We start from the raw sequence: 71,069 nt of genomic DNA on the forward strand, positions 1-71,069 counted from the left end.
CAGCAGTGGCATACAACAGCATTGTACTAAAGCACATAGTAGCAATTAGTAACTAAATATGAAAGACAGCCCCAGAAACTCAGATCTGGATTTCAAGTAGCACACGTTATCAGGCTGTAGTTCCAAGGGCTGGGTTTAAAATATCACCCTCACCTCAGCTCAGACCTGAGAAAGGGTACAGTAGTACCCAAAAGCTTGTCCTTATCCCTCCCAACTCTATAGCTGATCCAATAAGAGTTACCACCCACAAAAATTCTTGACTTCACCTCAGGCTTTTTACATTCTCTCTGAGTTAGGTGCTTTGCTCACAAAATACACCATCGGCTATAGAACAAAACCTGTGAGGTGTGTCATTATCAACTACATAACAGCGCACATCCCCGCAACTGAGCACAAGTATGGGGAAAGTCTGCCCATTCTGTTTTAATGGAAAAGATTGGTACCATAACTATAAAATATATAAATTGCATAAATAGGTTGCATTAAGAAAAATATTACAGAATTATACAACTGTCTCAAATGACTTACACAAAGATCCCAGCTGCATTTTACAATTCTAACCCTTTCTCCATAGCTGGTCCTATTCTTTAATCTCCACAATAGCATTTCCTACCTGCCAGTTTCATTACAAAGCTATCTGTTCTGATTATTGAATTCTACAGTGGACTGGCAGATTGAACTGTTTTTCAGCATTGCTCCATTACACATTGCTATACATTACATCGCCCCTGTGCTTTTCCCTTCCAGCATCTAGGTAATTATTTTGGGAACAGCCTAGGAGGAAGAACTACAATGTCTCTATCCCTTGGTCAAGAATCATCTTTGTCTAAAATTATGAGCTCCATGCTTCTTCTCTCAACAAGACGCAGTTCCAACACGCATTATCCTGAAGAGCATGTTTAGGTTGTTGTTCCTAATTGCATCCCGACATGCTGTGATCACCTGTGTCTTGGGTTTGCCAACTGGAAAGAGAGCAAGAGAGAGAGAAAATATCAGCCCAAAACTGAAGCTAGAAGTCTGTAAAGGGATCTTACCAGTCACATCTGATCACTGAAAATTTAGGTTCTCATAATACATTTTTTAAAACTTGGTAATTCTTTACTTTTTTAATTGCAAGGGGAAAAGGTTTTCTTTCTTGTATTACACAGATGCCTACAGGTCCATACCTAGCTGGCATATCACTGTGATGAGCCGGGTCCATCCAAAAATAAAGACAGCCACTTTCCCAGACAGCTAAACAAGAAATTATCCTCAAACAGTTTGCAAAATGCTAAGTCATAGAAGTACAAGTGAATCTAACTAGTATTATTCAAAAGGAAGAAAAGTAAAACAGGGTAAAAGAATATTTACAGCAATTTCAATAATTTTTAGATTTATTGTAGTTTGGGTAAATTTGCAGAGTCTGACTTAATATGATAGTGTCTCCTTTAAACTTAAAAGTGAAAAATTCAATTTAGCTTTAAAATGACACTAACAAGTGTGTCTAATTATAGTAGTAATGTTTACACTCAAAAAGCTTAAAACTAATTTTTCTCCTTAACACTACCAAAAGCTGCATTTGGGTCCTGATCCCAAGTTTCACTAAGCACTCATAACAAACTAACTTTCATGGGAATTTACAATTCCCAGTAACTCAGCACTGGGTCCTTAGCAAGTAATTAATGCAAAAGAAATACCAAGAGACCATACCTGGTGCTTCTTCCAACCTAATAAGTAGAAAAACAAATTGGGTTTGACAATGAACCTCTGTCCTCAGCCCAGCAACTTCCTTGCATGCTCTACATTTTCAGTGTACACTATAAAATTTGAGTTTGTTTGTGTCAATACTGGCAGAGCTTATGACTTTCCAAGGAGAGACAGCTAAATAATAAATTATAGGGCTTGGAAAGTATTCTAGTATAAGAATCATGGCAGTTTTTTCACACATATGTATATATGTTAGATTTAATATGTTTTCTGTACTTCAGATTTATGAAACTCAGCCTGGCAAATTTTCCTGGGCATTAAAAATACACCTTACCCTTACCAATTGCTGTGCATAAGCTGATCTCTGTGCCAATGCAGAGGTTTGCCTATTCAGAGCAGTTTGCAGGATTAGGGCCAAAATCTACACTACAATTGAACAGCAGTTTTGGGATCCTTTGAGATTAGGGAATACAGCAGCTCAGAGATACTTTTAAAGCAAAATACAAATGGAAAGTAACACTGCAGTCTAAACAGAAAACCTGTATTCCTCTGCACCAGAAAAACAAGTAAGGAAATTTCCACTATTTTGTTCTTGGATCAAACTCAACTAAATTAATATGGTCTTTCAATAAAGCTCCAACTATTATGTTTGGTCTTAGATGCATCATTCTTTACCCTTGCCTACTGGTAGGACCAAAACCAATGAATCCCTAGACTCACCACACCTGACCCACACTTACCACGCAGCCGCCCAGCCCTCTGGATTGCTTGATTTACAGCTTTGAGATTATTTAACAGCTCAGTGTGATTGGTGCAGCGAATTTTATATCCATTTATTAAGTCTCTGTTCAGATCGTAGAGTTCTACATACCGTTTCTTCATGTTTTTCCTGGGGGAGCAAACACGAGGGTTAGGTGAAACACCAGGGACAAGAAAACCAAGACATTTCTTGTTTTGCTAAGGTCAAAGTGGCAACAATATTTAGTTCTTGTAGTGACTGAGCTACTTGTCTTTCTCAAGCTCTTGAAGCTACAAGGCTACACAGAGTCACACAGGTACCCAGTACAACCACATCTCACCATGACAGTTATTCTTCATTACTTACACCCAGAAACTAAGTATTTCAAAACAGATGCCCTATTTTCATTCTCTTTTTCATGCCTCCCATTAGCTTCTTGCTCTGATACTTAATTAGTGACCGGCAGCTCTGAGAAAAGGAATTCCTTTCTTTAGAAGAGTAAGTCTGGATGATCAGTAGTTGCAGTGGATCTCTAGGCTTCTTGCAAGAGTGAGGATGTACATTAGTCACTGGCTTCAGGAGGAAAAAGCTGTTAAGGGGAGTAACATTCTCTAAAGTCACAGAAGAAACATCCTCTTCTTCCCACCTCAACCAGCTTCTGCTCCCTTTTGGCCATAATGGACTTGTTCTAACCTAACTGAGAACTTGACCATTCCCTCATAGCCAGCTAATTCACACTGCCAGTCTCAAACTGAATCATTGCTATAGTTTCCATCTCCCCCTTTGCCTACCCATTTGGTTCTTAACCTAAAAGAACAGGTTAAGAATCCAGGAGGATCCAGAAGGGGCAGATCAAAAGGACAGCCGAGACAATTCTAGTTAACCACAATGATCAGGTATGACTAATATGTACCCACTCCACACTTATACCATGCTACCATTTCTATATGGCAGAGCAAGACAACAGCAGCTCACATGTCTCCCATGAGACGTGCATCTTCTGCTCGGACCAGCATGCTCCGGATGAGGTTGGAATGATCGGCCATGTCGGCAGTGAGTTTCTGATGTACTGTATGATGCTCATCCACCTATTAAGAATGAACATTCATGAATTAAGCATCGCCCACCTCCACCACAGGCATTTAATGAAGACCTAAGACACTAGAGTTGAACTCTAAGGCATACACTGCCCTCACTTCCTATCCCTCCCCTGGGGTACCTTTGCTAGTGCAGCAATAACTTCTCCCCTGGCAAGACGTGGGATAGCTACTATTCTCCCACTGTTTATTAACCTTTCTTATTCACATAAGGGCCTGATCCTAACCCATTGATTTTGATGAGCTTTGAATCTCATATGTAATAGCTGAAACAATAAGGGAATTTTCAAAATAACAAACCACTTAAGCAAGAGATGATCCCATTTTGGAAACTGCCATTCTTACATATGGCAAGCCACAGCCTTAGTTTTAAATGACAGAAGACTGCAAAAGGTTTAGATGCCAAGCAATGCACACCACTCACTTCCTACCTGTGACTTGTCTCCAACCAAAAATCACTATTCAGAAACACTTGTGAGAAGCTGACCTTAATTAGCACTTTCCGCAGCTCCTCAAAGTATGCAGGAAAATCTGCTTCCACCTGCAAGTCTTCGATTGCCAAGAAGGAGGCCATTGACTGGATAATGTTGCCAGCTAGATCAATGTCATCAGTGCTGACAGAAATCTAACAGGCAAGAGTAAAATATGTTTCAGACTTCCTCACCACCAAAATCTCTCTTCCCATGACTGTTAAGTAGGATTCATGTTACAGAGTATTCAACCAATCCTCAAATACTATCAACAGGCAAGATTTTCACTGGGAGGTCTATTACTCCAGTAATATACATTGTTAGAATTAAACACTATGGACAAGATCCAGAGCCTAGTGTAATACAGGGGACGCCTTCCTGTTTGGAGGGAGCTCAGACCTCACTGTGCAGACATGTACTGCTAACCTGCACCCTGTACCTTCCTGTTAGGGCTATGTCCACATCAAATTTGTGCTGCCCCTCTGCACAGGGGTGAATTCAACCCCAAAAGAATACATTGCTTCAGAAAGCTGAAAGGACAATGTACTGTATCGTCCATTACACTGACTGGGCTTGGAATTTTACTTCCAGATAGTAAAACAGGCATCACATGCCCAGAAAAGAGAACTGAAGATACTCTGGACAATGCCCCACCTAAAATGTTAGCACTTCCACTCCCCACTGCCATTGCCCAGGAGCCATGTGCAATGCCACATGCCTTCCGCGCACTGGCTGCAGTTATGCCTTGTCCCCTGTCCATCTGGTAGTGGCACATGGAACAGTAAGGCTCTGAGGCTGTGGCAATAATTCTTAGCTGAAAAGAGAATAAGCACAAAAAAAGAGCCCAGGAAATGCAAACAGCTTGCTTCCTCCTATTCCTGTTCTAAAGAAGACTGAGGAGGGGATTTGATAACACTCCTCAAATAGATGAAAGGAGATTACAAAGAGGGTGGACATAGCCTTTTCTCTGTGGTGGCAGGAGAAAGGACTAGGAACAATGGACTCAGACTGCAGCAAAGGAAATTTAGTTTCAAAATTAGGAAGAATTTTCTGACTATGAGGGTGATCAAGCATTGGAACAGGCTGCCTTGATAAGTTGCAGACTCTTCATCCCTGGGAATTTGCCAGACCAGATAGACACACTTGGCTGGGAAGGTTTAGTCAGGAATGATCTGCCCCTGAGCAGGGAGCTGGACTAGATTTTGAGAAATCCCTTCCAGCCCTACTTTCCTAAATTACAATGATCCCCTCCCTCCTCCACTTTGTACCATGGCTGCATGTTTACTTTCACATTTGGATAGGAACTAAGCCCAGTAGAACAAGGGTAAAAAAGTTACCTCCCCACTGGGTTTCATTTTTATGCACAGTTGCCCAGCATCGCGCAGGAAAGTGAAACAGACTTGAAAGGGTGCACTTTGAAACTCAGCATCTTCTGGCAACAGAAAGCTCTGATTCAGCCACATAACAACCTTCAAAAAAAATTTACATCACCCTTTACTCCCAGAAATGTCTGGAATGTATTTGTGATACAACAAACACATACAAGGACTGCACAGCACTTAGCTTACTCTATTCTGAAATCATATGCAAGATTGATTTTACTCCATATAATTACATTGTTTTTTATTATAATACAGAGCACAACCACAGGTGGAGGGAGAAAATATTGGGGGGGGGGGGGGGGTGTAAAACTTAAACTTAAAAAATACTTCTACACACAGACAGACAGACAGACAGACACTGCCCAGCAGGTTAGTCTGTGAAGGGGAAGGGGTGTGGGGGAGGGAAGGGGCAGATTGAGGCCCCCGTGGTGAGGGAGGAAGTGGAACAGAGGCAGGGGCAAATGGGGTCCCAAGGCCAGGGCGGGTCATGGGACAGAGCCACAGGCAGCTCCAGGGGCTCCAGGGGGCTCCCAGTGCTGCGCATACCCTGGGAGAGACACAGGGGGCATGTGCCCCCCAGATTTGTGTGTGGGGTTTTGCCAAGGAGGGCTGCCGAGGAGGGCTGGGCTCTGCGCCCCAGTGCCATTGCCCAGGAGCCACGTGCAATGCCACATGCCTTCCACACACCAGCTGTGCCTATGCCTTGTTCCCTGCCCATCCGGTAGCGGCAGGCACATGGCATCACACATGGCTTCTCAGGGCCCCATTTGCCCCAGCCCCTACCCCACTCCCTCCCTCACACCCTTTCCCCTTCAGACTTATCTGTTGGGTGCTACACTCCTGGCTACGTGTCTCTCTGTGCACACCCCTCCCCCTCTGCTGCAGCTGCCTGGAGCCTGCAGCTGGGCTGCCTGGTGGTCCTCTACACTGCCACTGCTGCCCTGCATTTGTGGGGGCTAAGCCCCATTAGCCCTGGCCTTCCACTGCCTATGAGCACAACTAAAATCTGACTCCAATTTTAACAACCTACAGTGAGCTTTCCAGGACTCTGGACATTACTGGGTAAGCACAGAATTAATTAATGACTCTTTTGCCCCATGAAAAGTGAACAGGTTGCTGCTTTATAAGCTGTCAATTAAATGCACTATTTTTTTTAGATCAAGAATGAGGAAAATCAAGAAGCTAACAAAGGAAGGAGGATCTAGTGGTTAGGGCACTACCTGGGGCCTTGGGAGGGTTCAAGGTTCAAGTCCCAGCACTGATAGAGACTCCCCTGCCCCATCTGGTCTCGGACAATTTAATTAGCCACTCTGTGTCTCCACATCTGCAAAATGAGGATAACAGCACTTCTGTGTCTCTTAGGAGTGTTCAGAGGATAAAATATTCAGATTATGAGTTGTCCCCTACTATGATAACCAGAGACAGAGAAATGTCCAAGAGAGACAGAACTCAGAGGGGTAAGGCTAACTAAGTTTCTTGCGAAAGGTCACACACACACCTGATCATTCTGTCTTCAAGAAACCAAGCAATGTGTTACTTTTTGCCTGGATGTTTCTATGCAATGAAAGTTACTTGGGTGTGGTAGCTCTTCAGTAATTAACAGATGTGGACCAGCAGCTCTTGATACAGGCTGCAATAAATTGCTGTCCCAGGACTTCAGACTTCATAAATTAACTGCAGAACATTTACAGATCCTTATGAATCTGAATGATGCTGACGCAGTGAAGAGAGAAGACATATCTTGACACTCGGTTGTGTTTTTCCCTTGTCTGCTAATTTACAAAATTTACTCATCTGTTATGGGGTTCCTGTTATGAAAGCAAGCAAGGAAGGTTTTATGTGATAAACAGTGAATGAATGGGTAATTGTAAAAACTCTTTATGATCTTAAGCAGTAATTTCCTGCAGCTAGAGGGAAACTCTAGGAGAGATTCTACTGTGCCTGCACTGAAAAGAAAAACCAGCAGCATGAACTCAAGCTGTAAATGATTCCTGTTAAACACCAATTCTTATTGACACCAGTGCAGTAAATTACATTATTTCCCTTTGCTTTAGGGACTCCTAAGTTAATTGCAAATGCTCCACCTGATACAAAAGCCAAAACTGTGCTCAGAACCAGAAAATTAGATGCAGGGCATGAAACTCACCCTTTGCACTCTCTCGCTGATTGTAAAGTTAACAAAGCTTAGAGGTTGAGGGGCTGAGTCAGGGCTGCTCAAAGCATACATTGAAAAGCGTGGTAGCTGTCGTGTCAGCTCAAATACATGGAACTGTGTGCTAAAAGGAACCCAGAGGGAAAAAAAAAGAGAAATTTACTGGTGTGCCAGGGACTTACTCAACTACATCCTTCTATTAAAGTAAAAATAATTAATTTGGCATCACATAGCCTCTGTCACCACAGTCCCTGCAACAAACACAAAATTCATTAGGACCCTACACTGAAGATTTCAAACACATAGCTGGAGACATCTTATTAAGAACTACAATTAAGATATATTACGAATAACATTTCAGATGAGAGGAAAGGTTTATATCCTGGCAAGAACCAAATTCAGTTCTCTACATTTCTTTTGCAATGGCTTCTTACGCTTCTTACAAAAGGATACTACTACCTAGATCAGGGTAAACTGATCTTGACATACAAGTGAACAGAAGGAATGACTTTCTAACATATGTTAAGAGACATTTTATTTAGACAATGACTTGTTCAAATTCTGCCTTCAAATACTCGCACAGGACTTCCTTCCTCAAAGTAGCTGAGAACACTCAGGCTCTCAGAGGATACATCCCATGCTCCTTCTGAGCACACCTGCCCTTGACTTTAAATAAAGCAAACTTAAGGCTTCAAGGATGTAAGAACACCATTTCTGAAGATGCTGAGCTTTGGCTGTTTTTGTTTGTTTGTTTGTGTTTGTTTGTTTTACAAAGAACATTTCATTTCTCTTGGAGGTAAAGGAGCTAGGCCTGAGGAAATTAGCTACTGTACTCACAGACCAGCTACCAGACAAGTCTGTCAAGAGAGATCAAAGTGACATCACTGCTATGTTTCTCACCAAATGCTGCTTGCAATGGGAACTGATGTATGACTACACCATATAAGCTGCCATAAACCTCACCTGCTTCTGTAACCCACAAAGGCTTTGATGTGTAAGTCCACTGGGACATCTTTGGGAGGAGTAAGGGGAACCCGAATGTGACCTAAAAGGTTCTGGAGGTTGGGATGAACAACGTGGCTCTCGCCTTCAAATATCCCTTCAGCAAAGATCAGCACGGCTCGGATGATCGTGTCTTAGGAAAGGGGAGAAAGTAGTTTATTGGTTAATAACTCTTCTGTGGCAACAAACCACTACTACATTCAAAACCAAATGAACGAGGGATTTTGGATGGGGGAAAGAACATAGAAAACAATGCACTATAAACATTGAGCCACTACACCAAGGGCCAGATTTAATAGTCTCAGGCTGGAGACTTAATTCATTGTTCTCTAGTAAGGTTTGCTTTGTAAATCATTAAAACTAGTTTATTGCCCTTTCTGTTCATTCCTCTGGAAGGAGGAACAAATAGTTAGGTGCTACAGGAATGAAAACTTTGAGAGATGCCACATCTGTTGATTCAAAACTCTGCAAAGGGAAAAGTGCCCAGACAGAAGAAACTCAAAATGGAAGACTAGTGAAGGGACAGACAAATCAGGAGTTAAATATAACAAAACATTTATGTGAAGTTCCAAGAACCAGTTGTAAATCCTCTCTCACCATTTGATGTGGAGATACACAACTCAACATGAGCGGACTGACTGTCACCGCCCAGGTTAACGGAAAAAGCTGTCTGGAGCTGCGTATTGGCTGGAATCACTCCCCTCTGCGCGTCAGCTTCATTGACCTGAGTGCTCAGCTCAATCTGCTGCAATGTACACAAGCAGCTCTAGATCAGCCTTGCAAAAGTAACATTTTTTTCACTCAAGCAGCTTAGAAATATCTCCAAAAACCACCTTCCTCCTCCAAGGAGAGGGAATTATTACAGCACCTTTCATACATTTTAGAAGTGGTGTAAAGAATGGTTTATTTAAGCTTACTCTCAAACTCTTGAAACCCAGGCACACAGCCCTTATATAGTGTCTGTTTGCCACTGCACACTCTGTATATAGACTTCATTTAAAAAAACAAACAAACAAAAAAGAACACTTCAGCATGTGCTCAACACCTGAGCACATACTTAATTCCCACGGGACTGAAGCACATGTTTAAGTGCACTGCTGGATCCAGGTCTTAATCAGTACAGTTACCCTATGAATCTACTCTTCCTCTTTGAAAACTCTGCATGGCGCTCTCTCCCTACTTTCTCCATGTCAAGCTAGAGCAGGGGCAGGCAATTATTTCAGGCGGAGGGCCCCTTACCCAGTTTTGGCAGGCTGTCGAGGGCCACATGGGTAGCCCCACCCCTTGACAGATGCCCCACCCCCTGGCCAGCACAGGTGGGGTCCAAAGTGGGACACAGGCTGGCAGGGGTCTGTGGAGCCGGGCTGGGCTGCACCAGCAGGGAGAGGGGGGAGCTGGCCCGGCTCCATAGAGCTCCTACCACTCTGCTCTGGGCCCCGCTGGCACTGGCCCTGGGACACCAGTGCAGGCCCCATGCTCCCGCTGGCTCCCCACCCACTCACCCTCAGTGCCCCCCAGCCCCATGGTACAGGCAGGAGGTAGCGCAAAGCCCTGACCCCCAACTAGCTGGGAGGGAAGAAGCTGGTGCTGTGTGCGGGGAAAAGCGGCCCCTCACCCACCCCATGGCCAGTGCTCCCTGCTGCAGTCGCTCACAGCCCACACAGGGCTGTCCTGAGCTAGCGCAGGCAGCCCCACGTGGGCTGCAGGCAGCTACAGTGCGGGGCGTTGGCCACGGGGCAAGTGAGGGGCCACTTTTGCCTGCGCTCAGCACCAGCTTGTAACCTGGCCCTGCTGCCAGCCTGGGCTTCGCGGCGGCTCCGGGCTCGCCTGTCAGGGCTGCGTGGCGGCAGCACCTGCAGCCCCCCCGCGTGTCACACCAGGCAGTGTTGGCTGCTGCTGCCAGCCCAGAGCTCGCACACTGGGCAGCCCAGAGGCGACGGTAGCAAACACTGGCCAGTGCAGCAAGCAGGGGGGCCACAGAAGCTGTTGCCATGTGCAGCCCCGACGGGCAAGCCCGGAGCTGGCGCAAGACTCAGGCTCGCAGTGGGGCTGGGTTACAAGGTGGTGCTGAGTGTGGGGTGGGGGGGGAAAGCAGCCCCTCACCCACCCCATGGCTGGTGCCCTGCGCTGAAGCCTCTTGCAGCCCACCTGGGGCTGCCTGTGCCTGCTCCAGACAGCCCTGCACAGGCTGCGAATGGCTGCAGCAGGGAGCACCAGCCATGGGGCAGGGAAGAGCCACTTTCCTCCACACCAGGAAGGAGCAGGAAAGGAGCCCGGGAAAAAGTTGGGGAGGTGGGGGGGGAGGGAGTGGCCCATCCCCCTCCCCGGCACTCCCTGCTGCAGCTGCTAGCAGCCCACGCAGGGCTGTCCGGAGCAGGCACAGGCAGCCCCAGGCAGGCTGCAAGCAGTTGCAGTGCAGGGCGCTTGGCAAGTGAGGGGCCACTCCACACACCCCCCAGCTTTTCCTCGGGCCACTTTTCCCCAGGCTCCTTCCCTGCCCTTCTGCCCGCCCGCCCGCCCCCCCCCGAGGTTCCCGGGTTCCTGGCAGGCACCTGCTCCCAGGTCAGAAGCCCCTGCTGGGGCTTCCACCTGGGAGGGTGGGGCCAGGCAGGCCCTGCTGTTGTGGGAACCCGCCAGGCTTCCCCTGGGTCCTACTGCCCTTGGTTCCTGTCATTTTTGACAGGAACCAAGAGCAGAGAAATATTAATTTTCTACATTTTTTTAGGGGACCTGCAGGCCAGATAGAATGGCCTCGTGGGCCATATTTTCCCACCCCTGAGCTAGGGGGTGCCCTCTGCTCCCAATCTCATCCAATTATTTCTCAGTTTCTCACAAAATCACCTGTGGAGCTTTTTCTGGCTTGTGCAGCAACAACTATAAAGATTCTACAGTCAGAACCCAGTTATCCATCCAACTGCTGATGCACACGCCAGAACAAGATCTAGCTTCATTTTCCATGTCAGGAGAGCCACATCATTAAGCAGATGAAAAAAGTAGGGAAGGCTTTAGTAAAGTAAGAACTGGTTCCTACTAACACAACAACCAGGTCTGGTGCAGAAGTTGGGGCAACTGTTTTACATTATCAATGCATTCTACCTCTTCTGACAGTATCAAGACACCCATTTCATCTCTAGTTTTATACCAGCAAAATACTAATGACTTTTATAGAGTTATGCTGAATTCCCTGGCTCTGAAGCTGGGGCCAGGCCTTTCATCTTGTTTTGGGAAGTACCTTTGAGTTTTCCTCGTAGTTTCGTAATTCCAACAGTAGGTTTTGTTTCTTTTGACTAAGCTCTCGAATTAGATCCTGCTCTGCAGTGCTGTCCATCAAGTTCCCCTTCATCTCTTGGCTTCCTGGCAGGTAACCACGTACTGAACAAAAACAAAGCACAGTATCTTTAGTAGCAACCCTAACATTTTAGCTTTTGCAACATGATTCTGCATTAACAGATCAACAACCAAAGTAACATCATGCCAGATCCTCAGCTGATCTCCAGTGGCACACTGCTCAGCTGAAGTAGACAAAAAAGTCAAACATATTTGGGGGGACATGCCCAAATGGTACAGAAGCCATGTGTCCCTTTATATTTCCAGTCACAAATCTCGGTAAAAAGATAAATGGGATAACTTGGTATAATTCTCTCAAGCTGATTCTCACTGGTCAAAATGACACACACAGTAGTGTTGGTCTCTTTAAGATGTATTTAGTTTGGGTAAGCAAGTCTTAAATTACTTAAAAGTACTCAGCATTACTCCAGCTTGACAAAACTTTTCTAGGAATTATACAGCTGCCCAGTGCTGTCAGCATCTTGGTATGATGGCAACACGCTCACCATTCACCTTCCTAAGCTAGCTAACGCCCCTTCCTTTTTTATCCTATTTTTCACTCAAGGGGATTTAGGACCAGGGCTAAGACAGGACCATAATGAACATAGGGTTGACCCAGGAAAGGTAGGATCTGAGGGTATTGTTACATTAGGGAAACTGAGTCAGGAGAGCTTACATGGAAAGGCAGGACCCATGTGCTTCTTAAAAAGGCCTTTCATTTTACAACAGGCCTGTTTCCTGTAACTTCTATTAGCTTGTTTGTAAGTGAAGTCAGAATCCATTCAACAAGCAGCAACCCTCCCTCTAATTTCTGGCATGACTGTGTAAGCTCAACTGAGAAAAAAAATGTTGCAGGGAACAGAACCATTCAGTGATTCCGAGTCCGAGGGCACACAACCCCACAGACGTGGCCCACACCACACCGCACTCTTTCCTCTGCAAGGAACAATTCCATTTTGATGAGGAAAGGAAAAGAGAAAGAACTGGGAAAGGAGAAAGGGAAAAGCAGAACATTGATGCCACTCCTGCAAATGGACTCAAGTGGAAAGATCCCATGAGAGGCTGTAAAGGGTCGGACCACATGCAACCCAGATGCAGGTTATTATTTCTATCAAAGCCCCAACCCCAGTACAGAGGTTCATTGTCTACTGCCCTGAAAAGAATCCACATCAGCGATGTTAACTTGCATAGAGTCTTCAGGGTGAACAACCTTAATAAAATGGCTCTTGTTAACTGGCTCCTTACTGCTCCTTCCCAATGAAAATGGCTTAATGGCCAAAACATGTTAAACATAAACTGACAACCTGTAGTAAAAACAGGCAGGAGTACTATTACAGAGAACAGTACTGTGCTGGCTGAGTGTGCTTGGACTTTTGCTTCAAATAGTTGGTACCACACATTTGTTTTTGCTCAGCTAACTAGGGTCAGACTCTGGGTCTTTCCTTTGATCATTCATTTTGAAAACATAAAAGGTATGGAGAGAAGTAACAACTGAAACATTTCAAACCTCTACAAATATATGTGCCCTTTGAAACATTTCAAAAGCAGCTGAACCTTGTAAAATGAGGAATTATTTTGAAGCATTTCACTTCTTGTTATAGGTGCACAGGGACAACGGACCCATAGTTCCTCCAGATTCCACACTGCTCCACTCTTCCCCCTCACCTCTCCACAGAGGAAGTGGAGAGCCAGTAGACAGCCTTGCAAGCTGACTGATGTTTCAAAGTTACTTCAATCTGTACCCAAAGGGCCTAAATTAAAAAGCAGCTCTGTTCTCAGATAAATCATGCTTCACTTCCTTAGAGGACACATTCATGAAGCAGATCAGCTGTAGTGCGATGTGTCGGGCAGGATGTGTCCTGATCCTGCAGGTCAATGGGTGATGTGTTCTCCATTCACAGAGAAGTGCCCCAGAGATTGCCTGAGGCACGTTTCTGTAAGATGGAAAAAAGCCAGGCAGGTGCTCTCAGGATTTGAGGGGCCTGAATTTGTGTGGATATTCCCAGGGCACCCAGGATCAGGCCCCTCAAGCCTCAGGAGCACATACCCAGGGCAGCTGGAGAGCACAGGCAGCTCTGAACTGATTACACTCTCTTGCCATAAACCTAACAGATGTCTGCCATAATGAAATGGCACAAATTAATACCACTTATGTCACAGCCACAAATTTGGGGAATTTATGGTATGACAAGGTATATGGACATCTGTTTATTTGGCCTGTGTGCCACCATAAAAATTATTATAGCAATACAAAGGAAACATCTGTTTCCACCCTCAGTTACTCAAGTTTCATTTCCTTGGTATCTAATGATGCAAGCCCACCAGTTCTCCACTCAGCCATAGCATCCAGGAAACACAAAGTTGCTAAGCACTGAACTTTCAATATAACATTTTAAAAAGACCTTTTTGGACTTTCTTTATCAACCATAAAGAAGCCAATGAGATCTCATCTGTATTTGTTTCTTCTACCTCCACCTTCAACAAGATGGCTTGAAATACTGCCATACGTACCAAATACAATACTGCTCAGCTAACAGAGGAAAATCATTTCTGCCAAGCAAAAGAATTTTGTTGGCTTCCTGAATCAGCAAATAAAATAGGTTTGGTCATTTCTAATGTAGGAACAACTATTCAAAAGCCTGATGCTTCTATTTCCTAGATTTTCCAAAGGACATTAACAGATTTGGCAGGCAAAACACCACACACAAAACCATAAAGCACAGCCAGTCTGAGGAGGCCTGGCGCAAAAAAAATGTATTGGCACTAAAGTTTATGAATAAAGCTTTTGGCATTTCTGCTTGGCTTAAACTAGCACATTGAATTGCTCTCTTACCTTCACCATCAATCGAACAGCAGATTAGCTGGGTGTTACCATCCATTCTGTAATCCCCCTCCACAACTCCAGCAATTGAGGATGCAAAGTTGTCCTTAAAGATGACTTCCCCAGTTCGGTCACTGCGTGCATCAACCTGGAATACAGAACATTCCCAAGACACCGCATGAAGAAGATGAAAACTAACTTCACAGCATAAATTATGCAGTGCTCCAGGACATTAACTGATGAAGCCTGTTGCATTCATGGAACTACAGTTGAACATTATTAGATTAAGAAAATCCTACCAAAAATTAAACAACTAAATGCAATCTAAATGTAGTCAAGTTAAAAAAAGAACTGCTCCTCAGAAAGGCTTTCCCATGAGAAAAATAAAAGCTAGAGGAAAAGGAAGGGGAATCACAAGCCTGTGATGCTCTTGAAGCTACAATGACAGGACTAAATAATAAATAACCACCTTCAAGCAACATTTACAGCATCCAATCTTATCTGTAGTCTTTGTCTGATGAAGTGCATTAGTTTTATGCACAACCATTGTGAACTTTAATCACCTTTCATTGGAGGTGAGTATGGGCTCTGTGCAGCTCTGTTCTTTCAGCATTCAGAACACAGCAGTTCCTCAACGACCAGGAAGGACCCTTAAATGACAGAGACTGGAGAAAATAGTAGTGTGTAGAGGTTTCCTATACAGCAAGGCTGTATTGAGACCAGAAGCCCCTTACCAGGGGTTCTACTGAATCCTGGAGCACTAGGTTTCTAGCTCAGAGGTGAATTAGATTAGATAACCCCAAGAACCTGAAAGGATATTGTGTGGAAGGAGTGCTGATTTACAAGAAAACACTAGCAAATGGTGTCCACAGGAGACATGGCAGGAAGATCAACCATTTCTGGCAAACAGCAACGCTAAGAAACAGTGTTGCAAGAGAACAGAATTCAGTTTTATGCAACACTGCATTACCTAACTGATGAACTTATTAAAGCATGGTAATACTATTTTCATAATTACTAGTGACGCTCCCTTCCAATTGCCTAATAAGTTTCCTTTCTTAGGAGTTTTTAAGAACATCCAGGATACCTGGAAGAATACCACTAGGATGTACTCAACACATAAACCTGGAAGAAGAAATGAAAGAAGAATCTCAAAAAAACTGAAATGTCATAACATCTTTGCTACCATACCTTACCAATCAATTTTGAATTAAACAGAGGAAGGAATTTTTCTGTAATCAACTTGCATCTGACACTAGATTCATCAGCTAAGACAGGGTTGTTGTAACATTTTTTTCAGAGCTTAATTGATAATAGCCTTTTGAATGATTTGCCTGTTTAAACTTGTACAATAAAACAGCTTTGTTCAAATAAAAATCTCTTGTTTTACAGCTATATAATCTCTTTTCATTCAAACTCACCTTCCCATTAGACCATCCAGTGATAAGTTCACACACTCCATCAGAATTAAGGTCAAATGCATGTATGCTCATTGCATGATTTTTAGACTGGGAAAAAAACAAAAAATTATTAAGCTACTCTTTTTTACCAGAAGGTCTTGAAACATGTAGGGCACTTAAGTATAGATTACATACAGATGCAACCAGATGTCTCTTAATAGGATCAAGCATCCCTATCCATAAGTCTCCGAAATCTCAGCGTTTGCATTTCACACACAGGCCCATTCTCTCCAAGGACCTTCTCTGTCCCTCTGATGTTTCTATCCCAAGGGATTATCAGGCCTCTCCTCCCACAAATACAGTGGAACATGCGAAAGACTGAAGCTACAGCTTCAGATTTATAAATCTTCTCTGTAAGTGAGGAATCCCTTTAGTACAAAATCAAATCTCCATAACGTTGTGTAATGTAATTGCTGCTCTAGTCAGCATCATTAAGAAAATTTAGGAAGATCATTTTGTGGTCCTCCTATATCTTAGGCTGTGGATAGACAACCATGGTAAATGGGAAAGCCCCACTGCTTTAAACATTTACTATATTTTCTCATACATAACATGAGAACATTTTCTCATACATAACCTTTCCCCCCTAAAATCAGCCCCCCAAAACTAGGGCGCATGTTTTAATTGGAGAAGTTGTTTTTCTCATTCAAAAAAAAGCAAGCCTGGAGACACTGTAAAGGCCATGCAGCTGCCAAGATGGTAAAGCCCTCTCATAGCCATGGCTATTGAACGCTGCTGCTTGTGCCTGAAGCAGCAAGTTTGCTGTTGGTAGGATCTTGATGAGGCCTGTGATATGGAAATGACACTTTACTTACAAGAACTTATAAATAGAACTACTTATAGTAAAGAACTAAGTCTTGCTACTGGTTTTTGCAAAGGCCTGGGGAACATGGAGCATCAAGGACATGCAACATCCTAGGAGACAATGGAAATGAGGCAGCTGACACCAGGAACTTCTCAGTGCCACACTTCCTATGTTCCCAGGAAGACTTACTTTGTCATGCACCAGGCCATGATTGGAAAAATCTTTTCTTTTCTACATTCTGCCTTCCAAAAACAAGGTGTGTGTTTTATTTGGAGATGTGTAGTATGCAAGGAAATATGATAAACCCAGCCTGTTAAAAGCACCTGAAAATATTGTACAAGGAAGACTCCTGTCCTGCTCTCTGAAGAATGGACAAAATGATTTTACAGGCATTAACATGTCTTCCATGAAGAGAACAACAGCGAACAGCACTTCTGTAGTTACCAGACACAACATATCTAACAAACACTATGTCAAATGAGTGTACCTCTGAGATATCAGAAAACTATATAGCTTAAGGCATTATGCAGTTGTGAACTCAAAACCTTCCTTATGTCTATATCCCGAACACAAGGGCCAATAACCACAGCTCCATCAGTGCAAGTTACCTGATATTAATTTTATATGTATACTCATGATTGAGACACAATTAGAAAAACAGTTTGCATAAAACACCTCAACTGAGACTTTCAAAGCCACCCAATGGGATTTAGATGCCCAATTCCTGATCACTGTAATGCTAACTGGGTGTCCAAATTCCCTTTGTGAGTCTCAAAACTCTCAGCTCTAATATTCTGATTTCTCTCTTCAGTACAGATTTGATTGTACTAACTTTAATCCTCCAGTAGCGAGCTGTTTTATCATAGACTCCTACTGTGCCATTAGAAAGAGCATAGCCAAACCGACTGCCATACATGGGACTAAGCGCAGTAATGGTCTGAAAAAGAGAAAATGTATGAGTTATAACATCTCTATTTCTGTAGCTTAAAGTAACAGACAATAGAATATGTGCCATTTCTGTATTGTATTAGATCTATTTATGTTAAAACTAACGGCGTAAGCTACAACGAACTGGGGATAATGTCTCTCCTCAAAGAGCATTAAAATATTTTAATAGTTATAAAAAAAATTTTTTTTAAATCACTAAGTGCCCATCCTTATAACACCTACTCACCCACATGAAGTAGTTTAACTGACATTAATGGAACTACATGTGAAAACACGGATCAAACTCTTCAATTGTGTCTACACCACGGTTCGGGGGTGGGGGGAGGGAATCTGAGTGGGAGCACAAGCAAAGTCATATGGCCACAGTGGTTTTTAATGCATCTTTAATACCAGCTCTGATCAGAGGAAATGCTGGTTGCTGTGTCTTCCTGGTCCACACTACCAGGCCAAGAGTACCAACTGTGGCAGAACCACAACAGTGGGAACTTTTTGCAGAAATTCCTAGCATTAAACCAGTGGGACTAAACAAAAGTTTAACTGTTTGTGGGACTGAGCTCCTTCTGGGACATGATCACCAGTGAACATCTATAGTACAATGCTCTTTTATTATTTCTGTAAGAAATAGTAACAGAAACAGGGAGGGACCAAAAGTAACCATAACTCTTCCATAATTTACCCTCTGTCCTGCCTACTCCTGAAACCTAGATTCCCCACTCCAAATGGCAGCTGTTCGAGCAGCCCTTCAATGCAAATGAAACATGTTCTGCAATCACCTGAACTTATATATTCACAGGTCACAAGCCCAGAAGGCTTGTGATCATTTTATCTGGCTTCCTGCATCATACAGGTTGCAGGAATTCAATCTTGACTTAAAAACCACCAGTGATAAGATTCATATTGCAACCCTTGGCAGTTGTTTAAAGTGATTAATTGCCTTCCCTGTTAAAAATATGAGCCTTATGTTGACCCTGAATTAATCTGCCTTCAGTTTCCAGACACTGGAATCTTGTAACACCCTCTGCTTTATGGGGGGAGCCTTGTATCATCACACCTCTTCCCCATGTAACTACTGATGGACTGATCAAATTCTCCCCTTAACCTTTTCTCAGATCAAGCTCTTTGAGTCTTTCACTAAAAGGTATTTTTTCCAATTCTTTTAATCAACCATTCTCATGGATCTTCTCTGAATACTTTCTAATTTATCAACATCCCCCAAACTGTGACCATAAGACCAGATGCCAGTAGTGGCCACACCAGTGATACATATGGAAAAAATATAGCCTGTCTACTACTACCCCTCTTTCTTTTTATGCATTCGAAGATCCCATAAGCACCATTAGTTACAGCACTGTCAACATGCTAATTGTTGGTCACTGAGGATCCCAAATATTACTAACCCTGCCAAAAAATCCCCAAGACCCGAAAGTCATTTTAAAATGGAATGTTATGTATAAAACCAAAGATACTGCATGAAATGCATCTTCCTTAAAAGAAGAAGATTAAATTCGTTCTGTAAAACAGGAGTGGCCAACCTGCACAAGTGGGTGTCACAACTGGCATTGGCAGCCTCTGTGTGTGGCATGCAACAGACCAGGAAGGGGACACAAAGCACAGCGACAGACAGGGCAGGGAGTAGAAAGCAAAGCACATAATTAGGAAGCATAGAGTAGGGAGCAGAAAGCTGAGCAGCAGACTAAGAGAAAGTGATCAAAGTGGCACTCGGGGAGCCTACAGGGCTAATTTGTGGCACACCTGCCAAAAAGGTTAGCCCCACAGCTCTAAAATGACAAGACAACAACTCTCAAGGAATCTGTGTGTGTGGCTTTAAAATAGGAGTCAGGTGAGGTTATGACATAAATCACGTATGAGCTTGATATACTGTTAGCCCTGTACAACTTCCCTCTAACCACATATCACTCTGCCCAGATTACAGTGTACAGAGAGTTTAAAAAATTCCAGGGCAGGATACCCTGTTAAATTTAGATCCTAGTTATTAGAGCAACTCCACCCTCATCATCTTTAGCTTTAAGCTCTCTGGCAAGTGGTTTAGTAACTAAGCCTTTCATCCCAAGCTTCAGCAGTGAGCTTCCTCTCTCAAGCCTCTGTCAACCTTGAAGGGAAGGCAGAGAACTCATCCATAAGATGTTTGGTGGTTCTCTGCGCTACGAGCAGATCCTCCTCTCCCACTAGGATAAGGAGTGCCACTCCCATCACTATTTTCTGCTCACATACACTCCCCCCATCCCCACCCCTTAATCTTTGCTTACCACAACTTTCACTTAGGCCTTGTCTCTGCTACAGGTACACCCAACCTCTATAAGTTCTCAAAGAGGATAGCTAATGGCTCCAAAATTACCTTGACCAATTCCTGGGGCATATCTCATCCAGCCATGCCAATTTAAAAGCATTTAGCTTCTCTAAATCCCTAACATTCCTCCACTACTCTAAACTGTTTGTCTCCTTTCCCATCTTTGTTGCTAGCTGTACCCATCATCTGGTGGCTGCCCCTATCTGTGAAGAGTGAAATAAAAAAATGAATTAAATACTTCAGTCTTCTCTGCATCCATAACTCAATTGCCTTCTGCATTCAGTAAAGGACCTATAAATTCTCAGGTCTTCCTGATACTTTTGACATTTTTGTAGAATCCTTTTTTACTGCCTTTTACGTCCCTTGCCAGCTGCATCTGATGTTGTGCCTTGGCCTTCCTAATTTTCTCCCTGCATCCCCATATTATACTTGTATATTCTTCCCTAGTACTATGGCCAAATTTTCACTTTTTGTAGGATTCCTTTTTAAGTTCCAAGTTCATTGAAGAGCTTGCTGTCTAGCCAAACTCATCTCCTGCTGCACTTCCCATTCTTCCACATTAGGATAGCTTGCTCCTGCGCCCTTAATAGGATCTCCTTAAAGTACAGCCGGCTCTCCTGGACTCCTTTTACCTTCAGATGTGCCTCCTAGGGGATCCTACCCACCAATTTCCTGAATATGTTAAAAGGCTGCTGTTTTTGAACTTCAGTGTCCTTATTCTGCTACTCTTCTTTCCTTCCTCCCCTTAGGATCCTGAACTCTATCATTTTGTGATTGCTGTCACCAAAGTTACCCTCCATCTTCAAATTCTGTTTATCTGACCTAGTTACAAACAAGTTGTCATCTTACCCCAGCAGTATTTCCTGCTCAAGTGCAGGGGGTCTGGACCCAATAATCTGCAAGGTCCCTTCCAGCCCCTAACAACTATGAAACTACAAGTTGCAGCTTTGTCCTAACAATATTTTTAAAATACTACAATTAGATGTCATCTGCTTTTCTGCACGCACATGCTGCTTGATCATGTTTGTATCAATGTATTCTAGGAAAATCTGTGCCAGGACCAGAGGGTACCAACATAAACAAAGAAAACAGTTTGAGTATGTAATTATGGAATTTCTTGCACTTAAGTATTGGAACTGGCTTCATGAACAAGGCCTGCCCTTTAACAATCTGAAGAGTTTCTGAGAGAGGGAAACACTGCAATAGAACAAATTCTGTTGTTTACAGCTTCTGACTGCGGCTTTCCATCAAATCAACCTCCTCAGTAACTTCCATCAGCCTTGATTAAGAGCCCAAATTTTCTGATAGATAAGAGTTACTTTAAAATGTGGTATTTTATCTGTAAATAGGCAAAAAAAATCCTAATCCAGGCACTTAAATTCATTAACTGTAACTGTTAGAGTGCTAGCAGGATAGCTATAAAATTAAATCATTACAGTAACTGTAAACTATTTCATAACTATAAATCAGTGTAGATTTACAGTAGGCAAATAACTGTACCCATCTGAAATTTTTTAAAATGTTGTTTAGAAATCATTTACCTCTGTTTCTGACATTTCTGCTACTATCTCATCTTCTTTAAAAACTCTGATGTCAAAATCTTCAGACCCAACAAGAAGCTGGGAAGGGAAAAAATAATCTTAAAATAAACCACAGGAAAAAAAAATACACACATCTAGTAGTCCAGAGGCAGGCAAGAAGCTTCTACTGAGTTTTTGAGCAAACAATATTCTAGATCCCGACTTTAGGATTGCTTAATCATGGTATGAAAGATTTATAAATTAATCTGGGATCAAGAGGTTTCCATACGAATATGCAATGGAAACTCCACTTTTTCCAGGTACAGTAAAATCTTTGTTATCCGGCATCCCTGGGGCAAGGGGATTACTGGTTATGTAAAAATTCCAGTTATCTAAAATAACCCGGCAGGGGGTTTCAGATAATGCAGAGCAGGGGCAGGGAGGGGGTGGTAGTGGTCGCGTGCAGGCTGGCAGGAGTGTAGGGTGGTGGGTGACAGCAGCGGCCACCGCATGCAAGCTTTCCCCCGCATCCAGCAAGTTGGCCAGAAATTCCGGCTAACAGAATTTCACTGGAATTAAACACTGGACAACAAAGATGTTACTGTATTAGTCTGACGGTCTAGGTTCTAAGAAAATGTTTTGAAATACACAAGGTAAGGAAGAGGAAATGCAAGTTGGCACCTTGTCTCACTAGTAGCCATAGCTTCACACCTTAAGAAATTATATCCTCTATGTTGGGGTAGAGGACCTGAAATCCTAGTTTAAAATTCCGTGTGGATTCAAACAGACCACGACCTGAATCATGAGACACAAGTCAAGATGTTTTAAACCAATCCACTCTCTTATTTACTCGACTGCTTTACTTGTACTCCAGCCCTCTTAATGCCAGAAAATAAGGCAGAGGGGAAGTGATGAAACTGGCTGTGACACTAATCCTGCTGATAGATCTTTTCAGTGAACTCTCATGTAGGTGAAGGATCTGCGTCACTATATATGCTGCAAATCAGCATGAAACTCCTATAAAGTGGTGTTCAGATGTCAATGGCACAAGTGAGGTCTTTCGAATGCTATAAATGATCTTCCAGGTACTGAGAAAGAAAAGACAAGTAATAATTATAAAATTCAAACAGCACTAAAACAGACATACAGAAAATAAAATTATTGTGATGACTTAACAGTGTACACACACACACCAGTGAAGGCCAAACTTTTAGGCAGTCATGCCATAAGGTAAGCCCTACACTCTCCCTGAGGGTCATTCCAACCCCTTCCCCCTACCCAATTTGCTGCTCTGCTTTATGCTACTTTCCCCAGTCTGTCCCAAGCCACACACAGAGGCTGCATGTGCTACTTGTGACACACATGATGTAGTTTGGCCACCCCTGATATGTACCCTCAATTGAATACAAGAAGACATGTTTTACTTTGCAAGTCAGGTTTAAAGCCCAGATCCTGCAATTAATAACATGGAACTAACTCCACAGTCATGTGAAACCTCATATATTGTAAATCGCAGCATCAAAACTGGAAAGATTTTCTTACTCTTGCCTTATATTTTCTTATCAACAAGAAGCTTATAAAATTATTTCCAAAATCAGACCAATTAATTTAGTCTACATTGGAAACAAGGTATTTTAATTGGGTTTGACAACAGAGTTGTTCTTGATTCAGACAATCACAAATGAAATTATTTTTCAGGAGCCAACTGTTTTGCCATTTAGAATTTTTATATATATAGCTCAATCGCCAGGGGTCCAACAATCTGACCGATGTATGCATTTCTTCTGGTATAATTTTAAATATATTTAATTTATATATATAATAATATAATATACTATTGATAGTAGTTTACTCCAGTTCATGCTGCTCCAGCATTTATTACTTTACATTAATTGCACACAGATGCACCTAGTGATCATCATATCAAAAGCAAGGCTTCAGTGCTACAAAGACTAATAATATATGTGCTTAACTTTACATTATGTGTAGATCTCATGAAGTCAGTGGGACTGTGTATACATCTCTGAAGAATTGGGGCCTGAAAGAAAGACCTATACTCTTTCAGCAGAGTTCACTTTACCCAGCAACATAAAAAAAAAAAAATTCAAAATATGATAATACTGATATTTTCATTCAACAACAAAAATCACTGCTGGACAGCAAGACAATTGAATTCATACAAGAACCATCTGCCACAAACAAACCTCATTTTTTCCATCACCATCAAAGTCGCACAATGCTAATGAACGAACATTGTCTCCTGTAACCTAAAATTAAAAGGATGAAGTTATTAATATTTATCCTGGCTTAGCCTATGACACTAGTTTTTTTATGAACATAATGGCCAGAAAACAAAGAACCTACTTAAATCATGCTCATCCAGTTGTTGGGTAGTTGCAAAAATGTATGATTTATCATGGATCTTAAATTAAATTAAGGAAGATTTGAGCTATTAAACAATTAAATGAATATTTATTACATTAAACATCAAAGGGAGTTTAATCTATTGAAAAAAAAAATCATGGAGTAGCATCAAGAGACCTGTGCATGTCCTTACCGTCCAAAATAGATCATTTCCTTCATGATCAAAGCCTTGCAGAGCACAATTTCCACCAATAATGGCAAGAGGAGATGAAATATCTCCTAGCATTCCAAGCACTGCTGCATTAGCACCATCTGAAATCTACAGAGATATATTAAAAGAATAGATATGTAGCAAAGACTCAGCTAGATATATATGCACATAATACATGCAGCATATTCATCTACTTTGCAATGGTACAGAAGTTTGAGTTACTATAAAATATTTATAACCAAAAAGATATGAACAAATAAATGACCAGAAAGTAAATGCAATGTAAGTAGTCAACTGCAAATTACAAATGTCTACAAGAAAACCCATACTGTCCTTAGTTATACATGGCTAAGGCCAGTATGTCACATCCATGAGGTCATGACAACAAAAAAAAGAAGAAACGTTTACACACCACGTCAGATCTTCACAACCCACAAACCACGAGTCCTGAAGGTATTCTCAGAGAACTGGCTTTGTCAGTGTCCATTATAGTGGACCAACAGTAAGTGATGTGTATTTTAAACTTTTATTGTTCTCACACCCAAAACAGCATGAGGCACTTCGCAGTAACAGAGGCATGCTCATTGCCTTAAAGACTCTACACACTCTAAAGCCCCAGTTCTGTAACGAGATGTGTACAGATGCTTCTTTTCATATTCAGCAACCTGTGGATTCAAAGGAATTTGTGCAAACCAATGCTTCCATTCACACACTTCTCTCTAAGGAAGGGAGGTGCCACACACTGATTTTGTAATGAAATCCACCCAAATTAACCTCTTTGTCTATAAAGACACCATTCCAGAAGCCTAACTATAAAATAAGCAACAATAACTGACAATAATAATTTATCAAGGATTGGGGGAGGGAAGGGGGAAACAAGTTATCATTTAATACTGTGCCTTTTAAAATTTTCCGTACAATTTGACTCCATGATGACATCCTGACTCCTCTCTTTCCCCCACCAACAATCAGACTTGACTAATTTATAAACTCTGCTCTAGTGGAAATGGTAATGTTGGGGTGATGTTATAGCAGTGATGGTCCAGGATTTATGCGAGAGGAACATATTTTTGTGGGTGATATCTTTTATTAGAATTACTGAATGATTGCAATAAAGTTGGACAAGCTTTCAACTGCAAGGCATTCTTCATCACGGTCCTTCACCTGATGAAGAATACCTTTTGTCCTATATCTTGTCGTTCTCCCAGCCATGCTGTTCATTCACAAAAGATATCACCCACAAAAATCTTTGACTAGGGGAAATGTAATTTTATGTGAGCTTTCAGTATTTTCAAAATTTTTGATTAGCAACTGGTACAGTATGCATCAGAAAAATACTAACATACACATACCACAACAACACTTCACTTTCCCTGTAAAATACTGCACAGGTTTTCAAAGCACTTAAGTCATCTGCCCATAAAATTTTGATTATATGTATACTATTTCTGCATATGTATGTGTGTAAGAAACAAAAGCATATCTATTAACTAAAATAACTTAGATGTCTCATGCCTCCTACAATGGTATATATCCAAAAACAGAAAAAGGAAAAAAGGAAGATTAAGAGAGACAAAAAAAAACAATGATGTGAAATTCACTTGCCTCTCTGTAAAACAAATCTGAGTTGTTGTATACATCATAAGCCAACAAATTAGTCTGTGTTCCAACAAGAAGACAATCATAGCCAAGCTGGGGATTCAGCACTCCTGATGTTAGACAGCTGACCCCCTGGTTAATGTTCAGGAGCGAAATATCAGAATCCTGGCTGCTCTGCATCAAACGGTTGAAATTCGATCGCTGGCCCCGGGCATGAGGATTATGAATAAAAACCTACTGAAACAAAACATACTGTTATAAATGCTGTTTTCAAACCTGATAGCAACTATATACCTTTGCAGGCCACAAAAGTACCTGTTTAGGTAATAAGTCATATCACAGAATCATAGGAAACTGGGGTGGGATGGGACCTCAGGAGGTCATCTAACCCAACTTCCTGCTCAAAGAAGGAAAAGCCCCAACTAGATCATCCCAGCAAAAGCTTTGTCTACCCAGGTCTTAAAAACCTCCAAGGATGGAGAGTCCATAACCTCTCTGGGTAACCTGTTTCAGTGTTTTACCACCCTCCTAGGCTACATCCACACAAGCATGGACGTTTTGTTCCCTGGGGACAACTAGTAGCAGGACACCTTGTGCCTCTACCAGCTGTCCCCAGAGAATGCCTGTGCCATGCACCCTCTGGTGTGTGGCAGGTTACCCCAGGTGAAGTAGAGGAGGTTGGGGCCAGAACTGGGCTGGCCCCAGCAGACTTACCCGGGATCCTGGGGGCCTTCTGGGGCTGCAGCAGTGGTGATCCTGCCACCCATAGCCTGGCCAGCAGCTGAAGTGTGGCTCTGGCTGGCCAGGCTCCAGTTTTGAACAGCGTGCACTGTCCCTGTGTGCACCACTCCACTTTTTATTAGCACAGGTTTTTTTGACCCCTGGATATCCTGTTTTGCCAACAGGTAAGACAAGTAATTATTTCCCTCTATTCAGCACTGGCAAGGTCAAATCTGGACTGCTGTGTTCTGTTTTGGAGCCCCCACTACAGAAAGGATGATCCAAGGGTAAAAAAAACAACCACCAAACAAACCCACTCTGCTTCTTTGCAGTGCAGAATGCAGCTGAATGTGCAGTATGTCTGCGGCGCCACATACTGCACAGCTGCGCTGGTCTGGACGCAGCCCTGGTGAGAACATTATTCCTAGTATCTAACCTAAACTTCCCTTGCTGCAACTTGAGACCGTTGGTCCTTCTGCCATCTCTGAGCACAGTCTAGCTCCATCTTCTTTCGAACCTCCATTTCAGGTAGTGGAAGGCTGCTTTTAAGTCCCCTCTGTCTTCTCTTCTCTAGACTAAAGAAGCCCAATTTCTTCAGCCTCTCCTCATAAATCAAGCCTCCCAGCCCTCTCACCATTTTCACTGCCCTCTGCTGGACTCTCTCCAATTTATCTACATCCTTTCTGTAGTGGGGGGCACAAAACTGAACAGTACTCCGGATCTGGCCTCACCAGTTCTGAATAGAGGGAAATAATCATTTTTCTGGACCTACTGGCAACACACCTACCAATGCAGCCCTGGATGCTATTAGCCTTCTTGGCAACAAGGGCACACTGCTGGCTTATATTCAGCTTATTGTCCACTGTAACCCCCAGGTCCTTTTTCTGCAGAGCTACTGCCCAGCCAGTCAGCCCCCAGCCTGTACCGGTACATGCGATCCTTCCATCCTAAGTGCAGGACTTTGCACTTGTCCTTGTTGAAACTCATAAGATTGCTTTTGGCCCAAGTCTTCAATTTGTATAGGTCACCCTGAATCGTAGCCTTACCCTCCAGTGCATCTACTACGCCCTCAGCTTGGTGTCACCTGCAGACTTGCTGAGGGTGCACTCTATGCCATCTTCGAGGCTGTTGATGAACATATTGAACAAAACCAGCCACAGGACTGAACCCTGGGGCACTCCATCTGATGCCCACTGCCAACTAGACATCAAGCCATTGATTAGTACCCTCTGAGCCAGATGCTTCAGTCAGTTTTCTATCCACCTTACAATCCATTCATCCAGCTCATACTTCCCTAGCTTCCCTATAATAATGTTGTGGGAGTCCGTATCAAAAGCCTTGCTAAAATCAAGGTACACCACATCCACTGGTCTCTCCACGTCCACAGAGCCAATCATCTCATCATAGAAGGCAATCAGGTTGGTCAGGCATGACATGCCCTTGGTGAATCCATGCTGACTGTTCCTAGTCACCAGGGATCCTGGCTTTCTCTGATAAATCAGAACATTTTGGATTAAAAAAAAAACAAACCTCCAAATCCACATTTTTCCATAATTAAAATGGAACACCACCAATATATATGTTAGTAGCATTTCGTTTTAATCACAGAAAAATGTAGATTTGGGGTTTTTTGTTAAAGCCCCACTATATAATATATATATAGCGGCATTTCATTTTAATCACAGAAAAATGTGGATTGTGAGACTTTTTTTTTTTTAAATCAGAATATTTTGGATTTTTTGTTTATTATAGAAAATCAAGATCCCTGCTAATCAATCACCTTCTCCTCCAAGTGCTTGATTCCTTATGGATCTGCTTCATGATTTTTCTAGGGACTGAGGTGAGACTGACTGGTCTGTAGTTCCCTGTATGCTCTTTTTCCCCTTTCTTAAACTTGGGTACTATATGTTTGCCTTTTTCCAATCAACCAGGATGTCTCCCAATCACCATGAGTTTTCAAAGATGATGGCCAGCAGTTCTGCAATCACATGAGCCATCTCCCTCAACACCCTCAGGTACATCTCACCTGGCCTCATGGACTTGCATACATCAAGCTTTTCTAGTAGTCCCTAACCTGCTCTTTTACCACTGTTGGTTGCTCACCTCCTCCTCAAACTATGCTGCCAAGTGCAGTAGTCTGGGAGCTGACCTTGCCTGTGAAGACTGAGGTGAAAAAGGCATTGAGCACTTCAGTCTTTTCTGTATCACCTGTCACTCAGTTGCTTCCCCTATTCAGTAAGGGATCCAACACTTTCCCATATCCTCCTCTTGTTACTGACAAACTTGTAGAAACCTTTCTTATTACCCTTCATATCCCTTACTAGCTGCAACTCCAATTGCACTTTGGCCTTCCTGACTTCATGGGATTTGAGTGTAATACAAAATACTTTTTTTTTTGCTGCTGCTGTTGAGTCTTACAAGGCTCCTTTTAAATACCATCTGTACTAAAAAAATAGCAATTTCCAAACACTGTTACAAGTACTGCTGTGGCACCTTTGCAGAGAAGCGCAATGTTGCTAAAACTGCTTCTCAAATTTGAGACCGACTAGTCTTCAGAACTTAAAACAACCATATTAGCAAAAAGCAGAGCAAATAAAGTCATTAATATGCTACACATTTGTAGCCCAAGGTTGTATGATATAGTCAACATTAACATGTTTCTTCCGTACTTGCGTATGCTTTAACAGTGCAGTTAATCCGAGCAAAACTAAAAGATGCCTAAAAACTGCAGTTACCCTACACATATGTCTGTTGGGGTCTGTTGACCCCAAATAAAATTGTAACACCCAACCCCAAATCTGAATCCACATAGCTAAGATTACTGCATCTGTGCAGAGTCCCCTTGCCCAGGAAAATCATAAGGATATGAAGTACCACTCAAAGAAATCTGAAAGAGGATTTGGAACCTGTTTGTTAACAAAAGCAGTGGGTTTGAAAGCAGGCCTATGACACCTACTCAGGCATCAGGATGCATATGCTGTGCTTTTATTCTAGTAACTCCTTTCCAAAACCCTCACCCCATCCAAAGACAAAGAAAAAAATATCATATTCCCAGGCCATCTCTTCCTTTGTATATTATATTCCTCCTCCCTAATCCTTTGTCTGTCTTGAAGATTTAGACTGCAAATGCTTTGGGGCCATTGCCTACCACCATGAAGCCCCTATTCCCAGGTGGTCCCTAAAAGCAATGGTAATACATATTAATAATAATGCCCAAGAACGACAAGGGTAAACTGTGTGTATAATAGCCTGAATGCAGCAATGTTATGCTTTTCTAAATGTATATTTCAACCTATATTTTATTCTAGTATAGTTGCATTAAAATAGGTTTAAAACTGTAATAGAGCCTTTACTTAATAATTGCAAAGTAATCTTCACAGAATTCACAACAACTTCACGTTTCCTTTCCAGAATCCAGTGAAAACAGAGAACTTTTTTTGGTATATGGGTGGGGACCCAGGCTATTAATTTTTACAGAATATCATTTAAACAGAAGTGTCTAGCGTTGTCTCCATGTATCTGCCAATTGTTTCAGGTCCTCAGCTGCTGCTCACAGCTTTCCCTAAACTGAAGTATGTTGAAATTAACAAGACTTTAGTCATTTGCAGGGAGGTTAAGGACTGTGGGCCACAATGAAATGGACAATCCTGGGATCAACAAGCAATTAAAAATCTGAGAAAAATTCAAATGATCTTCCAGAACTTATTGTCTAACAATGCACACTAGCGAAAATCTTTAAGATGTAGCAACAGTGCCAACTGAACTGTTAGCCTACCCATCCTTGGGCTTGGTGATGCCTGCCTGCTTAACATATCCCCATGGGGTGCTCACTACTTTCAGTTCAGGTAACAGGAGTTGCAGATGCTACACACTTAGCAGGATCAGTCTCTAAAGGCTTGTCTAGTCAGTGGAGGCCAACCTTTTGGGCAGGTGTGCCACAAATTAGCCCTGCACCCTCACCAAGTGCTACTCTGATCCTACTCCTCTGCCCAATCCTATTCCTCTGCTCTGCCTTCTGCTTCCTCCCTTGTGCTCCCTGTCTGACCTGCTGCTCTCCTTTCTGCTCCTTATCCAATCTGCTGCTCTGCCTCCTGTCTTATCTGCCACTGTGTTGCCCGTCTCTTTCCTGATCGTGGTGTGCCACACACAGGAACTGCCCATGCCACTTGTGGCATACGTGATGCAAATTGCACCCCCTCCCCCGGGTGTACGCTCTCCTTTTTCAGCGATACAGATGCCCTGGTCCTCAAGTAAGGTCCACGACAAGGATCAGAAAAGCGCTGTCTGCATCTTGCGTTCCTGCCGAGCTAGCTGGCGTGCGGCAAGCGTCACCCACCAGCAGCAGCACTCTGCGCCACGCGCTGCACCGACGCAGCATCCCACCCTTTCCCTAACAGAAAAGCTAAGCCGTGAAGAGAAAGGGGTGGCTAGTAAAAGCCATGCATGTGAGATACGCGGCTTTCAGGTGCCACCCAAACGTGGGCAGAGGCAGGAGAGAGCAGAGGGTCCCTGATCAAGCCTCCCCGTTCCCTGTTTCGGGAACGCGTTTCATTTCTTCCTGCCCGCACGTCCCAGGACAATCCCGAGTGGTGCGGCCAGCTCGCACCTCTGTGCCCACTGCCATTCGCATGGAAAGCAGCCTGGGCACGTCCCCGTGCCCTGCCAGCTCCGGGGCGATTAGCAACCTGGCAGCCGACAGACAGCAGAGCAGAGCAGAGCAGAGCGGGGCCGGGGCGCCTGTGGCGGCGGCGCGCAGGGCTCTCCGGGCAGCAGGGCGGGCCCCGCGCGGGCGCGAGCCGTTACCTTGCCTGCTTGCGTGGCGGCCGCCAGGCACGGGTGCGCCCCGTCGAGCCGGCCCAGCGCCACCATGCGGGGCAGGATCTTGTGCTGCAGCTTCAGCGTGAACACCGGCACCAGCATCGCGGCGGCGGCGGCGACGCGGGCCCAGGCCACCCGCTCCGCGCCGGCGCAGGGACGCTCGCGTCAGCCGCGGGCGGGCGGGGACAGGCCGGGGGGGCCGCCAGGAGCGGGGACGGCCGCGGGCGCGGGGGCTGCTCTGCTGTTTCCTGGAGGAAGCGAGGAGCCGGCGCTTCCCGGGGCCTCGGCGCGGCCAGAGAGGCTGGAGCCCCGGCCGGCGGGAGGAGCTTCCGCCGGGCATCGCCCGAGGCCCGGGGGAGGTCAAGCTGTGACCAGGCAACGCAGTTAAGGCCCTGCTAATGCGCATCCCAGTGCTGCGCTCCCTGGCGGGGTCTGGGCTGAAGCCGGGCCGAAGAGACTTTCCCTGGTCAGGGCGCAGCCCCAGATGCAAGCTCGGCCCTGCGCTTCAGCCAGGAAAGGAAACAGCCCTTCAACAAACACGTGTCTGGAAACAGGGCTCAAAACTATTTTGCCTCATGTAAAACAAAAAACAGAATCGGTCATTGTCCATGTTCCAAGCCAAATCAGCCAAAACAAATTCCAAATCCGAGTCAGTCCAGAACCATAAGCTACCCGCAAACATCCTCCACCCCCATCTGGGCTTCAGATGTTTCCAAAACCTTTGGCAGGCATCCTACTTGCAGGCCCAAGCCCGGAGGCTTGGGGTTCAGATGCCCCCAAGTTTGGTTTGCCCTCAGCTGTAAGGCACCAGGGGCAAGCCAGGGAGGAGTCCCCCATTTCCATAAAGTGGGAATAAAGCCAAGACCTTCCCACTCCAGCAGCTAAGTGGGAGGTTTACCATACAATACCTTGGCAGGTAGTATCCCTGTGCCAGGAGAGCAGTCTTCCCCAGACTGGCTAGGAAGACTGCCTCCATGGTCACAGTGTTGATTCTGTTTCCTGAACATTGTCAGTTCTTCCTAGCAGTCAGTAGTGACCCAGGTTTTGTTGGAGCAAGACAGGAAAATAGCCATGAACACATCAGTGTTAGCAGTACAAGTATTTGCATTGGGTCCTCTATGCATTTTAAAAATGTGACGGCCCAGGGAGAAAGTGCACGGGCAGAAAAGGGCTTTATTCATGTGCACAAGCAAGAGTATTGAAGTTCTCACTGCTCGAGCCAGTGAAACATCAGGGAGTATTTCTGAAAGGGGTCTAAGATGGAAGGGTCTGCTGAGCACTGCCAAGTTAATGGCCGTTAGCTGAAAGAACGATCAAAACCTAATTCTACAAGTTAAGGTATGAGAAGTGAGGCGGTTTTAATAGCAAATCCAGCCCTGACTGCAGAGTTTTTGTCCTGGCTTTCGAAATGCTTAAAATGGCCTGGAACAATATGCCAGACTAGGTTTTAAAAACAGGAGTCAAATGCCAAATAAGTTGGGCTTACCATCAATGTCAGCAAGATAGACTACACAATCACATCCAGAAATAAATCTCAAGATCACAGGAAGATAAGGATAGCGAATAACAGTGTGGAAAAGGCAAAGAAAATTAAATATTTAGGAACAGCGATCACCGAGGACAGTCGAATCAAGGCGAAAATGTATTATATGCCTGTTGAGCCTGGATAAAAGAATAGCATCAAGGAAAATCTCAAGAAACGTTAAAATCCAGCTTTGTAGTGTAATTGTTCAACCTGTGCTTTTATACAGACATGAATCCCAAACACTGACAAACGCAAAAGGATAAAAGCTGCAAGTGTCAGAAAACGAAATGATAAAGAAAATACAAGGAAGTGGAGTATGGAAGAGAAGATATAATCAGGAAGGAGCTTGTGGACCTTTACAAAAAACCTGATGTCTTGAGTAAGAGTGCAAAGAATGAAATGGGCAGGTTATATCATGAGAGCCAATTGGAGAAGGTATGTGAGGCAGATTTTGGAAGCTGAAGTGGAGAGTATGAGATGCTAAGGTAGACCAAGGCAACAATGGGAAGATAACGACTGATCTGGAAGGAAGAGGTGAAGATGTGACATGATGGAAGGATATATAAGGTGGTAGTTAAGACAGTTATAGGGCCTCAAGGCTTGTGAGACCAGAGAGAGGTTTTCAAAATAATAAAACACTGTCACTGTTACTATGTCAGTACAAAAATTACTCACAATTGTACTCAGCTCTAAAGATAACAAATCAGTTATATGCAAGGTTCAAGAAGGAAAATAGCCTCCGTCTGTACTATATAACTGGCTCGGTCCATTCTGAAAGGCTTACACCTTCATCAGAAGTATCAGCTGTTAGCCACTGCCAGAAGCAAAGTATCAGGGCTTGATAAACAGGAGTTCTGGTACATGGGGACAACACCTCTGTTCCTAGGAAATTTTTCTTCCTTTCTCTAAAAAGACTTATCAAATCACATTCATGGTAAGATTAAAGTTTCTTTTAGAAAAGCCAGTTAACACTTCCTGATTTGCATCTAGAAACAAGTACCATACAAAGCCCCTGTTTGCTAATTCCATGAAATGAATGATGAAATCCTGTGAGATTTTGTGTTTGTAGGACACTGGTCAACAGTAGCTTCACTGTTCTGAATTTGAAAGATCAGATCTCAAAGGGAGCATTCATGTGAAAAACAAACCAAAAAAACCCAGAATATAAACTGGGCAGCACGTCACAGGCCTGGCTGTTGTTCAAGCTTAGGTGAAATCACGCAACTCCAAATATGGAAACAACTTTTTGCTTTATGAATTGTTTTCATGATGTTTTCTGGCGACTATATAACTCTGTCGTTATCCGTTTTCATAATGAGGTAGCAGCCATATGTGGCATATTAAAGAGAATATTTTTTCTCTCTTTTTTTTTTGTTTTTTTGTTGCCATTGTGGATAAATGCGTATTTCAGAGCTAATCCTGCAAGCCGTTGCAGCCAATGGGACTCCTCTTGTGAGTAAGGGTTTGCATAATAGAGTATACAGGCATAATGCCAGCACGAACTCTAAACATCAACACATTGTTTCCCAAGTCCAGAAACTACTGCTGTCCTCTTGGGAAATGCAGCAACAAAATCATTAGCCCATGCCCTGATCATTTGGAGTATTTTATTTTCAGGATGATGTAAAGCCAACCTAGAGGAAACATTAAAAGAAAAAAATAACTGCTCATGTAATGTTATGGATGGGTGCAATTTTAAACATGAACACTCAAAATGATGGTTTTCCCTCTTTCTGACATGTACATATATGGTGTAAATATTATTTTGAATTACTCTTTTAGGGTGTTAGTTTTTCAAACATATATATGTGACTGAATTGTGGCTGCCGTTAGAGCTGTAACTTAGAATTTCCTGGCTTTGGGGTTTCTAAAATCTAAATTATAACTTTGCTTTGCTGTCATTTCTGCATTGATTTCCCTTGGATTACAAAGTACGATTTTTTTATACATTTGAGGGCAGTTAAATAAATATGAGCAGATAGTTTACTTAAATGCAGAATCAATCTCAGTTCTCTTAGGCCCTGGTCTTGCAGCTAGATTTGCAGCCAAACCACTTTTCATATGGACCTACTGGCAGAATAGGGTTCTTAATCTTTTAATCACTTATTTTTCTATTAAAGTAAATGTTAGCTGTCATATATGAAAGGGATACAGTCCTGATGCTGTGGGTAGCTAAAATACTATGCTGGAACCTAAAATAGTTTTGCATTCCTATGTAAAATAGTATGTTCAGGCATAGGAGTTGCAGATAAATCAATTTGCTGGTTATCTGCAGATACCAGTGTCTTCAATTGACTAGTATTTGAGCAGCATCTGAGGAAAAAAAAACCTTGGGAATTTGGGCCTCAAAGACACAACCAGCTCACATATGAAAGACAATGGAACTAAGAACATTTCTACTATCTAGCAATATTAGGCTTCTGTCTGACTTGTACATCAGCCACTAGAGAGGGACAGTCACAACCCACATGTTCATTAATTTATTTTCATTCAGGAAAGAGCAGCAATGCACCCTACATAACCTTCAGTGTGTATTGAAAACAACATTTTAAAAAACCCAACTATAGACAAACAACGAGAGGGAAACCCTACATAGGAAAAAGATGAAAACAAAGATTTGAAATATAGAGGAGACAATAATTATAGTATTAAACATCTTTAAATAAAATGATTTTGAATTGGCCATGAACCCATTATTTTTGCTCCATGTTTTTAAAACAAGAACACTGTTAATCCTCAATATTTAGATAATTAAATAGTACAATAAAGACATTTGTGAATGATTTCATAAAAATATAATTGGGTACTGAGTTCTTCCAAATCACCAGATCTGTGTAGAGTCCCCCTACTTTTATTTCCTTTTAATCCTTCATACAGCTTGTAGGCAAGGGGGCTACAGCACCCTTATAGCAAAATATGCCACAGTAAACTCAAATTCACTTGTACCTCCTAAACAACTAAAACAACATAGTGGTATAGAGTAGAAACAGCTTTGTGTCCTTTATGAGTTCATCCCAACATTTGCAGCGGTTGTACTACACCTGTTGTAGACTTTACCATGATGATAACTGTTAACTACTTCCCAGAAGCAATCTTAGAAGAGGGCAACCTGGGATGCCCCTGCAGTTGTGGTATTGTGGGAAACACATGGCAACTCAAAATGTCTAGATCTGTGTTAGGGCTGTGCGAAGCTCTGGGTAGTGATTCAATTCAGGGGAGATTCAGCCCAAGTTCATAGTCAAATATTTGAATCTGAATCGAATCAGGGAACAAATTAAAAGGTCTGAATCGATTCAAAGCTCCAGCCCCTGCCTGCTCCCCCAGCCCCGCCGACCCCCGCCTACTCCCCCAGCACCCTCACAGCTGCCCCACCCGCCCCCGCTCCTGGCCCTCTAAAGAAAAGCCCTGGTGCTCACCGGATGCTGCCAGGCAAGGGGCAATCCCCACTGCCCCACGGATGTCCCCGATGCCGCCCCAGCCCCTCCATGGCTGTCCCACCCACCGTGGCTTCGGCCCTTTAAGAAAAAAAAACCCGGAGAAAAGCCCCAGGAATCACCACTCCTGCAGCGGCCTTGGGGCTTTGGGGGGCTTGTGGACAAACCTCCGATGTGGTGCGGGGCAGTGGGGGAGCGTGGATCACCCCCCACCATCAGGAATGGTGAGTTCGGGGTTTTCTTGTTTTTTTTTCTTAAAGGGCCAGAGCCGTGGCGAGCGGGGCAGCCATGGGGGGGCTGGGGGAGCAGAGGGAAGGTTGGGGGGCTCGTGGAGAGCCCCCCTTGCATCATGGGGCAGCGGGAATTGCCCCCTGCCCGATAGCACCCCCTGAGTCAGTGCTTTTTTTTCTCTAAGTGCTGGGAGCTGGGGTGGGCAGGCCAGCCATTGCCTGGCTGTGGGGGGTGGGCCTGGCCGATTCGGGGCAGTGATTCGAATCAACAAATCAAATCACTGTCCCCCAAATCAGTTGAATCCAAATCCAAATCAAATACTAGCCACTTCGCACAGGCCTAATCTGTGTCAAGTTTCCGACATGGGATTGGTACTCTCAGCCTGGGAGAGAATTCTTTTCCTACAGCTCAGTTTTATTAATTTACTTTAATGTGCTCCTGTCCCTTTGCTTGAGATGAGTGAATAATCTTGTCACCTACAGTTTGAACCTTTTGATTTCTAAACTGTGCTGATCAAAGTGCTTTCTGAGCCCACCTAGATATTAGCAAGTACTTCAGTTTAACAAACAGACTGGCAAATAAAGGGCCCATTAGTAGAGTAACTGTTTTGGTGTATATCACAGTATGCATAGTACATGATAGAACTCGTAATATCAGTATGAACATGGCAAGCTTTCCACATGTTACCTTGGCAAAGCGCTTCTGCCATAGAAACCATCCTGAGAGATTTTGAGGACTGTGCGGTTTCCAATGAAGGTGTCACTTGCAATGATGTTTAAATAAGAGGTGAGGGCTTAGCAGCTCACAGGATCAGGAAAATTAGTGCATCCAATTCAACCAAGGGGAACCTCAGCACTTGGTAGGATCAGACCCTATGTTTATGTTCTAATTGCATCCATCCCCCTTCCAGCCCTCCCCATTTGTTTCCCATCCTACCGTGTCCCAGATTTTAGAGAAAACAGCTCTATTGCCACATCCGTTCTGGGAACCAATCCAGTGTTTTTCTGTCATTCTGAAGGAAATCTTACATTAAAGCTAGCATTCCAAAGTTTCTTGTAAACAAATAGCCTATTGATATGAGTTGTGGTCATTTTTCTTCTTTATTCAGTTCTATTTGAATATATATAAAAACGTAAAATAACATACATACACATAAAGAAAAATCCACTAGCTGAAGTATTGTCATTAAAATACTATGGGACAACTGTGCGGCTGTTTTCTGTAAGTTCAGTGGTGTCAGCTCATGTGTCATGGCTGAATGGACTAAAAGCTCTATCATTTTTTAGCTGATTTAATACAGTAATCTAAGTAGGCACCTTGTTGGCTATGGGGACTAGTAATAAGTTTTTCACCTCCAGGTCACCATTTCTTTCTGGCTCCAGAAATTAGAATTAATTTATGAAAGGTATTACCATCTGATGGGAACTCAAGTGAGCTTCAGTAAATAAGTTGCTTGATATTGGTGGATCAGTGACTACCGATTAGCTCAGGAGCCACATGAATAGTTTTGGTTAATCAAAGAACCACGGCAATATACACACCCTTAGGTGAAAAATACTTCAAGAAGAAATAAGTCTTTTTAGTGTTTACTAAAGTATGTACACACTTGTTTTAAACAAGCATTGCATTATTTGTGGCTGCAGGAAAGACCCCAGTGCAGCAGTTAAAAACAACTTTGATTGCATTTTCTGTGAAGAGCTTCAGGCAGTAAGTTGAAGATCCACTTCTGGCTCTGGAGCCATAGTCTGAATATCACTGGGATTCTAACTCCTTATGACATCACTATATTGCTTAACCATCTTGGCAGCTGTCATTCACCAGCAGCTTCAGCAGAGAGGCCAAAGCAGTGATACTGAACCAGTCCCACCTTTACAAATGATCCCTCTTGGCCAGCATGGAGATGCATTGGCTGAACAGCATGACAAGGCTTGCTTAGACAATAGAACAGGTAAGAGGATTTCTGTACATCAAGGAGCTGCTGTTCATGAATGAAGATATTAAATACACCTGAAAAACTTGTAGGCTCTTTGACTGGCTAGAGGAAAAGCAAGAGAATCTGCTGTTTGCTCTCTGCTTGAGATCTTAAGCCTTGTTAAGTGCCTGGATACCAAGGTGAGAGACAGCTAAATGTGTGCAATCACTGGTCCCAAAGCAGTGAAAATCCTCAGGAATACTTTTAGGACTTACCACATAGATTTATTCACTCATATGTTCATGAGTAATGAGTGACAGTGATGGTGTATGTCAGTATTTTTGCAACAGGGCTCTTAAAATACAGTACAAGTAGAGGGCTGAGCCTATCAGAGTCTGTGCCTAACTGGAGTTTCCCTTGAAACTAGAATGGGAGATTCCCAGTGTTTGCTGTATGTAGGGCTCTGACTTTCACTGAAGGCAAATCTCCATTAAATTCTCAGGTGAGGTCCCTGAAGACTGGAAGAAGGCCAATGTGATGTCTATCTTTTAAAAGGGGAGAAAGAAGGACCCTGGGAATTACAGGCCAATCAGTTTGACCTCAGTCCTGGGTAAAATCCTGGAAAATAATTATCAAAGAGTCTATCACTAACAGGAAAACAGAAGGTGGTATTCTGAAGGATAGCCAACATGGCTTCATTATGGGCAGGTCATGCCAGACCAACCTCATATCCTTCTACAATCAAGTAACTCACCACCTGGATAGGGGAAATGAGGTTGATGTCATATACATGGATTTCAAAAAGGCCTTCAACCTGGTCTCCCATGATGTCCTCATAGTTTAATTAGAAAAATGTGGCCTCAACTACTTTATGGTCTGGTGGCTAGGGAACAGGCTCCGTGGAAGGACCCAGAGAGTACTGATAGACGGGACTGAGTCATCATGGCAGGAGGTGACCGGTGGCATCACTCAGGGCTCAGTACTCAGGCCAGTGCTTTTCAACATATCCATCAACAATTTGGATTTGGGTATTAAATGCGAACTGGTAAAGTTCGCTGTTGACACCAAACTATTGGGGAGCTTCATTGGCGATATGTAGGGAGTATACGTGGGTGCATGCGCACCCTCTGTGAAAAGATGCCATCAACAGTGCTGGCGGTGCCTGGATAGGCTTGCGAGGTGGGCAGACCTCAACTTTATGTCATTTAATACAGAGAAATACGAAGTGCTCCATCTGGGAAGAAATACTCCACAATACACTTACAGGCTCGGCAGTGCTATGCTAGCCAGCACCAGAACTGAAGAAGACCTGGGTGTTGTGATAGACAACAAAATGAACATGAGCCACCAATGCAATGCCGTAGTTGGCAGAACTAATCCAACACTGGCATGCATCTACCGAGGCATCTTGGGCAAGTCTAAAGATGTCATCCTCCTGCTCTACTCAGCCTTAGCGAGACCACAGCTGGAGTACTGCATCCAGTTCTCGGCACCGCACTTCAGGAAGGATGTGGAAAAACTCGAGAGAGTCCAAAGGAGGGCCACACGCATGGTTAGAGGCCTAGAGACCAGGTCATACCAAGAGAGGCTGAAAGACTTAGGACTGTACAGCCTGGAGAAGAGAACATCAGAGGGGACTTGGTGGCAGCCTGTAAGTATATGAGGGGAGTACATCTGGGTCTGGGGGAGCAACTTTTCACCAAAGCCCCCCCGGGGAGGACTAGAAGTAATGGGCACAAGCTGATTGAAGATTGCTTCAGACTAGACATAAGAAAAAACTTCTTTACGTTGAGTACCGAGGGTTTGGAACAGGTTCCCCCCAGAAGTGGTACAGTCACCCACCCTGGCAATCTTCAAAAAGTGTCTTGATGCCCATCTGCTCAAGTGCAGGGGGGCTGGACCCAATGATCTGTAAGGTCCCTTCCAACCCCTAAAAACTATGAAGCTATGAAAACTATGAATTATATGGGCATATGATTGCAGGGTTACAGTTCATGGGAGTTTTTGGCATTGTAGAAATGGAAAGCTATTAAGACTTAATAAATAGTTTACTGTTTTCTTTTTATTTTTTTTAATACTGAGACTGATGGTACTTTACAGGCTCAGACAAGCAACTTCTCAGTGTGGTAAGGTTTTAGTCATCAGTTTTTGTATGCTTGCATATAAAATCTGAAAATTAGCAAGTGGGGAAAAAATGAATAAATGCATGTAGTGTAATGACACTTGGAAACATCAGGTCATGTTCCAGCCAAGAAATAATTTTAACAGATGAGTTTGAAGTGTGAATGTGGGAATCTGTGAGACAGGAGGAGAAAGATGTGGGAGGGAAATGAAGGAGGGTGAACAGAACAGGAGGGAAGTGGGAGAAAGCATACAAAGGGAGAAAGCATTAGCTTCATGTGCTTGTGGCTAAGTCTCCCTCTGTCAGACTGGGAGCATTATACTGGAAGTGGAAGAACAGACACAAGCAACCATTAGCTTGCTGATCAAAAAGCACTTAATGTCACAAGAACTGCAGATGACTTTTAAAGTGCCTGGCACCTTAAAGTGGCTACCTTTTAAAGTGCCTAGCAGGAGGATGTACTAAAGGGTAAGGGAAGCCAAGCTGCAGAGAAATAAAGGGAAAGATAATGCAGTCAATTAAGGACTAGGCTGGGGAATGTTGTGCTTCTAGTAGTCCCTTTCCCAAAACTCATTTCCATAGTTTCCTGGAGTCATTTGCTGACTGACTGTCCTACAATTGCTCTGCTCTCAACCTGATGTCAGACCAGTGGCTGGAAGTTGAAATAGTAACTGGGGTGGGGGGAGAGAGAGAAGGGAGAGTGTGGTGGTCACAAGGCAGAATGCAAAGTAAATTCAAATCCTAGTTTGTCAGCCAAAGTCTTTTTCCACTTCTGCCTACATCCTTTCCCATATGGGGGAGGTATGTCAATTCTCCCCTCCTTAGCCCTTGATGTAACTCTTATTAACATTTATGAGAGTTTCAGGTACACATCAAAGAGAAAACCTTTAATCTTCAAGGTATGTCCAAATGCATACCACCTTTTCCCATAAAGCACCAGTTACTGTGTTATAGCTGTTCTAGCAAGGAGGCATTGACCATCTCAGTTCCTTTGCTACACATACCCTAACAAAAGTGCCATTCCTGCATAGAAGATACTGATCCACTTCATGGTAATATCACATGAGACAAGGCAAATACCCGAGGCCTAAATAATCAGTAACTTTTAATGGGTCAAACAGTGGTGTAGCATGGGTCTCCGGCACCTGGGGGCCAATGCCCCCTCTCCTGCCCCACGGCACTTCCGGGGGGAATGGACACTGTGGCACACTGGGTGCCAGGGGAGAGGCAGCAGTCAGAATTTCCGGCCGCAATGGGTCAACAAACGAACAACCTGCTGGGCAGGTGGGTAGGCCATACACCAAACGTGGGAGGCACCACATCCTTTCAGCCCAGCTGGTGCCCCCCTTCCTCCCCCCCACAAGGCTGGCACCTGGGGACCATGGTCCCCTCCTATTTCCCCCCCCCCCCCGCATTGCTATGCTTCTGGGTCAAATCTATTTATGGTGCAGCTAACTCCTTTGACATGGAGCAAGAATTTGGCTCCTGATGTTTGCTTTCTTCTCCCAAAAGAGAATAATAATTACTACTCTCTACACAGTTTTACAGGAGGGGAAATTGAGACTCAGAAACAAAATAACTTAGCCAGGATCGTATAAATTAGTGTCAGAGCTAGAAGTAGAACTCAGAGCTTCTGATTCATTGTCCCATGCTCTGACCATTGCAGATGCAATGAAGGCAATCATCGTTAAAAGTAAGTAACCACATCAAAGTATTACATAAAGATATTAAATTGCTGTATTATTTAGCACAATGAAGGGTTTTGTGAACTCACTAACAATATCCCTAATACAGTAGGTTCTCACTTAGAGCATCACAGCAGTTGGAAAATGTGATAGCATAACTACTCTGGTTTTAATCTAGTTAGTTTAGGTACAACAGTAGTGAAGATGTGATGGCACGGGCTTCAGCAAAGGCTGTGCAAGCCTGTCAAGGATGCTGGGTATTTACTCAGGCTTCTAAGCCCAGGCTGATTACTGATACCTGAACTAGCTAGACTAACGAGCTAAGTACAGACAGTCAAAAAGTCTGAGGCTGAATCGATTCTATCTTTGCAGGTTAGTCCACGCTACATAGACTGAACTGATAAGCAAGTGAGCAGAGATTCAATTTTGATTCTGGAAATGCAGCCACATGCCTGCAGTGACCCAGGCCAAGAAGCCTGAGGGCACTAAAGCATGCCTCCCTGCTCAGCTGGACTTGACAGCTTAGGCCAAGGCTAGCCTGCCCACTCTGCAAGGTGCAAAGCATTGTGGGGTGCTGGGGGATTTTAAGTTAACTAGAATCTGGAGGGGAACTAGGACAGAAGTTCAATAAACTGATTTAACCTAAATCAGTTAAGTCTGATATTACATCTATTCAGGTTTATCTTAAACTGGCTTTGGCCATTTTGAAAGTCGTTTATGTGCACTGAACTTCTGTTGTGTTACAGATTTAAATAAGTTTCCAACCACTTCTGGTTTATGTGTAATTTTTGTCCCTAGCCAAGGTGCTGCAACCACATCTCAAATATAATACAGGCATACCAACATTTGCACCAAGCACTAGGAGACTTATTATGAATTAGTAAATGAAACAAATACTATTCATTAGTTTTCTCATTTATTAAGTTTAGTTAATACTTCCTCATTCACCAACAACTCATCCCTAGCATATATTCCAACAATGAAGAACCCTGCCTTGGCTCTCTACAGCTTCAGCCTCTGCTACAGAGCTGGTGCTGAGGGAGTTACCCATGTTAGTCTGAAGTCCCGACAGAAGGCAGAGCAGGGTGGCACCTTAGGCTATAAAAAAACAACACATTTGAAGTGGCTCTGATTGCCATGGGTTTTGAACCAGATCAAAACAGGAGTGGCAGTCATTTACATACATTGTCCTTCCAAGGTGCATTGCTGCTTCTCCACTAGTAGGTGGCTAGTGAGAACACTGCATCCTGGCTAGCTTGTTAGGAAATGACCTGCAGTAACCTTAGCAATGCACGCCAAAATGTTTGGGGGGAAAAAAGCAATATCACAGTTAATCTTACCTACTTTGGTGGAACTTGAAGTAAGACAATGGTCTTGTACATTTGCAAGATCACAGGACAAACCATCCTGTCCAGGAACAAATGCAATGTCTATTTACACTCTATTTAGAGACTAATTAGGGCTGAGGGTGTGGACCTTTTGTGTGTGTCCTGGAGTGGAGATTTAGTGAAATACTGAGTAGTGAGGTCAGCTAGTTCTATCCAAAGTGAGTGCAAATAAGCTTTTCAGTGCTGCTGTTCTGATTTTATTGTTCAACACTTACTTTATTTCACTGATTCAAATGACTAGCCGTGGAGGATCAGGATGAACTAAGCCAGCCTTGCTAATCAATGTTCCAGCAATACACAGCAGGTGTTTGAAAATACTGAGTGAAATTTTACAGTCAAGCCATGAGTCTTCAGGCAGAGTGGAGAACGTTGGTTTTAGTTACACAGTGTGCTGCTGAGTAGATGCAAGCATTGCATCATACATGGTTACAAATGACAAGTGTGAATGCATCATCTGTCTTCTGGTAAAATGAGAATATGGCTTATCAGTTAAATCAGCTAAAGGCTTTGCACAATCTACAGTATTGTGTATATTTGCACAAAATACAGTAAAGACTGTATATACATGTATGAGAATATAGTTTTGTCATGCTGTCTTCCAACAGAAATGATGTAAAAGATGGTCATGTGACATGCATAGCTTTCATTCATTTCTGCTCATGTGCTACTCTATGTTCATATTTCTGGTGTCTCATGTGATGGCCATCAGGCCACTGTGAAACATTGTACAACCTATCTGTCAACAGCTACATGGCTCATTATGACAGTCTTGGAGGTTATTATCATATGGGCACAATGTACCTGCAGCAAATACCTGCAGAGAGATGTATTGCCATCCAAAACATTTCCCGTGTGTCATACTAAGATGTGCTCCATACATATATGAATGTGGGTGTGGATTATATCCATGTGTAACCCCGGGCGGTACTCCAAGAGGTACCCCCTCTCCAATTGAAGGGATCAAAGCAGGTGCACAAGTGCTGTGGGAGGTGTAGGGACTCTCCTCCCCCTATAGAGCAGAGCCAGGTCACCACTGGGGACTTAACCATATACCTTTTAATGGGGGAACAGTTCTGGGAACATAACCAGTATAAACCAGGGGGTATAGGGGACACTACAATGCCCCAAGGGGGCAGGATTCAACAAAGGTTAGACACTTACAATCATAGACATATTCATCCAGTTGACAAAAGGACAGGGTTAACCAAAGTGTAAAACACAAACAGCAGAGCAAACAATACTGGTTGGTGAAATATAAAAGGCACAAAATACAAAATGTCAAATGACAAGGAATATAGGGCCTAGGTACCTGGAGGGGGAGAAAGGAGGGAAATACAATGGCCCCTTTCCACTGCAAGAAGAATTTCTCCTTGCTAGCTCACTCACCCCATCTGGGACTTGAATTCAGATCTCCCACATGGTAGGCAGAAATTCTACCATATAGCCAGCAGTACTGGTACTGCTCCAACCTGCTAGGGGTTGTCATATCGACTGTAATAGTTTGAATGTTTGTAATAGTTACCCATTAGCCAGTTTAGGAAAAAGACAGAGATTCATCTTCTTATCTAGGCCATTGTTTTGGCCTACGTGAGGAAGGTCCAGGCTTTGCTCAAAGTCTTAACTTTTGAATTTTATCTTTAGAGGCCTTTAACAAGGTTAACATAAAAATGACCCTTAAGCAAACATCCCACATTCTGAGAGATCAAACCATAGGAGCCTTTGAAAAAAAGAGTGGAAAGAAGGGTCACTGCGGTGGGAAATTCCTCAAAGAAACTGATTACCAAGCAAAAGAATCTGTTAAGAAAGATCCGAGCCCAAATTTGGGAGTAGTGACAGGTTTGGGTAGGAGGGGCCCAAGACGGCAACTCACTCAATAAAAACTGTAACCTACTGTCCCAATTTGGAGGTAACCTCACTTGCAGAACATCAAAGGAAGAATCGCAAGTGTAGGCCAGATCAGACTGATCACCTGAACCACCCTCTCCGTGAACACGAATCTCTTAGTTCATGCTGAAGCTGCAGAGCGCCCGAAAGGGACTGAAGGAAGGGGACTTAGTGCTATCAGTATTGAGGCCAGCCCATTGAATTGTATTGCTGAGGCCAGCCCATTGAACTGTACTACTGAGGAATGAAAGCATATCTAGGTGTTTGGCTTCTCGGAATTCTAGGATTGTAAATATATCATGAAAAATAATAGTGCTGATTCAAATTTAACTTTTAGTTGTAATTGTAATTGTTTTAAGGAAGTGCATTTGGAGCATTGTTTCTGATATATGTAGTTATTGTGTTCTTAATGTTTGTGGTATTTCTCAAAGCTAAGCAGTGTTATATGCGTAGCAAAGAATTTTAAAATAAAATGGTGTTGTATGAATTAAGTGTGCGATCGTTGTGAAATCATGCAAGTAGCTAAAAATTCCCCCAGCCAGTGCATCAAACAAATCAGTAAGCTGTGTGGGATTTTCTCTATTCCATAACCCACTAGAGACAGGGGTCTTGACCTTCTCGGAGCCCCGGCCTCACATTGAGCTGCCTGGCCTCTTATTGGAGGAGCTGGAAGCAGAGCTAGGAACCTCTCCGGTCACTGCTCAGACCCTTGCTGGAGCTGGGGAGCCTCACCTGCTGGCCGCAGCCTCTCGTAGGCAATCCTAGAGCCCAGTGGGGAGCCTCTCCTGCCCAATGCACTGCTGAGGGTTCAACTGCTGTCAACAGGTCCCACCCCTTCAGGCTCTTCTGGGGCAACTGCTCCTGCCCCACTGGCCCAGCTCTTTGAGTCTCCTTCCTTGTGGTCCCTCACCGGTCTCTCTTGAGTCAGCTGCACTGCCCCTTTTTTCCCCCTCCAGGTGACCCATGGGGCCAATCAGGGGACATGGAGGGTGAGTCTCTGGGGCCTGATTGGTGAGGAAAGGGAATCCCAAGTCCTCCAATCATCTTTTGCCCTTTCAAAACCCCTGGGCTAAGTCACTGCCAGCTAGCCCGTCACACATGCATGATGAATTTATTGGTTATAACGCTATCAGAAAAGCCTTGTTTGTGTACATTAATATGCTGAGATTGCCTGTATCAATACAATTGTGCATGTCATGGAAGATAACTGACACAATAAAGACTGGTGATGACAGCAATAGCAGCCTCATCATTCACTGTTGAATGGGTGCCAGCATGTCAGTAGGGCTCTGATTTTCAGAAGTGCTGAGTACTTCCAGCTCTAAAATCAACAGTAACTGCAAACAATCTGAAAATCTAAAGATCCAGCCCAGCTATTAACATGATTAACTTCAATGGGAGTCAAAGCAGGCCTTCAGGTTCTGTCCATCTAGGGCATTGGTAGATGAAGCTAATGCAGGCAAGTTTCTCTTTCTATGCAACGTTACTTAAGCCACAAGCCTCTGGTCCATTCTGGAGACTCTATCAATCTCCCTAAAACCTCATATGCTCATGCATTGCTTACATACTTCTGCGTTGGATGTTGTGTATGCCTATTTACATTATAGCAGTAGCTGAGAGATTTTTAACCAACCCATTGCTGTAGCAACTGCCATGTTTTAATTTAAGAAGCTATAGTCCTGTCATTCTACACACCTACATCTGAGATAAATCCCCTTAAAGCCATGTGTTTTATGAGGGTGTAGGTTGTAGCCTATGTCTAAGGACATAGGCAGACAATGTTCCTTGGGTGAATCTGATATCATACATTTAAACCAACTTAAATAGTTGGGGGGGAAAATTCTTAGCAAGCTTTTCAGGTTTAAAAACTCTTCCTCAGGCTGAGGAAGACTCTGCAGTTGGTGTGTGCTCTTCCTGGATGGAATGAATAGTAAAGAAGGCAGAGGCTGAGCTGGTATGCATACTGGTTTACATCCTGACTTGCATGCATACCAGCCCAGCCTCTGGCTTTTTTACTATTCATTTAATCCAGGAAGAGCACACACTAACTGCAAAAGCTTCCTCAACCTGACAAAGGGTTTTTAAACCCAAAAGCTTGCTAATATTTTTTTTCCAACTATTTAAGTTGGTCTAATAAAAGATATCAGATTCACCCAAAGAACTTTGTCTGCCTATGTGTTTTATGATACATTCCAAAAGCAATTGTAACCCTGTTCCTGAATTTACTCTGTTCAGCACTGATCTAGCACGTGGCCTTCAAGAACGCGAGGAATCTGCAATTTGTCTGGCACAGTCTTCTGCCTGCTCCATGAAAACTCATGGTTCTGTATCAAGTCAAGTCAAAAGTCTTCTCAAGCCTAACAGCCATTGGGCTAATGAGGTTCATGCACAATAGTTTCTGGGGCCAACAACACACAAGGGAATGATGGGGCCCGCATTACATCTGATTGCCTTTGACTCCCCAGCCACATGACCATGTACCTGTTTACAGCTGCATCAACTGTGAGGAACCTTTGACTAGAGTCCAGAGCAGGGTTGGAACTCATGCCTCTGGACAAGCAACAAGACACCTTGGGTGCTCTGCCACCACACTCTCATGTTACTAGATAGGTAATAATAAATAAATATAAATTACAAAAGCCATGATCTAGAACCCATTGAAGTGAACAGAAAACTCTCAATGATTTCACAAGCCTTGAATCAAGTCCAAAAGACACAGAGTCATCTGTTCTCCTCACACTGTAGTTTGTCAGTCTTTTCTTGCTGAATTCCCCAATTCTGTACCATTCAAAGATGATGTGGGCCTGTTAAACCCTATCTATCTATCTGTCTCAGAGTGGGCAATTATTTTGGGCAGAGGGCCGCTTACTGAGTTTTGGCAAACCATCAAGGGCTGCATGACAGGCAGCCCAGGGCAGATTAATATTAATTTTCTAAATTTTTTAGGGGCCCCACAGGCCAGATAGAATGGCCTGGGAGGCCGCATCTGGTCCCTGGGCCGCATTTTGTCCACCCCGATCTATCTCATCATTGGGATGTTGATGGCTGTCAGTTAGTTGTGGCACAATCAGATACTTTTTCACATGCAAATACATAGTGTCCTATTATATATAATGATGCCACCTAACAATGATGTTTGTGTTATGTGCAGGCAGGTTGCCAATAGTTTATCACCTGTCACATGATAGGTGGTAACCTGAGGATGCATCAACATGTCAGGCAGTGATCACTGTTGAATCCAGGAGGGGTGTGCAGTCCTTCCAGCAAAAGGTTAACCCTTAGACTCTGGGCACTAGTGCCAAAAAGGCTGATTTCAGTGCATGCAGCCCTATGGTAGCGTGGGAGGAGTCTTTGCTGGTGGCTGTCTACATGTCTGTGCATGTAAATGATACTAATATACAGACTTCTGTGTATTAGTCCCAGCTCAGCAGTTAGCTGCATCATTACCAGTTAGCTTCCATCATGCCCAGAGCATGAGTGACTTGCTATTTAATTTTTACAGCAATCAGTTATGATTGCTACAAAAATGCCTGCAGATGGAGTCATTAATTGTGTAAAAACTAGCTGCATACATGGGATGTATCCATTGGCCTATGTTAGTCTCCAACCATTCTGTCCCCACCTGTGCTATTCATTTTGCTAGCCTCACCATGCCCGTGAGTGGCATTACTGGTCTCATTTAAAAGGTAGGGTAATGGAGGCACAAAGAAACTAGAGCTTGACCAAAGTCTCACACTGCAAATTCCTTCCAGAATCAACAATAAAAGCCAGAACACTTAGAGCCTGGTAATGGCCACTGGCTTGGTGAGAGATGCTCCATTTACTTTGGTGAATGCTGGGCTGGACTCTAGCCCCAAAATCATCTTTCTCCCTAGCTCTTCAATCCTGCTACAGGCTGTCTTTTGGGGTTTCAGTGCTGAAATATGCCCAATTCACTACCGCACTATACCAGTTTTAAGCCTGTTGATTCCATCTAAGTAACTATGTTGTAAAACCACAATAATACAGTAATGAATCAGTCCTTTGGCTGCAGATGCATCAGTACCGCTTTAATAGATCAGCAACTTCGTCTCACTCACACAGGTAAGAATGTGGAATAATTCCATTCAGATCAATCTGGCTATGGTTAGAGAGGATCAGAATCCAGCCCCATGTTCTCCATAGATCAGTAAGATGAGAGTAATACTACACAGTCAGCATAGTTTTTCTTCTCACAGTACAGCATGGTGCATAGCAGAGGCCCTAGAACAGCACAGAGTTTTCCATTAGGTGACATTAGCCTACTCTTAAGACCAATTTCTCATTTTCCACCGATAGACACTGGCTTCAGCTGCAGCCAAGAAAAATATCACATATTTAGTTGACATTTTAAGGAAAAAATATTTTCTTAAAACAAGAGAATAAATTAACAAAGAGCTTGTGCCCTAGGTAGGCATAGAATGGGGTCAGCACCAGAAGGAATAGCCCATATTTTGCCTTCTCTTATCTTAGGTAAATGTGCTTAGTGTATTCCATTAACTAATAGACTAGTTTGTCACCTGAATAAAGCTTTCCCCTAGGCAACCCAGTGACTGGCTGTTAGTATTAAAGCTCCAGAAACTGGTTCTTGCCTGGGTTAAAACCTTTGCTATCTTTTTGAGCTTTTTATCTCCTGATCCCTGCCCCCCCCTGCAATTAAGTACAGTTGGAGAGCTCTTCCTCTAGGCTTGCATTTCTGGCAGGTAGGGCTAATTTAATTGTGTTTTCAGAAGAAAATCTTAACCCTGTCCTGCTGTGGTTCAATGTGGAGTTTGCACACTTGGATGCACTCACTCTATATGTATGTATGTATAATGTATATTCACAAGGATACCACCAATCATCCCTTTCTGATAGTAATGCTCCTAGTACTATGTGTGTTAGTGGCCAAAACTTCGCTTCTCTTTTCTTGGGACACAATTATGATGGTTATGTTGTTGCTTTTGGTGTCCTGCTCTTGTGGCACCTTGTACCAACTGCTTGGATGAAGAGTTGATGATTCTACACAATTCTGCCATTACACCTAGTATTTTACAACTTGTGCCTCTCACTGTCACCCCTTTATAATCTGAGTCCCATGCAATCAGTGAAGAATTATGAGTATCTGCTTGGTGTGCTTGCAGCTACATCTCTTTTCCAAGAATTCACCTACCTCAGTTCCTCTGCATCCCATGGTTGGGAGGAATGTGGTGAGTTTCCCTAGAATTTGTGCATTTCTGTACAATTAAAAAAGGAACCAGAAGTGCTTCTGCAGAGCCCCCTTGCATGGATTCTTGTATTATGAACAGGTCTAGGAAGGTGATACTTTCCCTCTATGCAGCATTGGTAAGGCCACAGCTGGAGTACTGCATTCAGTTTTGGGCACTGCACTTCAAGAGGGATGCAGAAAACCTTGAGAGGGTCCAGAGGACGGCTACTCGGATGGTTAGGGGCCTGGAGGTAAGGCCCTATGTGGAGAGGCTGAAGGACTTGGAGCTCTTCAGCCTGTGCAAGAGAAGGCTGAGAGGGGATTTGGTGGCCATCTGCAAATTCATTAGAGAGGGACAGCAAGGAATAAGAGATGCTATGTTTACCAGGGCACCCCTTGGAGTTACTAGAAACAACAGCCACAGACTGACAGAGAGCAGATTTAGATTAGACATCAGGAAGAATTTCTTTACGGTAAGGGTTACTAGAATCTGGAATGGCCTTCCAACGGAGGTGGTCCTCTCCCCTACCTTGAAAGTCTTTAAGAGGAGACTAGACAAGCACCTGGCTAGGGTCACCTGACCCCAGTGCTCTTTCCTGCCCAGGGCAGGAGGTCAGGCTCGATGATCTACTTAGGTTCCTTCTGACCCTAAACATCTATGAAACGTAACATGTAATGAGTGCTTTTGGTGTTAGCAATGTCCTTGGTACATGCTTGATACTGTGGATATTGCACATGGGCTTAGAGTTGCACACTGATGTCTTTGTTGCTGGATGTTTATGCAACCTGGCACATGGCAGGGCTATACAGCAGTTTGGACGTGGCCAATTTGCTTTCAAATGCTTTTTGTGGGTTCTGAGTAGCCGGGGATATTATTAGTTGGTGCAGTAAAGCATGACCACACTATTGCTAGTATCAGGATGTAGAGACATAATGATTTCTTAGGAAGCTTCCCACTTTTCTCTGCAGCTTCTCTCCTTCTGACACTTAATATAGTCTCCTGCTGGCAACCTGCATACCTTCAGATGTTTTCACACACTTCCTCATGTGCTAAGTGCCTTTCTCTTTAAAAACCCCTGCAAAGCTGGTGTCAGGTCCAAAGCCCATGAAGAAAGTGGTGTTGTAATTCAAGTCAACAGAGAGAACATCCAGTTCTAGCCATGTTAGTTATATTTTTCTCTTTCTGTAAACATACTGGGGATTTGTCTTCACTGCACAATACATAGCGGCACAAAGATACAGCCAAGCTAGCTCAGGTACCAGAAGCAGTGCAGCTCTGTTAGCATTAGAGCTCCATGTAGGTTAATGTTTCTTCCTGAGAGAGGTACAGGCTATAGCAGTGGTTCTCAACCTTTTTTATACCAGTACCCATTTGTAAACATCAATGGCCAGTCCCGACCCAGTGTCCCTCATTCCTGACCCGCTGCCCTCCACCCTCAGGCCCCAGCCCGACAGTGTGTGGGGCAGGGGTTGGGTGTCTGGGGCACGGGGGGGCCCCCAAGCAGCCCCTTGCAGGCTGGAACTCTGCCAGTCTGCAAGGGAAAAGCCACGGTTTTGCATGTTTTTCTTCTTTAAAGGGGAATCCATTTTTAAAGTTTGTTCATGACCCTTTCATATATTCTTGTGACCCCCTTTTGGGTCGCGACCCACAGGTTGAAAAACACTGGACTATAGTGCATTCCCAAGCTACTGAAGTATTTGTCCAGCCCTCACTGAAATATTAAATAGAGCAAACAAACTGAGGCCCAGTTCTGCTCTTTCATGACTACATTGCTTCTAGTACCTGAATTAAATCATATGTCAACCCTGCTGCACTGTGCCATGTAGATATACCCTAAGCCTAGTCCAGCTCTGACCCCTCAGTTCACAGAACTGAAGAATAAGAGAAGTTAGGAATGAAAAAGCCCTATCACCTCTCTTCCATTTCAAGATCCTGCCTAATACCCTGCAGGCTCAGGTACTGTAATAGATAACACAGAGACCAACCCTGAGTTGCCTTAGAGACCAACCCCAAGTTTGTATTAAATGTTTTCTACTATTATACTAGGCCATGCACAGCTCCCACCAAGCAGGAGTGCAAATACAGACAGGCTGCCAGTGTTTAACTACCGCATTGTCTAACTAGGTCAGAACAAGTCTAGACAACTTGGGAGTAAAAAGATCAACCACCAGTACTTCATCCACACTAAAAATCCTGCTCTTGCCACTTCCAAAAGATCCGCGTGAGTGGGGAACACAAAGCAAAGGCTCAGCATAAAGAAAGGCATGGAGCAAAAGAGTTTTCCCAACCAAAGCACCAATCTGTAGTCAGTACCAATGTGTCTCTGGCTGTTTTGCAGCTGAGCAGGCAAATGAATAAAGGAGGTAATTGTCATGCCGGTGGATTATTCAGCACTCCTCTGAGGAACCGTGTGCAAATGAACTCTACTTGCTTGCCCACCAGATGCTATATTAAAGTGTGTATAAAATACCATGCAATTAAAATGGACCAACATTTAAAACAGAAGAGACTCATAAACCAGCTGGATGAAGAGCCAATGACGGAAAGTATGGTCTATGATCATTTGTATTGAAGAGGGTTGGACTGGAAAGCTTGGAAATGGGAAAGACATTCATAATTTTGATCCTAATGCTACCACTTATTTATTGCATGGCTCAGGACAAGAGTCACTGAAGCCATAATGTTCAAAGCCAGTTGCCTGATTCATGAAAGCACCTTCATGAAAGTGACTTGGTTTTAGAAGAGATGGTGAACACCCACAGCCTCCCATCCCCACCCCATGAAAGTCAACACAACTGCAGTTGCTCAACAGCTCTGAAGATTAAGCCATTGTCATCTAGATGCCTAATTTAAGCCTTCTGGATTTAAAAAATGTCACTTCCCTGTTCCAGTTTTCCCATCTTTCAAATGGGGATTATCACATTTGCCTACCTCATAGGGAGTTTTCTGTGGCTTCCTTAGTAAAGGGTTACATCACAAACTGGAGGTAGGTTTCCCAGAGTTGTGGGCATTGTGTTTGCAGTGGTATTTTTTAATACAATACCGTGTCCTGTTCGATCTCTAGGGTTACAGCCAAGATTTTCAAGAGTTAATGTCCAGTTGTGCACTACAGGTGAGGACAGTAATAGGCTCTGGACAACTGGTGGGGCTGGGTGTTCAACTGGAGGTACTTCTAAGACGCCCAGTTTACAGAGAGTGAATGTTCAGCAGCTTTCTGGACATCAGGCTCTTTCAAGGAGTCTCTGACTGGGTACTTAAAACTAAGACCAGAGAACTCACCAGGCACATCTGAAACTTGTTGCCTGCCCAGGTGGTCACCACTGGATTCTAGAAAAGAAACAAGGAAGAAATTTGCCTTCTAGAGGACTATGAAAACCTGTTAGACTTGGGGCTGCATTAAAGTGTAAACTAAACTGACTCTTGTCTAAAAATAAAATGCAAGTTACTTATCCCACACCACTCCTCCAAGCTGTGAGAAATGCCCCACAACTCCTATTCTAGAGACAATAAGCTAAGCCCCAGCAGCCAGCCGAGCACAGCGACGAACAGAGGCCTGGTCTCCTGAGCTGCTCTTCACAAAAATGTACTGGTGCCGTCTAGAGCAGCAGTTTTGTCCCGATGAGCCAAATGAGCCGCGTGGGGCTGGTTTGCAGGACCAAGAGGGCCCCATGCTGCTCTGCATGCCCCATGCAGCATGGAAAGCCACACTGTCTGGCTCGCAGGACTCCCCACAGGGCTGGAAATTTGGCAGCAGTCAAGTGGTGCTACTGCTCCCCCACCACCAAATTTGCAGCCTCATGGGCAGCCTCACATGGCACCAGGGGCTGGATCTGGCCCAGGGGCAGAGCACCCCTCAACGCGCCAGGAACGGGAGGGAGCTGACAGACGCAGCACAGAAGCCAAGCGGGGCGCTGGGCAGCCAGGCCGCCGCGCTTCACACCTGGTGTCTGACATGGCAGGGCGGCACAGGCTCGGGCTCTCCCGCTGCTGCTCAAGGGGGCTTCAAAATGAAGCCTTGCCTCCCGCACTGGCACGGGGGCCAGCCGGCGCGGCGCGGCGCTGGGCTCCGGGGCGGGGCTCTGCCCCGGCTCGCGGCTCCCGCCGGCATAAATACGCGGCGGCGGCGGAGGGACCCGAGCGAGCAGCTTCCTGCAGCCTCGCGCGAGCCCGGCCATGGACCGGCAGGACTGTCCCTGCGCTGCCGGTGAGCGGCGCCTCGGCGCGGGGCTGGCTGCGGGGCTGTGATCCGGTGGCGGCCCGGGCTGCCTGGGCTCTCGGTGCCGGGGCTGCCCCCAGGCTGCAGGGGCAGGTGCCCGGGGGTTGCTAAAGGCTGCGGATGTCGCTGCGAAGTGCTGTGCCGTCTGCCTGTCAGCCCTGGCTGCTTTCATGAGACTCCTGATCCCCCCCTCTGCTTCATTTTAGGTGGCACTTGTACCTGCGGCGACAACTGCAAATGCAAGAACTGCAAATGCACCTCATGCAAAAAAGGTGAGTTTCGGCATCCCAGCTGGAGCCTAGCAGGTCATAACTCTTGCCTGTCTGTCCTCAGATATAATGGGCAGCTCAGGCTTGGATTTTTCTCATGATCCAAGTGTATTGACCCAGATCAGTCCCTCTGCTTCACTGGTGTTTCACCAGAGATGAATTGGTCCCTGGTACCTTCCCTGCTGCCAGCCCCCTTCCCCACCCCCCGTAACTTGACCCATGTGCCCCTTTGATTGTTCGGAGCTGCATGGTGTTGTCCGGCTACCAACCTGTCCTTTGAGCCCTGCCTGAAATCAATGTGATGCTCTTAGTGGCTGCAGTACAAGAGCTGGCATCACAAGGGGAAACTAACAGGAGACCCTTAAGGGTCTGTCTTCTTCACAGTGAGTCCTGTGTCTTGGAAGAGCTTTGTGCAAGTCCCAGTAAATCCTTGTCATCTTGCATAGTACTGCGTGGAAAAGCTGGCAAACTGATCAAGCAACCAGTCTGCTCCCTTCAGCAATCTGGTTGTCTTCTCTTGCTTTGCAGAGACCAAAGAACACAAGACAACCCAATTATGGAAAGGGAGGGTTGGAGAGAAGATGCTAAAGGCAGAGAATCACATAATGAAGTGTGTGCACTGCTCATATGGGCCGGGGGCAAGACCAGGGATGGGAGGATGAACAGGCTGAAACGGAGGTGACAAAAGGCAACATGAGAAGAACAGAGTAAAAATAGCGGTGCTTCTCATGTTACTCCCTCATCAGCAAATGCAGTAGTTAGTAGGGCCTGGTCCTGTATTATTATTATTATTTAAAAGTCAGTTGAAATCAGTGGGAGTTCAACTTTGCATAAGGCTTGTGGGATTGAGGTTTCCAAGTGAGATCCTGTAGGTTTTCATTGTTTCCCATGCAAACTTGGCTGTGGATAATTCTTTCATATATCTCTCTGACCCATCCCCTATCCTGTTTTATAGGGACATTGCTTGGCTCAAACTCTGACACCTTGGCTTTGTTTTTCTTCCCTTTTTAGGGTGCTGTTCCTGTTGCCCAGCTGGATGTACCAAGTGTGCACAAGGATGTGTCTGCAAGGGACCGCCTTCCACCAAATGCAGCTGCTGCAAATAACATGTGCAAGTGACCTTCCTGATAAAAAGCTGTAAATGTGGTGATGGGGGTTATTAACATTATTGTGCTTTGTGTATATTGGTCCAAGTATCTCTAGTGTTTATGATGTATGAGTATAAGCTAGTGAAATAATAAAGCTAAGTGTACAGAGAGATCTAAATATTTTTTACTGGTTAGTTTAGTCTTGGACATGACATGTCTCAACTGCTACACTCCTCATCTTGCACACTATCTATAATGTCTGAAACGCCTGGTTGCTTTGGACAGGCTGTCAGCGAAGAGCTGTAAAATCAGTCCACCTTCTTAATGCAACTTATAACAGCTTCTGTTGCATCAGGTCTTGTCCCAGGACTTACAGTGATCACTGGTGTTTGTGCCTAAAGGACATCTCTGTCCTAGCAATAGCTGAGGCTTTTGGTACCCTGAAAGAAACACTGCAGTAGTTCTTGTCTCCTTTTTTTAAGTAAGAGGCAAATCTTGTTGCCTCACCTGGCTAGCACAACCCACCTTCCTCCCTTCTGCCCGTCTCATGCAGAACCTATAGTCTGGAAGCATCCTCAACCCCCACAGGCTTCCTTGGAGAGGGTGAGGCTGCTTATTTGAGAATCAATGATCGAGGGGCTCCTCTACCAGGGTGCTGTCAGCTTTTTGTGGGGAGCTGCACAATATTAGTACTGTTTGGTGTGCAAACATGTACATAAGTCTGTGGGTATATCTTGTGAATTAAAACAGGGATCCATAGTGTTGAAAACGTTCTGACTTGTAGTCTTTCTATGTTTACAACAAAAAATGTTTTGTTGTCTTCCATAGTCAAGGAATGGGTGAAAGCTATGAGATAACCTTTTTAGACTCACATCACACCTCAGAAAATGTACAGAACCACTGCCCTAGCTAGTGCCAATACTTATGATAAAGTGAGCTCATATTCATAGCTGAAGACTTGTGTATGCACCTCCAGCTTGCTGTATCCGTGCCATAGTGATGAATTTATCACAAGCAGCAATACAGACTCAAGCTGGTTCAGTTCACACAGGTTTTCAGGATGCCCCAATGGTCTTGTATTTCTCCCACCATGTCCATTTGCAACTTGGCTAGTGCTGGTTTCATCTTTCATGGGCTGATAAGCAGTTCTCTACAGGCTGAGCTAGGAGTATTTGAGTGCGTTGTGTCTGTGTGAGACTACCTGCCAATCAGCCACTCATTCTGGCATTCCACAATTCTGGATGCACATTCATTGTGCTTAACTAAATAAACACCCTCAAATACATCTGCCTTTTCTCCTGCCTGCTTTTTCCCCTAAGGCTACTTTTATATTTGCCTACAAACATGTACTGGACTCAGAATTGGAAAGGTGGATAGTCATGCTGTTGAGTTAGAACTCTTTCCTTCTGCAATGACAAAAATACAGCCCAATGTTTATCTCTTCTACAGTATTTTGATAGCATGATTATCACATATCTTTTCTTAGCATAGCCTGCTCACATGCATAAAACATCTCTACGAGGTAGGGTATACTACAAATGTCCCAGGTAATCAATGTGATAAGATGCCACTCCTCCATTACACTGCGTGTTTACCTTCCTGAGAGCCCTTCTCTGATTCATCCCTCTTGTCTCTGCTCACTCAATGTTTGTTGTTCCACCCTCTGTAGGTTTCTAGCCTTGGTGTATTGTTGGCAAGGATGTCTTGCTATAGGAGTGCTCTTTAGAGCCACTAGATCACTCAGTTGCCCCTCCCTCAGCTGGTAACGAGACAAATACACCCATAATCCCCACCCAGCCTCTTTAAAAAGCATATTATTTCCAGTCTCTCACAGTAAGGAAGCAGCAAGATTCAGTGATGATGATTAACAAAGGGATCTGTTACAGAAACTCCTGGACAGAGAAATACACGCTCTCTCAAGCTGAATAATGCTGATTCATTGTCCCCACACAGGAATCCCTAAATACCAGCCACAGAATAGACTGTTCATTATTGTCATTATTGGCAGTCCCTCGATGCAAGGATGGCAGTCTTCCAGTAGATAGGAAAGTCATTCATTATACTGCATTCCTAAACCTCACTGAGGGCTAAGGCCAGATCCAAAAAACAAAAAAGGTTTAGGCCCAAGTCCAGCTATTTTCAACATAACCCTAATTTAAAAAAGTGTGCTTAGAGATTTTTAAAGAAGTGTGCTTAGAGATTTTTAAAGAAGAACTGTGGTGCTATTCCTTATTCCAGAATGCAGAAGGGAATTCACATTTTTCCTTACACTTTCTGTAACAAAACTAACTATTTCTGGAGTAGCTATTATGGGTGGAAATTTTCAGGAAGAGTCCAAAATAAGGCTTATATTAGAACTGTTAAGACACTAGTTGCAATGTTAACTAAGAAGCCAGGGGTATATCCCCATAATCTTTATGTCTCTTTCCAGAACAGATGCTTTGCTTCCCCTTTCAGGTGTTGCAGAAAAGGGAGCAAAGGTGGTTTACACTATCTGGTAAAGCTCCTGTCACAAAGTTTATTAGTATTATTATTGCTATTAAGGATTCTGGCTGAAAGCCATGCTCCTGGAAACAACATGAAACAGCTATAATATAAATAAATTTAAGCAAACGTAACAGAAATACAAATATAATAACCTACTACAAAAAGAAGAAATCTAAGGACATGCCATCTCATGTCAATCTGAAATGGCTCCTATTACCTGCTTTGCAGTTGGTTCATGGGATATTTCAGTTATTCCTCATACCTTCTTGGCTCCTTACCATCACTACACTCTTGTTCTGCTTAGACCTGGTTTTCAACCTATGGTCTACAGACCCCTGGGGATCCACAGACTATGTCTAAGAGGTCCACAAAGAATTACTATGATCAAGCAAAAGTATGTGAATACCCACACTTACAATTCAAAGGGGTCTGCACCTCCACTCAACGTTTTTTAGGGGTCCACAAATGAAAAAAGGTTGAAAACCACTGACGTAGACTGTAAGATCTCTGGGACAGGGACCATCATTTTGTTCTGCATTTTATAGTACCTGGCACAATGGGGTCCTTGTCTAGGATGGGGCTCCTTAATACTTTCTTTAAACAAATAATAATCATCATCATCCTGCACCAGGAACTGAGTGGGATTTTGCACATGACTGCATTTACCTAAATGCCCTAAACTGCCTTACCATAGAGAAATTCCTTTGTGAGTCACTCTGCTACCCAATGGTCCCTTTATGCTGCTGGAGCAGGACGAAGGGGCCATGGCAAGGGGGCAAAAATCTTTTCCTTTGTCATGCAGGTTCAAAGTACTTGAAAAAAGGTGTGTATAAGTAGCATTATCCCTGTTTTACAGTCGGAGTGACTGAGGCCCAGAGAGGTGAAGAATTCCATGCCATTGTCTTTCAATTAATTTTAATTGCATGGAGTTATGTCACCTCTGAATTTGACCAGAAGTGACCCAAGTTTACACACCAACTCTGTGACAGTGCCAGGAACAGAACCTGACTAGCTTGACTCATTCCTATGCTTTTATCCACGGGATCATGTTGTTTCTACTATGGATGCCTTCAGCTGATGTGTTGTTCTTTAATTGATATCTAAGCCTAATTTCTTGTTGTTGATCTGATTCTCGTGTGCATTCACAGATTGACTCTGTCAGTATCAATCAACACAATTATATGTCAGAATATAGTTGATATTGATTCACAATGTGGAAAGGAGCGGTACAAAGTGCAATAGCATTGCATGGTAGTGCAGATGACATCATAGAATCCTAGACTAATAGAAAATGAAGGTTGGAAGAGACTTCAAGAGGTCATCTAGTCCAACCCCCTGCTCAAAGCAGAACTGTCCCCAACTACATCATCCCAGCCAAGGCTTTTTCTACCTGGATCATAAAAACCTCTAAGGATGGAGATTCCACCACCGCTCCGGGTAGTGCTTTCCAGTGCTTTACTACCCACTGGGTGCATCTACATGAGACACTTACTGTGAGGTAGCCTAATAACATGGCACAGTAGCATGCCAGTCAAAAACCGTGCTAATATACTGTAGTTACTGCACATTTAGTTAGTATTTCACTAAGTGAGTACTAAACTAAATGTGCAGTAACTACTGAGCATTTATGAACGTGTAGACGCACCCTCCAAGTAGTAAAGCATGGGTAAGCCTCAATTACTGATGTCACATTTTAAGAAGGATTTGTTACGAGTAGGCATGAATGCACCCTAGAAAAATCAACCTGAACAACTTGGCCATTACCTAAGTAGGCATATGTTTCAGGCTCACTGTATTGCTTATCAGTGTGGGCAGAAGTTGTAGTTACACACAGGGTCCCTGGTGTGTTGACTTAGTGATTGTTTAATATTTCTGTGTGGAAAATGAGTAACCCTGAAAATGCATGTGTGCTTTGAGCACTGTGTTGTGGGCCTCCCTTCTTGCCCATACTGTGCCAGGTTTTATGTAAGGCCTCGGCATTTTTTGCTTATCACATGGTTGGGGCTGTACCAAATACAGTATTTGCTTTAATAGATGTCTGTGTCTAGTCTGTGTACACAAACTGTTTGAAATTCCTGGAAGTGAATGGAATTGAAGTCACTGGCTGCTGTTTTGGTATGGTATGGTACTAGAAGGGATATCCTGAGCCATCAGGTCCAGTCCCCTGTGTTTGCAGGCAACCATTTATCCAAGGATTCCCCCAAATCACCATTTCAAACCCTCATACACAAAAAGGCACAGAACCAGAAACACCAAGAACATGCTACAGCATGCCAGAGGGAAGAGTAGGGGAGATGAAGGCACTATCCATGCCCTGCCACTATAGTAACACACTAATTGTTCTGTGCACACACTCTTACCATTGAGTTAGCTTGTATAATACACTCCTACAGAACCCTGACAGACAATCTGTGCAGCTTCCCACAGCAGTAGTATTGTTACATCCACCCCTCAGGTAACACCCTGATAGAGAACTGCTGCATGTGAAGATAACCTGGTTTTCAGGACTTGTCAAGGGAGATAAGGCTTACTCCAGCCCTGGCTATGAAAACTGTGTTGTGGCAGATTACTATTATACACATCTCCCTGAAGGAGGCTAATATTTGCTCCTGTACACTGGATTTAAGTGATGGGGAAGGACCAACGGTAGCTTGCTGCCTCCATCTTGATTGAATAGTAGTAACTGTCTCTGAGCTCTTTTTTTAATGCGGTGTGCTAAGAGAACAGTCATGATAAAGCCATGGGAAGGAGATGTCAGCTATGAGCTAGGATTCTAAGTATCTTTGGATGTTCTGAGCATATTTGGATACCCTGATTTTTGGGTTCCTCTGGAGAGGTTTGATCTTATAGTGAAAGATATAGAAAGCATTTCTGAATATAGACTCACTTTATAATCTGTAGTTGGTCCTAGCAGCAAAATCTGTAATTGCCATTAGGGTCACAGCTGCGCTCTGAAGTTGACAGCCCAGTCCTTAGGTGGTCAGTGTCCTTCACCTTGACAGTTTCTCTGGTAGCATTCAAATGAATCCATCATCTTTCAACACAAGGCACAACAGCTTGACTCCCAAAGTGACCTGTGACCTTCTAGTTGTGAGAACAACTAGTTAGATATGTTGTATCTGTAATATTTTCGCATATTAAATGTTTATTATTTGTAGATATACAAATTCAATCCAATGCATGCAGATATACCATGAAGGGGTCTGATTTTTAGAGCGTGGATACTCAGCTTATTTTGAAATTCAGGCTTTTTAACACGTCTCAAGTTAGGTACCCACAATCAAACAGGTTCAGGATCCTGTAATAGTCAGCAGAAGCTGATATCTTCCAAATTACCATGGATGTCTCTGTTCTGCTCATGGAACCTGCCATTTTCCTTTAGCCACTACAATAGAACCTGGATCATTTGTATCTGGGTAGTTTGCTTAATTTGCAGCAGGTTCCTGAATTAAGAACAAGTCACTCAGCTATTTGCTGCAGCTTTTACCTCAAGAGATGCCACTTCTCTGATCAGCTAGACCAAGGGCTGGCAACGTTTTTGGGCAGAGTGCCAAAAACACCCACAACCTCAACTTGTATGTTGGCATGTCAGGAGCAGACCGTGGGGAGCCACAAGGGGCCTGATCCTGGTTGTGACAGTGCAGCCCCAGCCTCTTCCCTGCTGTCTGCCCCAGGGTGTGCATCCCAAGCAAAATGCCTTTGTGTTGAGAACCTAACCCTGTAAAGTACTTGGGCTCTACTGTAATTTAATATTTTGGTCTAGATGCCAAAAGAGGGGTTTAGATACCCAGCTCCTATGGGGGCACCAAACTCCCATTTCAAATCAATCAGAGTTTGGCAGTTATTTGGACCTTTGTTACCTTTGTCTTGCAAAGCCCTAGCTCATTCTAGGCAGACAAGGTTCCTTGGGTGAATTTGATATCTTTTATTAGACCAACCTAGCTCATTCTATGCTTTCTCCACAAGGGGGAGCATGTTAACGGTGAGCACATTTCCCTGTTGACTCCAATACAGAAGTGGAGGTATGGGCCAGAAACTTTTCTTTTTTTTTATTAATATAGTTCATGTTCCAGGTCAAACCAGCCAAATCAGTTCCAAATCATATCAGTTTAGCAGAACTCAATCATTCCAAAAACCTTATCAATTGAGCAGGCAGAACTCAACCATTCTGGCTTTATACCCTGGGACTTCTGATGCTTCTAAATCCATTGGCAGGCATCCTCCGTGCAGACCTAAACCTGGAGGTCTTGGGATTTGGATGCCTCCAAAAAATACAGGCAAGCATCCTCCATCCCACAACTTCAGATACTTCCTACGCTCAATCTTAGCCCACAAGAGGCCGAGAAACAAAACTCTTCTCGGTGGTTGGAGCCTCTCTCTTAAAAGCACAGATGCTGAAGGGCTGATGTGACAGAGGGGAGGTGTCTGGTTGCTGCCACAAAACAGCCCTAGACTCTATCCTTCCTAGCTCAATAGCATGGGAGGAGCAATTCTTTGCCACGGCCCAGATTACAGCTGTTGTAACTCTCCTTCTGACCCTAGTTCTGTGCAGTTGGCCCAGGCAGGGCACAGTTCTGCCTGGCTTGCTCTACTTATCAGCTCACTGCTGGGATGTTGTAAAATAGAGCACCTCCTGCTGTGGAATTCAGGACTCTTATATTACACAGTACCCAGGGCCCTGAATGTAGAGATTAGTTGCTAACCGAGACTAACTCCAAGCAGGCAGGCTCTGCTTTGCACCTCAGAGCCAGAGAGGGCTATTAAATCTTCCCATGTATCGTATTATTGGATTACGAGTTATCAGCAATTATGATAATTTTTCTACCTCTGGGAGCTCACTTTCTTTGCATTTTTTTTCTCCACCTATCTAGTATTTGGTACGTTGCTTCAGTCTGTTCGGGTTTTTATGGGAATTCCCACACTGGGAACATTGGGCTAGGTTTTCCCCTTTAATTCTGTTTATTGCAGAATGCTTTTGCGATTTGACATTGGGGGATAGTTTGATTTTTTGTTCACCTCCAGGGAAAGGGGTGTGGGATGCAGTCTCTGGTACCCCATGTTATTTTCTGTGTAGCTTGTGTTTTGAATCTTAATCACTGTCTGGGAGGAACTAACTAAACATTTGAATTTTTTTCCATTTGTTTCTAGTCAGCAGAAATGATGTTTGTGGACAAATATGCGATCAGTGACCACTAGTATTGACACAAGTACAACCTGACCCTGCCTAAAGATATTCTATGTGACTGTTGGAAGTTCAGTGTTTATCCTTGGTGTTTGTAACAGGGAGCCAAGGACTCCTGTTACTTACAGAGAGAAGCTGCAGCAGGGATGTCCCCAGGTGGGGTAAGACAGCCGATTTAGGGCTAGCTGCAGGCGAATAGGCAGCCAGGGCCCATAGGCTACAAGTGCCTATTGTGCAGCTAGATGCCAAGCAATAGGACAATAGGGCAGCACCCTGGTTAGGCAGCAAGGGCACTGCTACTATAGTCAGAGGAATAGTAATAAGATGCTCTGGAAACTGAGGGAGCACATCTGTGGTTGGTTAAGTAGAGCACCAGACCAGAAGGGGAAGAACCGAGGGAATATAAGCCTGGACCCTGGAGGCAGACTGGTAGTGCAGCCCTGGATTTGGGAGGGGACCTCTTGCCAGTCCAGGCTGGTGAGGCATGAGCACAGTAGGTGTGCCCAGTATTCCCAGGACTAAGAGAACCAGAGAGTGAGGAGGTGACTGGGCAGTGATATGATGACCCAGAGGGGGAGACTTAGAGTTTGAAGCAGCTTGTATTTTTTGTTCTCTAGTTTATCCTAGAGGACTGGCTGTGGCTGATAGGGAGTAGATGGGAGGCCACAGGGGTGCTGCAGGGGCACTCAGCATAGAGCCCTTCCAGGACCAGGGCTGCATGTGGTGAAAGCCCAAACACTTTAGAGGGAGGTAGAACCAAGGACAGCCTTGCCTTGGGCCAGCAACACCAGGGTAGCTGAGCTGAGCCAAGAGCAGCCTCACCCTGGGTCAGGGATACCAGTGGGACTGAGCTGAACTGAGAGCAGCCACACCCTGGATCAGGGATGCTGGGGCAGGGGTGCTGGGACAAGGTGCAAGACAGGAAGAAGGGGCCTGGAGTCCAGAAACACAGAATGGGCTGAGTCTGAGAGCTGGGTCAGAATCAGTGGGCCAAGGCTGGAAGCCTGCAACCAGAATAAAGGGGAGCTAAAGCCAAGAGGGCTGAGGCCTCTGCAAAAGGATGGAACTGTGTAACATCTACAAGGCATGGGTGTGGCTGTAAGAGTAGAAGGAGGCCATAATTTCAGCCCTTAAGGCAAGTAGCACCCAAGGAGCCCCAGGCCAGGAGACTGGGGGGGGAGGAAGGGGGGGGGGAGGAATGACTTTACATGGATGACTGGTGCCTCTTGAGTCAGGGGGGGTACATGCGGGGTGATCTCACTGGCCACGCCACTTCCAGAAGTCCCAGCGCTCCTGCCTGCACCAGCACTCCTGCCTGCCCCCCTGCCTGTCAACTAAACAGGGAGTGCAGACTAACAGGGGGTGCACCAGCACTCCCAGAGGGTGTACATGCAACCCCGTGCACTCCCTACGCGTTGCCACTCTGTGCCAAAGTCTAAGCCCCAAGTCAAACAGGCCAAGTTGCTCCCAAGAGTACAGAGAGAGGAGAGACAACACCCTGGGCTCACCAGCCTCTGAGGGCAGCCTTGTCCCCTCATTACCTTAAACACCAAGGCAGGAGAGGAAGCAGGGTGAGACTCTGAGGGCCTGGAGCAGAAACCAGGCACAACTGAGGTGGTCACTAGAGGTCATCATGACTGACCTCCAATGCCAACCTGTTACAGTGTTGCTGTGTCTATATTACCCCACACATTCTGCTTTCCCTGCTGTATTATGCAAGCTTTCCACTCAAATGTAGAACGTTTTGTAGAATAAGAATGAATCACATTCCAGAAACAGTGACTAACATGTTTTTTGTGCATCACATCTCTTTTTGCTTGAAAGTGCTTGCATAAAGGAAATAGGTGTCAAGTTTTCCAACAGAGGTCGAGACAAATTAACTGTTTGTAGCCTTCATCTTGTACAGCAATTACACTGCAGAATCATGTATTAAGAAAATAAAATCTGGGCTTGGGACTGGAAATTAGTTATATTCTCAATGCTTCCATTCACCTCCGAGTCTCAGTTTCTTCCCATACACATATACTTGGTTTGCTTGATCCATTTAAATAATGAATAATTTGAAACAGGGACTTTTTGTACGGCTCCTAGCATTCAAGTATCTTGATCTTCTGTGGGGAATCTGCTATATTAAAAATAACAAGTTCTGTCAAAATCAGTGGTATTGGTCATTTTCTCAAAGATTTGCAGATGACACCAAGCTGGGAGGAGTAGTAGATACACTGGAGAGTAGGGCTAGGATTAAGAGTGACCTAGGCAAATTGGAGGATTGGGCCAAAAGGAATCTCATGAGGTTCAATAAGGACAAGTGCAAAGTCCTGCACTTAGGATGGAAGGATCACATGTACCAGTACAGGCTGGCGGCTGACTGGCTGGGCAGCAGCTCTGCAGAAAAGGACCTAGGGGTTACTGTGGACAATAAGCTGAATATAAGCCAGCAGTGTGCCCTTGTTGCCAAGAAGGCTAATGGCATACTGGGCTGTATTGGCAGATGTGTTACCAATAGGTCAAGGAAAGTGATTCTTCCCCTCTATTCAGCACTGGTGAGGCCACATTTGGAGTACCATAGGCGACTCATAGGGGAGGTACGGGGCGGGGTGGGGAGGCACATGCCCCCCCTCCAAGATTCGCTGCCGCCACTCACCACCTGCCCCTACCTCGCTGCCGCTGGCATCTGCAGGCGGTTGCTGCTCACCAATGCCGATGCCAGCATCTGCGAGTGGTCCCTGTTCACCACCCTCCCAACCCACCTGCTGCCAGTCTGTGGGCGGTTGTCACTCACTGACGCCAACACTGATGCCAGCGTCTGTGGACGGTCCCCGCTTGCCACCCCTCCCCACCACCACTGTTGGCATCTTCAGGCAGTCCCTGCTCACTGCTGTGGCCTACAAATGGTGTCCCCCAATCTTGGGAGGCACCAGTCATTCATGTGGAGTACTGTGTTCAGTTTTGGGGATAACTGTTCTGGCGTGGTTTAGTACCCACTGAGGTGCTGGGGCTTAATGCCCATTTTATGGAAATGGGAGGCTTCTCCCTAACTTGTTCCTGCAGCCATATGGCTGAGGGCAGGTGAAACCTGGGGGCATCCAAAACCCAACCCTCTGGGCTTGGGCTTATATGTAGGATGCCCGCCAAAAGACTCTGGAAATATCTGAAGCCCCTGGTGGGGGTGGAGGATGTTTGCCGGTTGTAGGGACACTTATGGGTCTGGCCTGACTCATGGATTTGGACTTGATTTGGCTTGGAACACAAAAAAAATATTTAAAAAAACCCAAAAAACCTGTGTTTAGTTTTGCCCCCCTCCAGAAAGGATGTGAACAAGTTGAAGAAAGTCCAGAGGAGGGTGACAAAAATGGTAAGGGGGCTGGGGCACATGACTTATGAGGAAAGACTGAGGGAACTGGGCTTATTTAGTCTAGGGAAGGGGACTGAAAGGGGACTTAATAACAGACTTGAACTACCTGAAGTGGGGTTGGAAAGAAGATGGAGCTGGACTGTTTTCAGTGGTGGCAGATGACAGAACAAAGAACAATGGTCTCAGGTTGCAGCAAGAGAAGTTTAGATTAGATATTAGGAAGAATTTTCTCACCAGGAGGGTAGTAAAACTCTGGAACAGGTTACCCAGAGAGGTGGTAGAAGCTCCATCCTTGGAGGTTTACAAAACCCAGTTAGACAAAGCTTTCGCTGGGATGATCTAGTTGGGAATAGTCCTGCTTAGATCAGGGGGTTGGACTAGATCAGTGTTTCTCAACGTGTGGGTTGTGATCCAAAAATGGGTTGCAAGAATGTACAAAAAGGTCGCAAACAAACTTTAAAAATTGATTTTCCTTTAAAGAAGAAAAATGTGGGATACCGTGGTTTTCCCTTGCAGACTGGCAGAGTTCCAACCTGAAAGGGGCCCCTTCTGCCCCACACACCCACCCCCTGCCCCACACACTGGGAGACTCAGGCAACAGGTCAGAAGTGAGGGGCGGTGAGTTGGGACTGGCCAATGATATTTACAAATGGGTCCTGGTACAAAAAAGTTTGAGAACCACTGGACTAGATGACCTCCTGAGGTCCCTTCCAAAGTTAACTTTCTATGATTCTGTAAGTACATTAAGTGCATTGCTGCAGATTAATAATTAGCAGAACAGATGTGTAGTCCCAAAGGATCAAACAGCACTTTATTCTGTAAGTATTACAACCTGGCCCTTACTGGTTGAAGGGAGTTAAAAACTCCTTGGACCCAGGCTAAATTTGAGTACAATTTTATCCATAAACCTCCCACCCCCACCACATACACATAGGCTGTTCTTGTCTAAAAATATATTAGCTAAAGCATCCTCTGTCAATCCATGGGGCACCACCCAAAAGTCCCTAACATCTATGAAACTATGAAAGGGTTGCGAAAAAATTTAAAAGATGGATCATCAAACTTTAAAAATGGATTCTCCTTTAAAGGAGAAAAATGTAGGAAAGGGTGGCTTTTCCCTTGCAGCCTGGCAGAGTTTCAGCCTGTGGGGGCTGCTTGGGACCCCCCTGCCCCACACACTGGGCCTGTAGGCAGGGAGGCAGCAGGTTGGGACTGTTCACAATTGGGTCCTGGTACAAAAAGGTGGAGAACCACTGAGCTAAAACCCTGCAGGTCTGTGGCTACAGGACATGTTCTGGGCATCGAGGATAGCAAGGAAATCCCGTTCTCATTAAAATCTCACCGCATTCTCATTAAAAAACTAGGAGACTGTAGCAATACCTACACAGTCAGATGGGTCACTAACTGGCTGGAGGGTCGCACCCAGAGAGTGGTGGTGGACTGGTCCTATTCGACCTGGAGGGATGTGGGCAGTGGGGTTCCCCAGGGCTCGGTCCTCAGGCCCACACTGTTCAACATCTTCATTAGCAACTTGGACGAGGGGGTAAAAAGCACCCTGTTCAAATTTGCAGATGATGCTAAGTTGTGGGGGGATGTGGGCACGCTAGAAGGGAGGAATAGGCTGCAATCGCACGTAGACAGGCTACAGGGGTGGGCAGATGAGAACAGGATGGGTTTCAACACCGACAAGTGCAAGGTGCTGCACCTGGGGAGGAAGAACCAGCAGCAGACCTACAGGCTGGGGAACTCCCTTCTTGTCAGTGCAGAGGAAGAAAAGGATCTTGGAGTCATTATTGATGCCAAAATGAACATGGGCCAACAGTGTGGGGAAGCAGTCAGGAAGGCCAACCACACCTTGTCATGCAGCCACAGATGCATCTCAAGCAGGTTCAAGGAGGTGATCCTCCCCCTCTGTGTGACACTGGTCAGGCCACAGTTGGAGTACTGCGTCCAGTTCTGGGCGCTGCACTTCAGGAGGGATGTGGACAGCATCGAGAGGGTCCAAAGGAGGGCCACCCGCATGATCAGGGGCAGCAGGGCAGGCCTATGAGGAGAGGCTACGGGACCTGAACCTGTTCAGCCTCCACAAGAGAAGGCTGAGGGGGGATCTAGTGGCCGTTTACAAACTGGTCGGGGGAACCAGCAGGCATTGGGGGAGTCCCTGTCCCGAGCACTACTGGGAGTGACTAGAAATAACAGTCACAAGCTGACAGAGGGTAGATCCAGATTAGACATCAGGAGGCACTACTTCACAGTCAGGGCAGCTAGGATCTGGAACCAACTTCCAAGCGCAGTGGTGCTGGCTCCTGCCCTGGGGGTCTTTAAGAGAAGGTTAGACGAACACCTTGCAGGGGTCGTTTGACCCCAGCGCTCTTTCCTGCCATGGCAGGGGGTCGGACTGGATGATCTGCTCTGGTCCCTTCGACCCTACCAACTATGACAGGAGGGGTGAGGCTGCCTAATGCGCCCATCTCGCGGGCTGTGGAAGTGCTGCTATGAGTTTCTCGTGACTTCCGGCGCTAAGTCGGGATCCGCGCGAGCCGAGCCAAGCGTTTCTCATTCTGGGAAACACTTCGGAGGACGCTGGGGCTCCGCTTCCGAGAAGGCGCCTGACTACCCGGCTGCGCGACCCAGCGGAGCCTCCCCCCACCCCGTGCAGGCCGGCAGGGAGGCGCGGCAGTGTCCGCTGCACACCGCGCTCGGCCCGGCCCGGCCCTTTGCACCGCGCTCAGCGTTTGCACGCGGCGCCGGGCGGGGGCGGGGGCGCTGCACACGGGCGGGCCTCGAGACTTTGCGCTCTGGACCGGGCCCGGGCGCAGCGCGGCTGGGCGGGCGCTTTGCACTCGCTCCTCACGCGCCGGCACTAATAAAAGGCGGCGGCGGCGGCGACTGGAGCAAACGCCTCGTCCGCTCCGCCCAGCCCAGCCCAGACCCGACGCTGCCGTGATGGACCCCCAGGACTGCACCTGCGCCACCGGTGAGTGACCCGCCCCGCCCCGCCCCTCGGGGAACTTGGGCGCCCGGCGCTGGGACAGGACTCGAGCTGCCTGGGCACGTGGCTGCCACCGCGCTTCGCTGCTCTCGCTGACTTAGTGCAGCCCTGATACTAATGACCCCGCTCTTGTGTCTCCAGGTGGCTCCTGCAACTGTGCCGGCTCGTGCAAGTGCAAGAACTGCCGTTGCACCTCGTGCAAGAAGAGTGAGTAGCACCTTTCCGCCTTGGTTAGAGACCGGGACGAGTTCTGCCCCTGGGAGCGAGCCCGAGCCCGGACCTGGGGAGGGGAAAGGCAGAGCCTGCAGGTTGCTCCTGGCACTCGGCACGGGTGGGCGGCGGTCAGGGCTCTGCGGCAAAGTGCATGAAGTCTTTGCTCTTTGAAGGGTTGGTGCTCTGCTGCTGAAATCGCTAAGGGGGAGGTTGACAAGGGTGCTGTGCACAGGATTCCCGGGCTCTCCAGTGTCTTTCCAGTTTGATTTCTTTTTTCCAACACTGGAGAACTGGCTACAGCTGCTTTATCCCATAAACGACTCTGAGGAGGAAAGGGACCCAATAGTCTTTTTTTTTTTTTTTTGTTTCCCCCCCCCAATTCAAAAGGCAGTCTGTAATAAAGGTATGAGGGAGCTAGTTTAACATGCCACAAGGTCTGTTCCACAAGTA

At 44.7% G+C, this 71,069-nt stretch overlaps 3 protein-coding genes across 8 annotated transcripts in view; 2 read left to right on the forward strand and 1 right to left on the reverse strand.

Moving 5' to 3' along the window:
• Nucleotides 1–403: 403 nt before the first annotated feature.
• On the reverse strand, nt 404–31,728 carry BBS2 (Bardet-Biedl syndrome 2). Of its 5 annotated transcripts, none has more exons than XM_059713653.1 (17): nt 31,415–31,725; nt 25,898–26,125; nt 24,275–24,400; nt 23,922–23,984; nt 21,739–21,816; nt 17,774–17,878; nt 16,098–16,184; nt 14,689–14,824; nt 11,761–11,900; nt 9,126–9,273; nt 8,490–8,661; nt 7,521–7,650; nt 5,330–5,461; nt 4,010–4,147; nt 3,401–3,513; nt 2,427–2,575; nt 404–962 (listed from the first exon to the last, which is right to left on the reverse strand). In XM_059713653.1, exons 1-17 carry the CDS (start codon nt 31,529–31,531, stop codon nt 856–858), a joined length of 2,169 nt encoding a protein of 722 aa, XP_059569636.1. In that variant the 5' UTR covers nt 31,532–31,725; the 3' UTR covers nt 404–855. The 5 variants fall into 5 exon arrangements, with proteins under 5 accessions (XP_059569636.1, XP_059569640.1, XP_059569639.1 ...); XM_059713657.1 differs by having other exon boundaries at nt 25,898–26,128; nt 31,415–31,505; XM_059713656.1 differs by lacking the exon at nt 4,010–4,147 and having other exon boundaries at nt 31,415–31,728.
• A 4,671-nt stretch (nt 31,729–36,399) lies between these two features.
• On the forward strand, nt 36,400–56,560 carry LOC109285740 (metallothionein-1). Of its 2 annotated transcripts, none has more exons than XM_059713658.1 (3): nt 36,400–36,612; nt 55,240–55,305; nt 56,314–56,560. In XM_059713658.1, exons 1-3 carry the CDS (start codon nt 36,561–36,563, stop codon nt 56,406–56,408), a joined length of 213 nt encoding a protein of 70 aa, XP_059569641.1. In that variant the 5' UTR covers nt 36,400–36,560; the 3' UTR covers nt 56,409–56,560. The 2 variants fall into 2 exon arrangements, with proteins under 2 accessions (XP_059569641.1, XP_059569642.1); XM_059713659.1 differs by lacking the exon at nt 36,400–36,612 and adding an exon at nt 54,913–55,021.
• Nucleotides 56,561–70,258: 13,698 nt separating this feature from the next.
• LOC132243577 (metallothionein-2) overlaps nt 70,259–71,069 on the forward strand; it is a 1,173-nt gene continuing 362 nt past the window's right edge. Inside the window, exons 1-2 of the mRNA XM_059713660.1 lie at nt 70,259–70,391; nt 70,548–70,613. Of these exons, the coding sequence (XP_059569643.1) occupies nt 70,361–70,391; nt 70,548–70,613 (97 nt within the window). The 5' untranslated portion in view covers nt 70,259–70,360. The remainder of the gene's footprint in view (nt 70,392–70,547; nt 70,614–71,069) is intronic.

Source organism: Alligator mississippiensis, chromosome 10 (genome assembly GCF_030867095.1).
Source record: "Alligator mississippiensis isolate rAllMis1 chromosome 10, rAllMis1, whole genome shotgun sequence".
NCBI lineage: Eukaryota > Metazoa > Chordata > Crocodylia > Alligatoridae > Alligator > Alligator mississippiensis.

Excerpts from the sequence above, each read along its gene's own strand:
- LOC109285740 (XM_059713658.1), top strand. The coding sequence starts at position 36,561 with ATGTGGTGCGGGGCAGTGGGGGAGCGTGGATCACCCCCCACCATCAGG. Across the intron at positions 36,613-55,239 it reads ACCCCCCACCATCAGGAATG|GTGGCACTTGTACCTGCGGC; the intron begins GTGAGTTCGGGG and ends GCTTCATTTTAG. Across the intron at positions 55,306-56,313 it reads ATGCACCTCATGCAAAAAAG|GGTGCTGTTCCTGTTGCCCA; the intron begins GTGAGTTTCGGC and ends TTCCCTTTTTAG.
- BBS2 (XM_059713653.1), bottom strand. The coding sequence starts at position 31,531 with ATGCTGGTGCCGGTGTTCACGCTGAAGCTGCAGCACAAGATCCTGCCC. Across the intron at positions 4,148-5,329 it reads AAATGAAACCCAGTGGGGAG|ATTTCTGTCAGCACTGATGA; the intron begins GTAACTTTTTTA and ends CTTGCCTGTTAG. Across the intron at positions 963-2,426 it reads GAGGGCTGGGCGGCTGCGTG|TTGGCAAACCCAAGACACAG; the intron begins GTAAGTGTGGGT and ends CTCTCTTTCCAG.